This window comes from Pinus tabuliformis, chromosome J (assembly GCF_031772625.1).
Source record: "Pinus tabuliformis cultivar Carrire ecotype Pingquan chromosome J, CPIR1, whole genome shotgun sequence".
In the NCBI taxonomy this organism is placed as follows: domain Eukaryota; kingdom Viridiplantae; phylum Streptophyta; class Pinopsida; order Pinales; family Pinaceae; genus Pinus; species Pinus tabuliformis.
Genome location: NC_142295.1, coordinates 389,817,798 through 389,889,886, shown reverse-complemented (window position 1 = coordinate 389,889,886; position 72,089 = coordinate 389,817,798). Strand labels below are relative to the sequence as shown.

At 38.0% G+C, this 72,089-nt stretch overlaps 1 protein-coding gene across 2 annotated transcripts; it reads right to left on the bottom strand.

Moving 5' to 3' along the window:
- Positions 1 to 12,046: 12,046 nt before the first annotated feature.
- Positions 12,047 to 23,261, bottom strand: LOC149227415 (uncharacterized). Of its 2 annotated transcripts, XM_089377780.1 has the most exons (4): positions 22,159 to 23,261; positions 21,452 to 21,768; positions 17,585 to 20,617; positions 12,047 to 13,639 (listed from the first exon to the last, which is right to left on the bottom strand). In XM_089377780.1, the coding sequence occupies exons 3-4, from the start codon at positions 17,814 to 17,816 to the stop codon at positions 12,402 to 12,404; spliced, it is 1,470 nt and encodes a 489-aa protein (XP_089233906.1). In that variant the 5' UTR covers positions 17,817 to 20,617; positions 21,452 to 21,768; positions 22,159 to 23,261; the 3' UTR covers positions 12,047 to 12,401. The 2 variants fall into 2 exon arrangements, 1 of the variants encoding a protein (XP_089233906.1); XR_016247797.1 differs by lacking the exons at positions 12,047 to 13,639; positions 21,452 to 21,768; positions 22,159 to 23,261 and adding an exon at positions 21,312 to 21,445 and having other exon boundaries at positions 20,483 to 20,617.
- Between the last annotated feature and the right edge of the window lie 48,828 nt (positions 23,262 to 72,089).

Here is a 72,089-nt window from a genome sequence, read left to right as displayed (position 1 = left end):
TATTGCAAATGAGTCCATTTGAAGTATTGTACGGGCGGAAGTGTCGAACGCCCTCAAGCTATGGTGGACCAGAAGACAAATTGATGTTAGGTCCCACAATGCTTAAGGAAATGGAAGAAATGGTTAAAAAATTATGGTCCAATTTAAAGGCAGCTCAGGATAGGCAAAAGAACTTTGCTGACCGGAAAAGGAAGTTTAAGGAGTATCAAGTCGGTGATCATGTGTATGTGAGAATTCGAGCAAAAAAAAGCACATTACAATGGAGCGGGTGCGCTAAGTTGGCACCCCGATTTTGTGGACCCTTTCAGGTCTTAGCAAGAATTGGACTGGTAGCATACCAGCTCGCTCTGCCGAGTCATATATGGGTCCACAATGTCTTCCATGTTTCCGTGTTAAAAAATATGTTTATGATCCTAAGAATGTAATCGGATGGCAGGACATACAGGTAAGAATTCTAAATGTTATTTTTTTTTAATTGATTTAGGATGTTGCATGTTTCAGGTTGAACCGGAAGGAGAAATCTTGGTCGAGCCATTAAACATCCTCGATCGAAGAGAAGTAATGTTGCGGAAACGAGCTATTACCCAAGTTAAAGTGCAGTGGCAGCACTTTGGGCCTAATGAGGCCACCAGGGAAGATGAAGAGCTCATGAAAACGCTTACCCAGGGCTGTTCATGGCTGAAAGACATCGGGACTATGTCCAATTTCAAGAGGGGGAGATGTAATATCCCCAGAATGTTGTAAATATTTTATTTACCATAGTGAAAACAAACTGAAGGATGATGGTTATTATCTATTTGAATTAATTAATATTTTTATTTTATTGAATGAAAATGAGAAATGATTTCCTAGTGAAGAGGAAATCATGTAACTTCTGAGGAGGAAAGTTAAAAGAAACAGTGGCTGGAACCCTAACTACATCCCCTAATCGTGGAGGGCTTCCAGGAAAAGGAAGTGAGGGGATGAAAAAAACTGCGCTGTAGAGACAGGCAGTGGAAAAGGGGGAAAAGTTTGCTATGTCTGGTGATGATCAGATAGCAAGGGTGTAGAGCGCGAACAACCTGCAAAGGACTGTACGTCTTTGAGCAAGCTAAGGGGGGGATTTGGTCTCAAAGGACAATCTCATGGTCAAGTGGTTTGACTAGCTACAGAATCAGAGGTGACCTCTTCCTCTGGAGTTACTTGGAAGCAAATCAGGTATGAGGTACCACTCGAAGACTGTGCTAATATTTGAACTGAATTAGAAGTGTTATTCTTCTGCAAGCAACAGGTTCCTAGAGTTTATAACCAAAATAAATATAGCAAGTTTAAGATACTTTCTTTATATACAGAGTTTACTATTTCCGAAAGATACTTGTAGCAAGTGTAATTGTCGAGGTGGGTCATTCTCATTTAAGAAATTAGTTTATATTCTCTATTTAAAATAAAAACTCTGTTCAGAGTGGAAATTTGATTTCTATTTTATTGAAAAAATCCGTTCCGATAGTCTAAAGATTGCTGGTAGAATGATTATGTTGCAAAGAAAAAATTATAATTCTCTTACAGTTCCATTCAATGTGGAAATGAAAGATAAGACCATAGTGAGGAAAAATGAATTAGGTCACCTGGGCTAATGTATTTTCAAATATCAGAATTGTATGATAATCTAAGAACCCTAGGACTATGTACAGTTCCTAAATAAAACAACGAAAGCGGAAAAAGCTTTCTCATATGCATGACTAAATAAAGAATTGATAATAGATGTCTCGTTTGTAAGTAACCTTAAGGCAAATGTAGAAGCAGATTAACCATGTTTTGGAGCAGATAAAAAGTTTGGGGTATGCGAAAGAAGGGTCGCTCTGCCCCGTAGTCAGGGTTATGAACCGCAGATGAGTCCAAGAATCCCTGAGTTTGGAGCATAACAGTGGAACCATGTCGGGTCATAATTGAACCTTTCGAGGGATGAAACCCTCATGATTATAAACCCATAGAATTTGCAAAACACAAGGCAATCTTATAAAAGAAATTGTTGCTAAGGGAAAACATTAACACATTGACCCTGTATGAACAAGCTCTAATATTTACAAACCAGAATCGCGCACAGTAAGAATAAAGGCAAAACCCCAAATGCGGTTATCAAAAGATTCTATATCTGACATTCAATTTTATAGGTAAAGAAAAAAACTCTATGCTGGCCGTGGCCACATTTCAACTTAAAATAAATAGTTTCAACGCAATACTTCCTTGAAATTTGAACAGTCCCAACAAATATTTGCGCAAGCATAAAATAATGACCAAACAAAGGTATTACATTTACGCAACAGAGAAAAGGCTCCGATGCACGTGGGCATAGTCCTAGCTATGCACCAGGTCATCCACATTATAACTAAGAAAATTCTATACAGTTCTTCAACTTAGAAATTCTAGTATAATTACAAAAAGAATAAACTAGCGAGAGTCTAGATATTTCTGTGTAGCAGAAAGCACCGAGTTCGTAAGGGAACAACACCCTTTATTAACAAATCTTACACAGAAGAAAACCCCAGAAAGGAAGATCCTTCGACAAACTTGGGGAAAACTTCTTGAAACCCTAACCATTTGATTCTGTATGCTGTCATTAAGACCGAAAATCCATATAATATGCAGAGTACCGAGACCCAGACATCACCCTAAACCTTAATCCTTCAGCTCGAGGGTACCAAGCCGAGATGAGCTCTTACCTGGAAACCCTTAAATCCCAACGCTGCAGGAGCGCCTTTCCACCAGGTGTAGCCGAGAGATTCGAGGCGGTCAACAGGCATCGTGCATGGTATCATAGCCATAAAGTATTCGATTAATGCCACTGACAAAATAAATACACAATAGCTGAGACAACCAGGGAAAAAAGACAATGTGAGGAAGCTTCCAACCCAAACATGTCTTACCCGGGAGATGTCAAAACTGCCACTGAAGGAGCATCTCTTCTTCTGAAATAGTTAAGAGCCATAGTTGTACCAGGAACATCCTACGAGCAGCATGAACCCACATAAAAAGAAAACATGATTAGAGCAACTGGTGAACATGTAGCGCTTCCAACAATGAATGTTTAAGAAGGTAAGCATGTAATAGCTCTACGGAAACACAATTTACCTGAAAGGTCTTGTCTGCTGCCAAACCTTGAGTCTGAACAATACCGGTAACTTGTACGTAATTCTGTGCGTCGAGGTGCTAATGGAAGGGCCAAACCAGAGTAGGCTCCATAGGAGAGTTGCCAAGCAAATGAGGTCAATCTCATTGCATTCCAAAGAAGAGGTAAGTCGTGAGAAGGTCGCCACCATCAGATCGTTGGAGATATTATGCACTGTCGGTGAGGGCGGGGTTTCCAAGTGGGCTGATGAAAGCGGGTAGAGTTAATAACATTTGCAGCAGGTATGGCAAACCATGTGATGGTAGAAGCATAAAACGTAGATTGGAGTCTATTTGCAAGCAGTGTGGACCACCAAGCATAAAACCAAACCCTCGAAATTAAAGCACTTATTAATGACGCTAGTACAATAGTGATTACAACAAAATCTAAAGCTGCGTGTATACCAAGAATTAAATATTGTGGAGAAACTTTATAGTTACAGTAATTTTTTTTTATGAGGTATGTAATTTCTGTAATTTAATAAGGTGGAGTCATTACACAGAACCATCCAGAGACATCAAATGCAGAGAGATTGGACATTTGCAAATCCCTCAACTGCCAGAAGCTATCACAGGAGACTTGCTTTCATGCAGTCCAGAACGACTTCATGCCATTGTGAATGATAGTGCAGGCCATGTACATACATCAACTGTAGACAAACCGTACACCCACTTCTCAGATCACCAGGTTGCCGCCAAGAAGCAGTAGCGCTAGGGCTCTCACACTAGAAAAAAACGTCAGCAACAACAAGAAACCATCTGCGCATGATATGCCACACCCATTAAACAAAAGTGAAAGCAGAAAGCATGAGGGCCGAGATTCTTCTCTGGGCTTTCTACTGAAACAGAATTCAGTCATTGGCCAAGCATGTTGAAAATTTAATTTCAACGCAGCCGTACTGCGCTCCCCAAAACCGCCAGCATGAAACCACAAACCAGATTGAGGGATATCGCACCGCCATCCAGCGAAAAGCAGTTTCCGTATTTTTGGCTCCGATACGATATGGTGAAGACACGTGGCTCTCACCATACGTCAGCAAGGTTCACTTTTCGGAAGCTATCGTTGGGTCATGTAAAGCCTCCCGATATCTCCGTCCACCATTCGATTAGCTCCATCCTTCTCCACCGTCCATCATCGAAACCTGCATACCTGCATACGACCAACATTAAATCAAGGATGGCGTGGAGTAAAATTAAGTTCGTTGACCATACCTCTCATTAATGAATTGTCATATGCGTAGGTAGATTTTTATGTTTTTTTTCTACGGCACGTAAAACTTAATATCTCTGTTTTGGGATTCGTTGTTTTATCACACATGTTTTTTGTTTTGGGTTTACATAACTCATAACCGTGAAACAAAAGTTAGTTTTTTGCTGCAGCGAAAAGAAGGTTGACTTCCATGAAAAATATGGTGATGCACAACAGTGCATAATGCAAAAATGAAAACGTGGGAGCGCATAAGGAATTTGTATGTTTTTTTTTACTAATGGTGGAGCGGATTTTTTTTTGTTGAATTTTGTTTTCTTTGTAAGATGAAAATGCACAGCAGTGTGGGGATTATGTAATTTGTTTTGTTTTACAGCAGCGTGTAAAAATAGTTTTTTACCTGTAAATGTAAATGGAGGTTTTACAGCAGTAAAAGAAATGGGAATTTTTCCAGCAGTGTAAATTCTCATATGGAGACAGAGTAAATGTTTTTTGTTGTTAAATGTATTTTGGTGAATCCCTCTCAGAAAAGAGGATGAATATGTATGAGGCAAAATATTTTTGAATATAAATTTTATGGTGGTGAAATACTCTGTTTCTCAGTGAAATTTTTTTAACCTCCCTGTGCACAAAAAGGATCCTGGAACAAAGGAAACAGAGCATTGCCTCTGTGTTTAGTTTGAATCTTGGTTTTTGGTATTTTCCCCATCAAAAATACCCAACAGTAGTATCAGAGCAGGTTTAGGCTCTTTGAAGGTGACAAAGAAGCTGAAGGGAGGAGCTTGTTGCAGCAGTAAAACTTCTCAAGCAGAGTGAAGGCTCAGTCAGGAAAATACTCAGGTATTTCACAAAGTTTTTTTTGTTGCTGAAGAAACAGTTAGTTGTTTTAAACACACAGTCAAGGATTTAGAGGCATAGATCAGAATGCAAGGAATGGCCAGCACAAGCACTGGTATGGGTATGTTTAACACCCAACTCCCACAGTTTAATGGGAAAAACTATGACTATTGGGCAATAACCATGACAGCCCTGTTTGCCTCTCAAGATTTATGGGAAATAGTTGAATCTGGGTTTGAAGAACGAGCAGATGAAACTGAGTTCAATGCATTAACTCAGGGAGAGAAGGATCTGCTGAAGAGCAATAGGAAGAAGGATTCAAAAGCCCATGTGTTGTTGTATCTAGCAGTAGACCAGAGTATATTTCCAAGGTTAGCAGCAGTTAAGACAGCAAATGAAGCATGGCAAACCCTCAAGACAGCCTATCAAGGCATGGAGAGAGTGAAGACAGCAAAACTACAATTGCTGAGAAAGGATTTTGAGAACTTGAACATGAAGGAGTCAGATAACATTGACTCATTTTTCACTCATGTGATTGGTGTAATCACACAAATGAGAACTAATGGAGAAACCATTGAAGATAGAAGGATTGTGGAGAAAATATTGAGGGTCTTACCCTCAAGGTTTGATGCCATAGTCACCATCATTGAAGAGACAAAGGATCTCTCAAACTATTCAGTTGATGAGCTACATGCATCACTGATAACATATGAGCAGAGGTTGAGTAGGAATGAAAACTCATCTCTTGAGCAAGCCTTCAAGACCCAGATGTCCTTTGGAAGAGGAAGAGGTCAAGGAAGAGGAAACAGAAGAGGAAGAGGCAGAAGCCAAAACAGAGGTGGAAGGAACAGCCCAACAAATGCACAAGGAAGAGGCAGCAATCCAAATCAGAACCAAGGCCAATGCAGCAGCCAACAAGGAGGACAACATCATGCTCAAGGACAAAGGTATGAAAAATCCAATGTCCAATGCTATTATTGTAAAAAATATGGGCATTATGCCAGTGAATGTAGGAAGAAGCAGCATGATATGAGTAATAGACAAAATGCAAATGTTACTAGAGAAAACAGCAGTCAAAATAATGTGTTGTTAGCTTGTAACATGGCTGAAACAAACAGTGAAGACATATGGTTTTTAGATTCAGGTTGCAGCAACCATATGACAGGAAACATAGCCTTCTTTTCTGCCCTAGATAAAAATGTGAAATCAAAAGTCACATTAGGAACTGATAGCAAAGTCTCTGTTATGGGAAAAGGGGAGGTAAAAATATTTACAAAGCAAGGAGAAAGGAAAACCATAGCAGATGTCTACTATGTCCCCGGAATGAGATGTAACCTCTTGAGTATTGGACAGCTTGTCCATAAGGGGTACAATGTTTTCTTTAAAAATGATGTATGCACCATCATGGATATCGCACCCAGCAAACGATGCATTGCTGAAGTGAAGATGACAAGGAACAGGATGTTCCCTCTCAGGATAAGGGCAGATTTGAAAAACAAAGGAGAAATTGCAGCAGTCACCTAAGAGGCTTTCCAAAGCGTGCCAAAGGATGAAAATTGGTTGTGGCACTTGAGATTTGGGCATCTCAATTTTGGAGGTCTAAATTTGTTAAGCAGAAAAGGAATGGTAAGAGGACTACCATTGATAGAGAAACCGGACAGCCTATGTGAAGGTTGCATTTTGGGAAAACAACATAGAGAAAGTTTTCCATCAGGGAAGAGCATAAGGGCAAAGGCACCCTTAGAGATCATCCACTCAGATTTATGTGGACCAATGCAAGATCCATCATTAAGAGGCAGCCAATATTTCCTAACATTCATTGATGACTTTACAAGAAAGACTTGGATATATTTCCTTAAAAACAAAAGTGAAGTGTTTGAGAAATTCCAAAACTTCAAGGCATTTGTGGAAAACCAAAGCGGGCTGCATATAAAAGTTTTGAGAACTGATAGAGGAGGTGAGTATATCTCCAAGGAATTCCTAAGATTTTGCAGAGAAAATGGAATTCACAAACAATTTACAGCTAGGTACACTCCGCATCAAAATGGAGCTGCTGAAAGGAAGAACAGGACCATCATGGATATGGCGAGGAGCATGCTGAAGGCAAAGCATTTGCCAAATGACTATTGGGCTGAAGCTGTAAATTGTGCAGTGTATATTTTGAACAGGTGTCCTACAAAAGCAGTGATGAACAAGGTGCCGGAAGAGGCATGGAGTGGGAGAAAGCAAGGAGTCACCCACATGAGAGTTTTTGGATGTGTGGCTTATGCACACATACCAGATCAGCTAAGGAGGAAGTTGGACAACAAAGGGGAGAAATGTCTTTTCATTGGATACAGTGAGGAATCCAAAGCCTACAGGTTGTATATCCCATCTACCAAGAAGTTTTTCGTCAGCAGAGATGTTCAATTCATTGAAGAGGAAGCTTGGGATGGAAGCATAGAGAAAACAGTGAATGTCAAGAACTGTTTGTCTCATGATGAAGATGAAGAGGAGGTGGCTGAAATGCATCCCCAAACAGCAGCGCCAACACAAGGACAACAAGGGACACCATTGAGAATCAATGAGAGTGCTTCTCCAAGCACACCACAAGGAGGAAATTCAAGTGCATCTTCAAGCACTTGCACACCAAATGAAAGAGGTAAGAAGTTTAGAAATCTAAGTGATATTTATGATGAAGGAATGAATTCCTTATTTGCCTTGTATTGTCATGTTGATGATCCTATTCATTTCGAAGAAGCAATTAAAGATAAGAAATGGATAGAAGCTATGGATGAGGAAATGAATGCCATAGAGAGAAACAAAACATGGGATTTGGTTGAGCTACCAAAAGGCAAAGAAGTCATTGGAGTGAAATGGGTCTATAAGACCAAGAGCAATCCTAAAGGTAAGATAGAAAGGCACAAGGCAAGGCTGGTTGTCAAAGGGTACAAGCAGCAGTATGGGAGAGATTATGAGGAGACTTTCGCACCGGTTGCAAGAATGGAAACCGTGAGAGCAGTGCTGTCCATAGCAGCACAAAACAAATGGAAAGTCTACCAAATGGATGTGAAGTCAGCATTCCTAAATGGAGTGTTAAAGGAAGAGGTTTATGTTGAACAGCCTCTAGGCTATGAGAAGAAAGGTGAAGAGCACAAAGTGTGCAGATTGAAGAAGGCTCTTTATGGGCTGAAGCAAGCGCCAAGAGCATGGTACAGCAGAATAGATTCTTATCTATTGGATAATGAATTCGACAAGTGTGAAGGAGAACCCACCGTCTACATCAAAGAAAAAGATGGTAAAATTTTGATTGTTGTCTTATATGTTGATGATGTTATTTTCACAGGTAATGATAATCAGCTCATTGAGAATTTTAAATCAGTCATGAAAGAGGAATTTGAAATGACTGACATGGGTTTCTTGAGATACTTCTTAGGCATAGAAGTAGATCAAAATGAAAAAGGAATTTTTATCTCACAAGCTAGATATGTAAATCAAGTATTGAGCAGATTTAACATGCAAGAATGCAAGGCAACGATCACTCCCACAGTAATGGGATTAAAGCTCAGCAGAGAGGACAGTAGCAAGGATTTTGATCCTAGTTTGTACAAGAGTATTGTAGGCAGCCTTATGTATTTAACAGCTACTAGGCCTGACATTATGTATGCTGTTAGTTTAATTTCCAGATTCATGGAGAGGCCAAAGGAGGCACATTGGCAGGCAGCAAAAAGAATTTTGAGGTATGTGAAAGGTACCAAAATGTTTGGAATTTTATATAATGTCTCAGAACATTCAGATTTGGTTGGATACACTGATAGTGATTGGGCTGGAAGTGTAGATGATTGGAAAAGCACTTCCGGTTATGTTTTTCATATGGGTTCAGGAGCCATTTCATGGGCTTCTAAGAAGCAATCCATTGTAGCATTGTCTACAGCAGAGGCTGAATATGTGGCAGCTACAACAGCAGCATGTCAAGCAGTGTAGATGAGAAGAATGTTGAGAAGCTTAGGCCAAGAGCAGGCAAAAGCGACAGTGATTTTTTGTGACAATAGCTCAGCTATTGCATTGTCAAAGAATTCAGTGTTTCATAAGAGAACGAAGCACATTGATACAAGGTTTCACTACATCAGAGAATTGGTGAACAATGGAGAAATCTTCTTAGAACATTGCAGGACTCAAGAACAGGTTGCAGACATCTTGACAAAGCCACTGGATCAGAAGAGCTTTGAATTTTTGAGGAAGTGTCTCGGTATGACCGAATGTCCAGCAGTTGAAATTAAAGGGGAGTGTTGAAAATGTAATTTCAACGCAGCCGTACTGCGCTCCCCAAAACCGCCAGCATGAAACCACAAACCAGCTTGAGGGATATCGCACCGCCATCCAGCGAAAAGCAGTTTCCGTATTTTTGGCTCTGATACGATATGGTGAAGACGCGTGGCTCTCACCATACGTCAGCAAGGTTCACTTTTCGGAAGCTATCGTTGGGTCATGTAAAGCCTCCCGATATCTCCGTCCACCGTTCGATTAGCTCCATCCTTCTCCACCGTCCATCAGCGAAACCTGCATACCTGCATACTACCAGCATTAAATCAAGGATAGCATGGAGTAAAATTAAGTTCGTTGACCATACCTCTCATTAATGAATTGTCATATGCGTAGGTAGATTTTTATGTTTTTTTTCTACGGCACGTAAAACTTAATATCTCTATTTTGGGATTCGTTGTTTTATCACATATGTTTTTTTGTTTTGGGTTTACATAACTCATAACCGTGAAACAAAAGTTAGTTTTTTGCTGCAGCGAAAAGAAGGTTGACTTCCATGAAAAATATGGTGATGCACAGCAGTGCATAATGCAAAAATGAAAACGTGGGAGCGCATAAGGAATTTGTATGTTTTTTTTTACTAATGGTGGAGCGGATTTTTTTTTGTTGACTTTTGTTTTCTTTGTAAGATGAAAATGCACAGCAGTGCGGGGATTATGTAATTTGTTTTGTTTTACAACAGCGTGTAAAAATAGTTTTTTACCTGTAAATGTAAATGGAGGTTTTACAGCAGTAAAAGTAAATGTAAATTCTCATATGGAGACAGAGTAAATGTTTTTTGTTGTTAAATGTATTTTGGTGAATCCCTCTCAGAAAAGAGGATGAATATGTATGAGGCAAAATATTTTTGAATAGAAATTTTATGGTGGTGAAATACTCTGTTTCTCAGTGAAATTTTTTTAACCTCTCTGTGCACAAAAAGGATCCTGGAACAAAGGAAACAGAGCATTGCCTCTGTGTTTAGTTTGAATCTTGGTTTTTGGTATTTTCCCCATCAAAAATACCCAACAAAGCATCCAATTTGAAGTCTGACATGGATGAAACAAATTCTAGACTTGGAAACCTTGAAGAAGTAGACTTGGAAACCTTGAAGAAGAGATGGCATGCATGAGGAAAAAAATCAGTGGTAGCATCAGAGAAAAAGAAAATAATAGTGACAGTGTGACTGCATAAGATGAGCTCTCTGATAAATTAAGGGAGCACTCAGATTTTAAGAGATTGCATTCGGTTACCAAAGGCTGTGGAGGTGGTGGCATCGCTTAGAGGCTCATCAAATCACTACAAAAACTAAGCCTCGGCTGTTCCAGAAGATCTTCTAACCTCAAACCCACTGAGAATCAAAACGCTTCAGGAAAATCAAAATGGGCTTCAGATTGGCAAATAAGGGATGATGATCAAAGTTCTGCATTGGAGTTAGATTCAACCTCCCTAGATCAACAAATCAGACGCAGTAGACAGAGTCATTCAATACCACCTGTTTCTGTTAGCTCAAGCCATAGTGAGATCAATGTTGCTAGAGATAAATCCATGACTGGGAGAAGAAGCCATGAAAGAAGCCGCAGTATTTCCTAGAATTGCATTGTTTCTTTTTGAAGTTTACTGTCACAGGGCAATCTTATTTTGAAATAATAAACAGTTTCATATGAAAAATTGTTCTACATAATTCACATCAAAAATTGTTATCCATATACAATGAAGTACTATATTAACCAGATCTAGATTTAAAAATGGTTGTCCAGATACAATGAAGTACTTTATTAATCAGAATTAAATTTAAATGGGTACACTTACATTCTATAATGGATTTTCTCAAATTTATTTAAGTTTTATCGGGACAAATATTATTGCCAAAACTTTGAGTTATCAAAATCTGCAACCCAAAAACAGCCAACAAGGTTATCAAAATCTGCAACCCAAAAACAATCAACAAAGTTATCAAAATCTGCAACCCAAAAACAACCGACAATAGATTATTAATTTTATAACCAACAATAGATTATTAATTTTTTTTTTTTATTAGAGACCAAATATTTATGTTTGTATTACCACATCTCTTCCCTACTGAATTAGACATCCATACTGAATTGGTCAATTACTCTAAACGCAACCCGATAAAAATATTGTTAAAATTGTGATGCAAAAGTAAATCATTCTATCTGTGTTTTTCTGTTACTTCAAATTTCAGAAGCAAGTAATCATAACATTTTCTTTGCCTGTGGATGAAAGCAAAACTTGTCAGATAAATTTGGTATTTTAACACTACAAAGTTCCAAACGAGCACCATATATCACAACTCCAAAACAGGCATTTATGAAGACTGTGGTTAGTTCTTAGTGTTCCCCTGGCTGAGCATGAAAAGCCATAAAGTTTCTGAATTTTGACTTTTACGGCTCACGTTTGGTTCCGGAATTTTGACTATGTCAGCGTGATCTAGAATCAACAAATTTATGATTGCAAAATTGATAAAAAGAGCCAGAATTTCAAAATTGATTTTGAATGTTTACAACAGCTGTGTAATATTTTCTGGCAGACGAAGTTGATGACAAAAACCAGATAAGCCAATAAAAAGCTCATCCTGCAAGGCTCATAAATAACTTCAGAATGTGCAGAGAATAGAAGTAACAAATAACATCTTCATATAAATGACTGAATGTGGCAAAAAAAAACCAACTTGAATATATTATCAAGCTAGAGACAGATCAGCACTGCCTAACTGTCAAAACTCAAGTCGCCTTTTACATTGATGGAGCTACATCCAGCTCGCATTGGTTAGGCTAGAAACCCAATTGGACATTTCATAATCAAAGTTCCAGCTTGCATTGGTTAACTTAGAAACCCAATTTGGACATTTCATCATCAAAATTCCAGCTTGGACATTTCATCATCAAAATTCCAGCTTGCATTGGTTAACTTAGAAACCCAATTTTGACATTTCATCATCAAAATTCCATTCTTTTGGGAAAGAAATATTGATTCCAGTTGATTCTGGAAATTGAAGCGATGCAAGGAAAGAATCCATGCCTGGTTCCTCAATTGAATTGGATTTTAAGGTTGCCTGGCTTGTTTGGGGCTGCAAAACATTCTTCCCAATCAATGAGCTAGCATTCTGAAGAATGCCTTCTGGAATATCCATTGTTGCTTGCCCTCCCACATTTCCCACCATAGTAGTGTTGTTACCCTCAGAAATACCAATTATATTAGCCCATTTGGCCAAATCAGTAGTGCTGAGTGCAGATGATGTATTAACATCATCAACCCCTTGAGGTGAACACCAGTCATCAAAATAACTGCGATTATAATCTGAATTCAAATTCCGAAATTCAATATGATTTTCAACAGACTGAACGTTAGACACAAATTCTGATATGTTCTCAGAATTGATGCCCGATTCAAATTCTGACATGAAGTTCTCAGAATTGATGCCTTGCACTCGATCATGAAATGGTACAAGTGGTGTTTCAACTGAGCTGATATGCATATCCCCTGGTATAGGTGAGACACCAGATCTACTTGGTAAGGGTGGTGTCATGAAGTTCTCAGAATGGATGCCTTGCACCTGATCATGAAATTGTACAAGTGGTGTTTCAACTGGGCTGATATGCATATCCCCTGGTATTGGTGACTCGCCAGATCTACTTTGTAAGGGTGGTGTCATGAAGTTCTCAGAATTGATGCCTTGCACCTGATCATGAAATGGTACAAGTGGTGTTTCAACTGAGCTGATATGCATATCCCCTGGTATTGGTGACTCACCAGATCTACTTTGTAAGGGTGAATCAGATTGAAAGATCTGACGGACCCCATTCAAAAATCTTGCACTAACTTCCACATTGGAATTTCTGCCCTGAGCATCACCTGAGCTTGCTGAACGTCTTGGCAAGTGCCTACTCTTTTTGGGAGGTGCCTCATCAGGAAAATTAAGCCTGGCTTTCTTCCCTCTGCGCCTCTTGGCTTCTGCATCATATGCTAAAGCAGCTTCTAACTGTGTATCATAGGTACCAATCCAAACGTTCACGCCTTCGATGGGATCCCTGACTTCTACACACCATTTTCCCCTGCGTCGTTTTATACCTTTGTATAGGGTCTTTCGCTGCTTCTTGCTATCTGTCTTGTCTGCTCCTTTGATTTGGGAATTTGCAGCAAGACCTCCTTCAAAGAACATTAAATTTAAAAGCACATTATAAACCATATGAATCTAAAACTTAATATGAATATGTCAAAATTGTGAGATCATTCAACTCACTTTCATGGACGGTAAAAGTATGAACACACAATAATACCTAAAATAACTAAGAGGGTGAGTATCAAACACCTACTTAGATGCTAGATATGAAAAACAAGCTTCACATTTGGCAGCCGTTGGAATGCATCTAATTTTAAGACATTAAAAAGGACAATTGTTTTCCTAGACTATAATATCTATATACATGTTACAAAATTTGGCGTGCATACATGCACAGTGCAATGCAAATGGATTTGCACAGTGCACTACATGCATAGTGCAATGCAAATGGATTTGCACAGTGCACTACAGGTTCAGATCAAATGCAGAGATTGTGGATGCTGACTTGTGCGCCTTGTTTTACATGCATAATACACTACAGGCTTTGTTTTACATGCATAACACACTACAGGCTTAGATTTAATGCAGGGATTGTGGGACTTGGACGCCTTGTTTTATTTGGACTTTTTATATATATATATATATATATATTTTTGGTTGGTTTGGGATTGGCTTTGTTAGCCATGTATATTTTTCTTATTCTAATTTTGGTTATATGAAATTTATTATAAAATCTACTCGAGAATAATGCAAATCAATTCTAAACACAAAATTTACTGGATATATTTTTAATATAAACCAAAATTGGACTTGTTAGATAATAAACTACTTAGACGGAAATAAATTACATCCTCAATAATCACCTTTATGTTATTCTCAATACGCAGAAATGGATTTAAACCACGAAAAAACCGAAAATTTTGATGAAAGGAAAATATAGATTACGCACGAGCAATTAAATATGCATCACAATGTGAAATTCTGTACAGAATATTTGGTTCACGATAAATGCAGAAATAACGGAGCAGATTTCTAATCAAAATTATAAATTTTTGGTGATCCATCACTCTCGCGAAACCCTGCCGAATTCATACGATGGTGTACGATTACCGTTAATAGTAATGATAATGTCGATTGACTTTTTAGCAGGTTGTTAATGAAATCTGTAAAATTCAATGGCTTGTTATACCAAAGCGATAGAATAGGGCAGAGAGAGTGTGGCTTGGTTAGTAGATTAGGAATATATTTGTTTTGTAAGTAAATTTGACTGTGTAAAAGATTTAAGGTTATTAGATTGACGATGGTGGTTTGGAATATTTACGTATTGATGAGTTATAGTATTGAACTCATGGTATTATATATATTGACCAATGATATTGAGACCATGGTATTACATGTGACCAAATTAGACTTGGTTATATGAAAATACAAAAAAATATTACATAGATACTTTATAAAGATTTTATTAGTTTTCTTATATAAAATATCTATGTAATGTTTTTTTTATATGAACTATGGAAAGGATATTTTTTTTTGCAAATTTACATTGTTCCGTATTAAGAAACATTATATTATTATGTAAAATTTGGTGTTTAGTAAAATTAAGTAATGTGCAAAATCATATCATGGGGTTCTCTATTTAGGTAATTAGATAAATCGTGTAATATTATTTTTTTGGATGAAAACTTTGTAAATATTGGTTGGACATGTTGGAAATCGGGTAGCTAGGAAGGTATTTTCTAGTGGTGAAAAACCACCAAAAGTTAGTTGGTGGGGAAAAGTATCCAAATAGTTGGGGTTTAAACCCAAAGTTGTGGGTGGACCCAAGTCAATTATTTTGTATTCTAATTTATGTTTATTCTAATTTACGGTTAAAGGGTTGAGTGGACAAAATCACAACTATAGGCTAGCTTTGAAAGGACACAAGATTAGTAGTAGAACTTTCTGGGACTGAAAGAAAGGTGATCCAATGGAGGTTGTGTAGGCTCCAAAGGAGTCTAGCTTCAAAGGGAGACTACAAAGGAAAGTCAACCACCTAGTGGAAGTCTGAATCTTCAAGTTCAAAATAGAGTGGAGTTTTTAGCCCATGTAATGAGAGTCACTAACCATGTGAGAACACTCATGGTAGTGCAAGGGAAAGTCATGATGCAGGGGAGGATAGTCATGCACCATGCAAGATAAATCTTGGACAAGTACAAAAGAAGAAGTAGTACATGCAGTAGTCATGCACCATGCAAGATAAATCTTGGACAAGTACAAAAGAAGTAGTACATGCAGTAGTCATGCACCATGCAAGATAAATCTTGGACAAGTACAAAAGAAGAAGTAGTACATGCATGGACAGTCATAGCCATGCAAGAGAAATTCACTACCCACACAAATCTCCTGAACATTATCTGAACATTCATGCAGATAAAAAATAATAAGGTCTTTGTGAAGTGTGTGGTTCAAAGTTCAAATCCCCCTTAAAAGTCTTATGGGCCTTGCCTCACAATGCACATGATTTCACTTTAAGATAAGTTTAGTGGTATTCATGAGAATTTACCATGTGGTGAGAGAGAACAAGTTTACTTCCCAATTTCACTAAACACAAACACACTCACCCGATGCAATGAGTGCTAAGTGAACTATTCAAAAATCATGAGAAATTAGTCACTTTACGACTACCTCTCATGGAAATGGTCATACTTTGAATGACTTACTTAACGCAGTTGAATCCCAAAAATGATATCTAACACTCTATCATATATAATTTTTATTAATTAAAACTACCAACACATTCTCCTAAATATTATCTGAACATTATCTCAACCCTAATAGGGTTTTTCTAACAACATTATCTCTACCCTAATACCGTTTTTCTTAGAACATTATCTCAACCTTAATATCTTTTTTCTGAGAACATTATCTCAACCCAACTTAGTAATCAAAACCACCTCTACAAACACTCTATATTATATATAATTTTTATTAATTAAAACTACCCACACATTCTCCTAAACATTATCCATTATTTGAACATTATTTCAACCCTAATATCATTTTTCGGAAAAAATTATCTCAACCCTAATATCATTTTTATCTCACCCTAATATTGTTTACATTATCTCGATCCTTTTTTCTGAGAATATTATATAAACTCTAAACCGCTTTTCTAAAAACATTATCTACTCATTATTTCAACCCAAATTAGTAATCTGAGCCACCTCTCCACTAAACACATTCCAAATTTGTAATCAGAGCCACCACTCTGAGTAAAACACATTGTCTTCTCTCCGCATTTTTATTTTTGGGCATGGATCAATATGCAATTAGACCAGATGATGAAATAGCAGAGAAAAAGTTTTGAGATGGCAATGACCTATCCATGGGCTGACAACGAAAACCATTTTGTGTGGCTGCTCATTTAATGTTCCAGATTTCAAATTTAATATTTAGTGTTTTCAACCCAAATTAGTAATCTGAGCCACCTCTCCACTAAACACATTCCAAATTTGTAATCAGAGCCACCACTCTGAGTAAAACACATTGTCTTCTCTCCGCATTTTTATTTTTGGGCATGGATCAATATGCAATTAGACCAGATGATGAAATAGCAGAGAAAAAGTTTTGAGATGGCAATGACCTATCCATGGGCTGACAACGAAAACCATTTTGTGTGGCTGCTCATTTAATGTTCCAGATTTCAAATTTAATATTTAGTGTTTAGTGAATGCAGTGACTATGGTTTCAGACTCAAAAACCTAATTTAGATAGAAGAGACTCTCCATATTCAGGAATCTAACAAAACTAACACGTAAAAACTAAGTATGGGCTTCTACTTCTAAATTTAAAGACACGTTGTCTGCAAATTTACACATAATTTGTATCCAAAAATAATATTATAGTACGTAGAATTTATGTACAACTATGTAAACTTTAAAATTTAACAAAAACTTTGGAAAATGCAGAGAACTCCAGCAGATTATTGACAGATTCATAATGGAATACAAACGAAAGCATGCACCTAAAAATAAAAACTCACAGCTTACCTTCCATTGAAGGGCATTCCTGACTGGCCTGCGATAAATCTTCGTCAATGGTTTCTGCAAGAAGTTTAAGAACCTCATCAAAGCCATCGTCGAGTTTCAGGGAATCATGGAAGTTATGGTCCTCGACCTGCACCACCCCGCCAACTTCCTGCAGACTAACGGAATTCGCCATAGTCATGAGCTCATTCTCACTAATGGCGACACTGCCAGAAGCTACTGTGTCTCCAGACATGGTGTCTCAAACCCAATGGAAACTTGCGAATTAAACCTCAAACCCAACTGAAACTTTCGTATCAAGCCTCCACTTGCAGAGTCTCTCCCACAGTACCCAAGCTTTGCAGGTGCAACAACGACTGCTTAGAAATTTTATAGACGTAGAGATCTACTCAATTCCCCGGATAATCCGGAATTTTTGCGTAAGGAATCTAGCCATTTATTGCAGAATGTTGGCCAGCCATGCAAACTGGTTAAGTTAGTTAACATTTGGCCCATTTACGGATCACTCTAATGAGTTATTCATCTGGGATAAAAGAAATATTTGTTTGAATGAATCCAAGACCAGTTCATTAGGGCTAAAAGCCATTTATTGCAGAATGTTGGCCCCCATGCAAACTGGTTAAGTTAGTTAACATTTGGCCCATTTACGGATCACTCTAATGAGTTACAAATTCATTTGGGATAAAAAAAATATTTGTTTGAATGAATCCATGACCAGTTCATTAGGGCTAAAGAGAATATTTGTTTGAATCTATACGGTAAAAAATATTTGTTCTAGCTTTTGAATTTCAAAGATGATACCAATAAATTATAAATTCATTATGGTTAAAAAATAACATTTATCCGCGTTTTTGGAAATCTCTCTGCATTACTGTTCATTTGTAGTTAGAGGTGCTTGTTTGGTAGGACTTGTAAAGGACGTTGGTGTGTATCGGATATGCAATATTCCTGTAATTGCAAATTTGGAGGGATTGTCAAATTTGATGGTTTTTGAAATTTTAATGTTTATTTTTGTTATTTTAATATTAAAATAAAAAATATTGATAGATTAGAAATTTTATAGATAAGTAAATTACATTATTATAATCATTGTTTATTAAATTTATTTATCAAATTCCATTCTTGATTTTATTTTTGCTTTATACCTAATTGCAAATTTACTCAAATTTGACAGTTTTTGAAATTTTAATATTCACTTTGATTATTTTAATAAAGAATATTAGTAGAGATGAAATTTCTTGAATAGATAAATTACACCATAAGAGATAATTTTTTCATTAAATTTACTCATCAAATTCCATCTTTGATTTCGATTAGTCTTAATCCCAAAATTATCGTTACCTAAAATAAAATAGTTAAGAAATAAAATATTATTAATTTTAATGTGACAAAACTCATTAAATAAAATGTTGAGTGGTGAAATATAATTAATTTTGACCATGTCCCAAAAGTTAGTCACCTCAACAATATCACAGTGTTCACAACGATCATGAAATAAAATATAATTAATTTTAGTTGGACAAAACTCATTTTAGTTGGAAACAGAATTAATTTTGACCATCTAAATTCATTAAATAACAAGTGTAGCTGCGACGCAGCGAGTCCCTGCTTGAAGTAAAACAATGAACTGAGTTTTTAAGAAGCGAAATGCAGCTTCTGTATACAGCGTTTATTGCCAGCAGCTTCTGTATACAGCGTTTATTGCCAATGGCTTTAGCCAATAGTTTTAAACTAGCCAATCTGCTGTGCTGTGACAGAGTGAGGCCAAATCCAGCACACCCACGATACACTGGTCAGGGTTGTACAAACTAATGCAATAGCTAGAGGTCAAATAGATGGATATTTTAAAGTGTATATATAAAGCCTAAATCCATTTATACTCTTTCTAAATTGAAAAACATAACAACAAAGCCTAAATCCATTTATACTCTTTCTAAATTGAAAAACATAACAACATAATAGAGATGGAATAATGTAACATAACTTCGAATCTGGCATCTAATAAACCGACATCCGAACAAAAATAAAAATAAGCAGAAGAGCAGAAGAGATTTTTTTTGTTACCAGCTCAATGAAGATAGCTCCCCTGATAAAATCAAGCAATTTTCCGAACCTAGAGTTCGACTCCACTTGCATCAAATTCTTATTTTACAGCCTTTGTTTTTACAGAATGAGCAATCAGCGGGTCCAGAAATGGCAATGGTCAAATAGAATTGGAATTATAGCTCAATCCCAGGCCAATAAAGACAATACATTACTCCTTATTCTGAAAGCTCTTTCCTTTATAACTTCCATGTCCTATGTATGTGATTAAAATTTAAGTTTGCGACTTTCGAAGAACTGGTTTACGAATGTGTAGTAAACCAGTCTCTAATTGTTTAATTTATTTTTAATGGTGCTAAAAGATGATAGGCGTAGATCAGAATTGTTTATCGCGTGAAGTTAAGCCTGTCGTGAAGTTAAAAGTTTTATACTGTGCATCCGAAAGTGAAACTTTTAGAGTATTGGAAGGAACTGAAGTTTTTAGGAAGCAAGTTAAGCAAGAAGCAAGTTGAGCCTGTCTATTACGTACTACAAAGTAGAGGAAAACACATATCAAAGCAAAATGCAGCTTCTGTATACAACATCGTTGAAATCAGAGATAGCAAATTGACATTGATTTTTGCTGAACTGAGTTTTTAAGAAGCAAGTTGAGCAAGAAGCAAGTTGAGCCTGTCTATTACGTACTACAAAGTAGAGGAAAACACATATCAAAGCAAAATGCAGCTTCTGTATACAACATCGTTGAAATCAGAGATAGCAAACTGACATTGATTTTTGCTGCATCGAGTTGCTTTCCTAAGAGCAAAAGGTAGGCAAAAGCCTTAATGACAAAACTATTACACACTGCAGTCGAACTGATTCAAGTTCTTATCTAACTTATGAAGTTATTAGGACACGGACATTCACTGTAGGCCGAGAGATACATGCTGTCTGCAGTCGAGCAGAGACGGTGATGGCGGACCCAAATGCATATTTGAAGCATCCGTTGTACACCTGTAACAGAGAAAGAAGCGGGGAAATAAGACAATGCGTAAGATAATCCAAAAGAGATGTTAATTTTTTTTTGGTTTCTTTTTCCTTTGTCTTTCGACTTTTACGATGTCAATGATCAGAAGAGTCATGAGAATAAGTGCTAAGAGAAACAATGCTGTGAGTTCAGTAAGTTGGCTTATGCTAATGGATTCCATGTTATGTGAAGCGGGGAGGTGTATGTGAATATCCAGGTGCAGAGGAGGCCAATTTATACAAAAGTTCAACGTGTTTGTAAGGTGGTTTTAAGTGTGAATGGTGCTAACATACTTGAGGTGCAATTAAGTGGTCGATAAGACATGGGGAGCGAATGGGATATGGAATGATGTATTTGGCGGTAGAAGTGATGTATCTGACATCGGGCAATCTTGGTGGTAGATTGGGTGCGAGAGGAGATCTATGTCAATATCTAGGTGCAGAAATAATCTTGAAGATCAGATTGGATCAGGGCAGTATTTAATGATGGGCATATCGATCTGACATGGGGTTGAAATGGCATATGGAATGATGGATGTGGCGGCAGTAGTAAATGCGAAATTAGGTGCCCCTTTGAGTCTGTGGCAGTAGATTAAATGTAATTGCTTTTAAGTAAACGGTTACTTAAAATGTATAGACGATTTAAATGTTAAAAAGAATAAATGGTTGAATTCGTATATACCGTGGCTTTGTCTTTTTGAGCTGGGCCGTCCTTGATAGTTAGGACATATTGACCAGGTATTGAACAAGTATACACGGACTACTTAAAATGTATAGACGATTTAAATGTTAAAAAGAATAAATGGTTGAATTCGTATATACCGTGGCTTTGTCTTTTTGAGCTGGGCCGTCCTTGATAGTTAGGACATATTGACCAGGTATTGAACAAGTATACACGGACAGTCTCCATGGTCGTAGACTGTCTTAGCAGAGACATTGAAATCTGTAGCACAGATTCCTTGGCCAACTAGAAGCTTCGCTTCAGTAGCAGCAATGAGGCTGTGTGGCACATTTAGCGTAATTGTCGGTTCGAAGCTTTCGAAGCTTTTGATGCTGAGACCACGAGATAAATGCCACACTATGTTGCAACCACAATATTGAGACTCCAGGATGAGGTTCCAAGACAAGTACAAAATGCTCTTATACAAAGAAAAACAGGAATAAGGGCAGAGCAAAATTGCAAATGAAAATTTAGGCCACTTCACACTAGCGGGTAAATGAACTCAATTTGATAGAAGCAATTTTTTGTTGAATGACTGGATATCTATTAAATCCCATTAGTATTACATATATCTATTAAATCCTACTAACGTTTACTAGAAAACTTTGAATCTTGTCCAATTTTGTGGTAGCTGTGGATTTATCTAAAGAAATTTCTTTAATCTAAATCCCCGTGATGATAGAAATTGTTTATTATATGCTGTAATTTATCTAAAAGTTATTTTTGAGAAGGGAAATAAATTTGATACAAGTCAGGTGAACATGCTTATCTAAATATCTTTACCAGCTGATGAGAAGGCTGCACTTACAAATTTATAGATATGTATCTAGCTAGATCCTTTGAAATCGCATAAATTTGTCCATATAACAAGCCGAGAGAGAATATAATGTTTGTTGTGTGATTCTTCATTTGGGTTAATGTAGCCTTTGGAGAAAGAAGTAAAGTTAGGATTTGCTATGATTAGCATGTGTTGCTCTTGTTAGTGTTTGCTATGCTCGTGAAAAGCTTTGCTTGAGAGAATTTGGAAGGTTTTTGCACTTCAAGCTTCATAAAAGCAAAACTGTTGTGATGTAAAGCTTTTCTTGGGATGTGCTAAAAAGGTTTTGCATTTCCAGCCTGGGATAAGCTGCATTGTTGTAATACAATCATCTTTCAAGTGAAATAGAAAAACAAAAGTTTGCCGTCCCAAATTGTGTAACAGAACTACTTTTTGGATGACTTTGTTGATGATTCATTAGGTTGGTTTAAAGAACATCCGAGCTAACAGTAAACTGATTTAGTAAGCTTAATTTGCATTTTTGGGTTGAATTTGTTGTTGGTTAGTTTTTGCTTTGCTAAAATAATTTTCAGATCTGATTTAAAGGTTAGATCAAGCGCTGAAATTATTTAAAATTATGTATTTATAGTGTCTACACTCCGTATGTTGCCTTAATGATTTGTTGTTGCAGATTTGGAAGTTCAAATAGGGTTTATGGAGAATTAAGATTAAGATTGCCACTGACACAATTTTGGATGTTGATTCATGGCATTTCTTGAGGTGAAATTGTGCATCGAAACATACTGCCTAGACGATTTAAATGTTAAAAAGAATAAATGGTTGAATTCGTATATACCGTGGCTTTGTCTTTTTGAGCTGGGCCGTCCTTGATAGTTAGGACATATTGACCAGGTATTGAACAAGTATACACGGACTACTTAAAATGTATAGACGATTTAAATGTTAAAAAGAATAAATGGTTGAATTCGTATATACCGTGGCTTTGTCTTTTTGAGCTGGGCCGTCCTTGATAGTTAGGACATATTGACCAGGTATTGAACAAGTATACACGGACAGTCTCCATGGTCGTAGACTGTCTTAGCAGAGACATTGAAATCTGTAACACAGATTCCTTGGCCAACTAGAAGCTTCGCTTCAGTAGCAGCAATGAGGCTGTGTGGCACATTTAGCGTAATTGTCGGTTCGAAGCTTTTGATGCTGAAACCACGAGATAAATGCCACACTATGTTGCAACCACAATATTGAGACTCCAGGATGAGGTTCCAAGACAAGTACAAAATGCTCTTATACAAAGAAAAACAGGAATAAGGGCAGAGCAAAATTGCAAATATACTGAAAATTTAGGCCACTTCACACTAGCGGGTAAATGAACTCAATTTGATAGAAGCAATTTTTTGTTGAATGACTGGATATCTATTAAATCCCATTAGTATTACATATATCTATTAAATCCTACTAACGTTTACTAGAAAACTTTGAATCTTGTCCAATTTTGTGGTAGCTGTGGATTTATCTAAAGAAATTTCTTTAATCTAAATCCCCGTGATGATAGAAATTGTTTATTATATGCTGTAATTTATCTAAAAGTTATTTTTGAGAAGGGAAATAAATTTGATACAAGTCAGGTGAACATGCTTATCTAAATATCTTTACCAGCTGATGAGAAGGCTGCACTTACAAATTTATAGATATGTATCTAGCTAGATCCTTTGAAATCGCATAAATTTGTCCAGTGGCATGTCTAAAGTATTTGTTTCCCTGTTCTCCAAACTTCCAGTGTTCCGGCTCATGATATTTGACATCTCTGTAACCATCAGCATGTTTTTCAGTTAGTCTTGATCAACCAAAATAACACATTGGAAAGAAGAATTATTTGTACAAAAAATGGAAGATATCTAATCTATTGGTTAGTATAACTTGCCTTTCTGCAAGGACAGGTCCAGACTTCATACAACCTATATACACTCTTGGTTTCACCCGATGTCGTGCAAGAGTGGTAGCCAATGCTCCTGAAAACAGTTTCCAAAATTAACAGTTATCAGACTGATAAAACACATTATAAATATTTGTAGAACTCAATGCTTGTTCAGATTTAATTATTACTGGTCAGGGAGAGTCCAAAGAAATGGCCCTATCAAATGCCAAATTTGGTGCTTCAAGGCTAGGGGTAACAAGTTAGCGACAATCACTCTTCATTTAAGTATCCTTTAAAATGTTTGCCGTATGCGGACAATAATTCATTGCAAATAACTTGCTGTGGGAGAGAAGCCCTTGCCATTGAAGGTTGTGTATACTTGCAAAATATGAATCTACATTATGTGACATTACTGTCCAAGTCATTCCCAACAAATAATTTTGCCAGTAAGACACTGCGAAAGAAATTATTACCTAGATTCACATGCACATCATCATCAACCTTGACATAAAAGTCAGCATCCCATTTGGCCACTGCGGTGGCAAAATAAATTTTTGTCTTTGCAGATAGTTCATGATAGCCTTCAACGTGATCCTGAACAAGACAGGTAAAGTAAGTACGAATGATGCCCTGTACAATGATTACCCTAGGGATTTAGGAACTTACAATTAACAATCTTGAACTAAACCATTTGAAATTGACAGATATTGATAAGAAATCCATACAATCGTCAAGAAATCTGTGCTGAGCACCCTCTGCTTCAATGGCGCGATCCAAGATTCCACCAGGTGTAGCACTACATTACACGCAAAAGTCAGCTCATTCTACATAAAATTCTCAAAATTGCAGCTATTAGCATGCATTCTTTATAATTGTATTATTGATAATTCAAGTATTTGCATCTTTCTTGCAAAGAGGGTAAAAATTTGAAGTAAAGCTTATTGTCCAATTGTAGAGCAGAGCAGCCATTGTCTATTTACCTGCGCCCAATGACAAATCTAATTACAATTCCCTTTTCCTGCTCAAGCTGACTGAGTTTCGTCCCTGAAAAATCCATTTTTCCAACTTGTCAAAAATGGAAGGCAATAAAATATCCACAAACCCTATATCTGAAGTTCAAAAGGTGCAAACATTGTTTCATTGCATTTTTAAAATCCAACTCTTGTACTTATAGCAAAATTATAATATATCACAACCTCGTGGCATCCAGGTTTCTCGTACAGAGTCCCGTCGCTTTCTGCTACTGAAAGCTGTGTTGATTCCAATCACGACAAAAACCTTTGGTTTCTCACTGGAAGCGTCTAACAGGCATGTCACTAACAAAGTCTTCCTTGAATGAGGGAAGTACACATTGAAGATATTAAAAGGATTCGAGAGTACATAAGGGAGTAGAGGTCCAAGGTTATGTTCCTTCAAAATCACAAGTGGTCAACATCGTGATGAAGCCTCTAGTAGAAAGGATGTTCAAGTCCAAGATGAAGAGGGAGTAGCTTGGCTTGGTGAAGAACCTCATTCCTAGCAAAAAAATTGAGTTGTTGACTGTTTGGCCATTGATGGAGAAAAAATGTATCAATCAGAGAGAGTCTCATGAGGATGTTTTGCCTCATAGCCCACTTTTCATCAATTTTGTCATTTGGGCTGGCAGGTCATATTTGTTGCGTTACAATATGTAGTGTTGCATAAAAATGTGGGGAGTAGGTGAATTGGCACTCGTGGATGCATAAAAAATATGTGGAATAGGTGAGTTGGCACTTTTGGGTATGTGTCTACCTACTTGGCACATGTAGAGTGCTCCACTTGTAGAACCATTTTGTATTTGTGGACCTAGTCTAGAGTTAGGGTTTTACCTTACTTGTAACTCACTCTCTCTTACTATATAAAAGAAGGTCAAGCACATACTTCAGTATTAATAACAAGCCGAGAGAGAATATAATGTTTGTTGTGTGATTCTTCATTTGGGTTAATGTAGCCTTTGGAGAAAGAAGTAAAGTTAGGATTTGCTATGATTAGCATGTGTTGCTCTTGTTAGTGTTTGCTATGCTCGTGAAAAGCTTTGCTTGAGAGAATTTGGAAGGTTTTTGCACTTCAAGCTTCATAAAAGCAAAACTGTTGTGATGTAAAGCTTTTCTTGGGATGTGCTAAAAAGGTTTTGCATTTCCAGCCTGGGATAAGCTGCATTGTTGTAATACAATCATCTTTCAAGTGAAATAGAAAAACAAAAGTTTGCCGTCCCAAATTGTGTAACAGAACTACTTTTTGGATGACTTTGTTGATGATTCATTAGGTTGGTTTAAAGAACATCCGAGCTAACAGTAAACTGATTTAGTAAGCTTAATTTGCATTTTTGGGTTGAATTTGTTGTTGGTTAGTTTTTGCTTTGCTAAAATAATTTTCAGATCTGATTTAAAGGTTAGATCAAGCGCTGAAATTATTTAAAATTATGTATTTATAGTGTCTACACTCCGTATGTTGCCTTAATGATTTGTTGTTGCAGATTTGGAAGTTCAAATAGGGTTTATGGAGAATTAAGATTAAGATTGCCACTGACACAATTTTGGATGTTGATTCATGGCATTTCTTGAGGTGAAATTGTGCATCGAAACATACTGCCTAGAGAGGTCACGGGGTCCATTCCAATTTCCTACTGAGTCCTACAGGGTTACCAACCACTATTGCTATTAGATAAACACTAAAAAATTAGATCTTCACATATTTCAGCCTAAATTCCTTTCAGAAACTCAGAAATGCAGAGTTCTGAGACGCTTGGATCTGTGAAATGTATTAATAGTAGAGAGGATCTATTTAATTGATAAAAGGCAATGTTTTTGAGCCCTACGTAGACTCTGGATAAGATAGAAAAACTAATGAAGCACACACCTTGTGATACGAAATAAGTATGTAACAGTTAGAGAACCAAACAAACAAACAATCAATTCGAAAAACTATACTTGTATGGGGAAAAAGTACAAGAAATCCCTATACTGCAAAGAGTCAAGTTGGAACAGCAATGGATCCAAACAGTACAAAATTAGAATAGTACAGGGTCCATAATACAAGAAATCCCTATACTGTAAAGGAGTCAACTTGGATACAACGAGTACACAATTAGAATAGTACAGGGTCCATAATAGTTTTCCCAAAGCGAAGCAACGCCCAACTGATAAGGGTATGACAAACTAACAGGTTATAACTTAAGAATATTTAGTTAATATCAATCGCATACCCTAATAATGTTTTGTACCATAATTCAGGCCCAGGAACAGAAACACCTATACGTGATAGTGTAAGTGCAACAAAGATAAACCTACAAATATGGCACTGAACAACAAATTGAAAGATCTTTAAAGATAAGATACAATATATCTTTAATAGTAAACAACATATACTAAAATAAACAACATATACTAAAATTCATCATGTCCGTCAATTCAAGACAGAGGCCTAGATAACATGTTAAAGACGCATACTGCTGAAATTGAAGGTGAATCTGCATGCCCTGGAGAACCATGTGAAACATCCATCCCAATAATAATTATTGATTTCGTTGAAATCTTAGGTATCCTATGCACAAATTCCATAGATAAAACAGAGTTGAGGCCACTGGCAGCTGGCTTATTCAATTGCAATTCTCAGAGCTAGGGATAAAACTCGTACACTTCATTGAGCTACATTTTACAGTTCTTCTGAATGTTTTGTTGGACACAGCTTTTGCATCTAAGAAATTAGAGGAAACTAAATTGAATATTATGCATTCGTGTTTTATTAAATTTATCGACCTTCCAAGAACTTCTTACATGTGCAAAAATTCACAAACAACGTGGCAGAATAGAGAAGCTCTTAAATGTTGTCCTCAAAATACGGTGCAAATAAAATTTTGCATAGGAGGCATAGTTTTGTTTCAAATGAAAAGCAAGAAGGCCATGTTTTTCACATTCAATGAAAACTGGAAATCGTTGAGTATGTCAGTTTGGCTCATACTATTTTGGTCCAAAAAGGAAAATGTGGCCCTGTTTTGTCATAAAAAAGGTGCATATTGGGAAGCCCTTTCCATCAAAATGATTAGTACTGTGACAAAGGAGACTCGGTTCACTGGTAAGATCGACAGAGGATTTCGCTGGACTGGTTGTGGTCTACTCCACCCAAATGGTACATCTCAAAGGAAGACGAGGCTAGGAAAACATCCTGGGGATGTTCAAGGAATAATTACCCCTTGGACCTGGCACCTAAGGCTAAATGACTGGTGCTGTGCCAAGGAGCCTGGGTTCACTGGTGAGGTGGACAGAGGATTTCACATTGACAGGTTACAGCGCAGTAAATAACAATGTAGGTTTAACACAAAACAGCAGAGGAAGTCTCCTGCAAGATGTGAATGGAAAACCGCAGAAAACACTGAAACAATAGTAATATTCACACGGTGAAACCCATAAGCCCATCAACAGAGATCGGATCTCCATAAGGGTATTTTCCTACACTCTGCTGAACTATATTTCAGCAGTGCCACCGAAATTTAGTCCTCCGCAATTGATTGCACCCAAACACATGAATATCATCCATAAACGGTTTTGGGCGTTCATAAGTTTTTTCTATTGAGATAACCAACTTGTGGGAATGCAGCTTAGCATAAGATGAGTTAAAGTGAGAATGAGCTTACCCGACTCAAATGGTGTATAGAACGTTCCACTATGAGTGAAACAACCACAAACACTGTCAAAACAGTGGCCACTGACCATGTTGGTGTCAAGGCCAGTGACCTCGGCTCCTCTGGCCTGTCTACTGCCATTGCTTTCTCTGCCAACAAAAGATTTTCCGGTAAACTCCAGCCTCAGCCATTCTTGTAACTACATAGCTACTAACAAAGACCAAAAGCAAAATGCCTGGAAATAAGACACTACACGAGATTTGCAATCAATAGAACTCTCCTACAAAGAAGAAGGCTATTGGACAGAGGGGCAGGTGCATGCATGTTCATATAGAAAGATATAACTACTTCAGTTTTGCTACAGAAAAACTAGAGTTCCACAGCAATGGCATATGCATTTTCTTTATAATTTGTCTAGCACATGAAGTTAAAAAGTCGAAATAACATAGAATTTGAAAAACAATAATGGGAATATTCTAAATGAAACTCCCTGACTCTCTATATGAGAAACAGAGCCAAATTCATCATTGTACAGAATAAAAAAAGGAAGTTAAACAACAAGCATCATACTCAGGAAACGAGAGAGATGCTAGAGCTTGATGACCAGAAGAACTATATTAAACAAATTATTGAACTAATAATCCGATAGCATAAATCCGGAATAGCCACCTACACGGTTTTTATAGGCATTCCTAATAACCAAAATGAAAATATATAACTTAAATACAACCACAACAACGAATTTCAAGGGCATAGCCGCTTTCGTCCAGACAAAAATATAAATACATATACATCCTGTGTATCAAATGAATATCACAGCTGAAATAAAAAACCTTCCAAGGGATTCACCTAACAACAAGACTGTCTGTCTCTCTACCCAGTCATCAGAAGACCACGACCAAAATTTAAACATACCCATAAATTCATTGAAGACTTGAGCATGTAGGTGTCAGAAAATGATGGAAACTACCTCGGAGATTCCTTGGAACGCCGCGACCTCACTAGGAGAACCTGCAAATCAATTATAGATAAAAAAACAAGTCACGAGATATCTTTAAAATGCAACCATGGAAACTCAAGGGAAGTGCAAGATCATTTATGAGATTACCTGATAAGGGCAACGTATGGGTGGTGGAACCACCTGCTCAGAAACCTTCACGGTTGCCAGACCATACTCATCACTGCACAAATCACCCGGGAATAAAACCCTGGTGTCATAACCCAAGAGCTAGAGAGCCGAGAACTAAGAAACGACAATGCAACATCAAATTTCAAATTTAAATAAAAATAAGAAAATCAACCGATGTCAATAAAAATAAAAATGAAAGTCGAAACTTTTATCCACCTTGTGGGCCCTACATGACGGCCATGTGCCTAACACCTATCTCCCTACCATAACACATGCAACCTATACAGCAGGCCACCAAAGGTCGCATCAGGTTAACACGTTCATCCTTCATTTCGTTTTGTCTTACCAGAGTCACAGAGTTCCATCAGATTTGAATGGAAAGAACAGTCCCCTCCTCCTTGCAAGCGAGACACCTGGCTATATTAGAGACTTGAAGGTTCCCATTTTCCTTTTAAGGGGTCGTTGGCAATCTTCATTAATCAGGCATAATCAGGCAGCAGTCAGTGATGTTTGCGGAAACCGGACTTTGTATAGATGATGATGCCGCCCGCTGGTGTAATATTTTGTGACCTCTCCACCAAAAGGCCACATGCTTACGGTCTGCTCGGAACAGCTTCTTTAGGGCCGGCCGTGCAGATTGACCAGATTGCTAAGGAGGATTTATCAAGAGCGGTTACGCAATGTTGGAAGAAATTGGTAGCCAACAATCGCAATCCAGCTCAACCAGTATATTCTTTGCCCAGTTCCAGAAACCCTTCTTTGCCACCGACGCGGAGGGTCGAACGAAGAAAACGGCAGCAGGAGGATGTCATGATCACGAGGCCGGCGAGGAATGTATTGGGAATGCTCGTCTACACAATCTGGTGGAGTGACAGAGGCGGATTAACATGAAAGCTGTTTCCTTACTCTGTTATCGCTTTTAATATGGTAAGGTGAGGCTTTCTATATCTCAGGCATTTCAATTCGAATGTGAAGAAGACCATAGAGAAGGAGCCCTTCATTTATCGCATCAGAACTCTAGTTTATTGTAATAATGGCTTGTATCCCTTTAGCACAGAGGCAGTTACGAAGCATGGAGTACCATAGTTCCTCTATGGCAGAATTGGGGCCATTTCAGAGGCAGACCACGAACCTCGCACTCTTACTTTGAATCAGTAAGTTGCATCGGGTGTGGTTGATGTGGATATGAGCCACTGGTTTTGAAATCTGCACTGTGCTGGAGAACTGTCTCAGAAAGGCTAGGAACAACCAGCTGTTTATTCAAATCCACTGCCAAACATTTAAGTTCACCAAAAATACAAGAATGGCAAAGCCCATTTTAGGGCAAAACGTTACCTATTCGAGCATAAGTGCCTTCGGGTATGGCAATGGACAAATCTGTGGGCACCAGGGCCTTCCCTCGGGCGGGCACCACACAAGAAGTCGCACTGCAAGAACAAGACAGAAGTGACCAGCAAGTTTAGAGGGTAAAAATAAACAAACGCAAGAGACAATGTGAAGATAAGATGGCACTGAAAACGCACCTAGAGAGATCATATCCGGCTGCCAAAGCCGAACCTCTAGAAGGCAAGATAGCATTAGAGGAAAGCTTCTTTACCCCAGTGCAAGAAAATGCAGGAAGAACTGTCGAACTTTAAGACTGCTGGTAGCCCGTTCTCTGAAGATTTCTTTAACCATTTCGATTCTGTTTACAGAAGGCACACACATGCTAGAGAAGCTTCAGCTGCAGAGGAAAAAGCTCGACAAGAAACTGAGGAACGTTAGGTTCTTGTAGCTGCCATAGCTGCCGCGGTTCCAGCTGTTAATACCCTGCAACAACACGACAACACCTGTTAATACGCATATACTTTATGAAATAACCAAACCTGTTTACCAACAACATTTAATGTTTCAAAACTAATGTTAACATTAAAACAAGCCCTTTTACGGTTAGCCAAAATGCAGCAGCCGCTTAAACCAATATAACCCATGGTCAACCAATATAACCCATGGTCAGGCCTCTTCCGCCTCGGGAAGAGGCCAAATAAGATGAGAAAGTTTAACCCGGAATGCGACTTTGGTTATGTGCACATAAAACCTCACACGACTTTAGGATAACCACCGTATAACAGATGGAGAAAGCATTGAACTAATGCTAAGTCGCCATTGAACGATTACAATAGTCCCTGCCGGATGCCAGATGGCAGGGACTAATAAGTTAGTGTTTACCCATCCGTCGGACACCTCAACATATCACACAATGTTTGAGTCGTTTACATAAAACCTCTATGCTAAAATATTTTTTAGTTATATAAAAAATCCGGTTAAATTTGGCTTATAAGTTAATTTTCTCACTATTTTCATTATTTAAAAAATGACTCATCAAAATTAAAATAGATTTAGTGGTTATCAAAAATATTGGTTATATGTACAATTTTAAGGTTAAATTTAGTTTATGAATCGATTTTTTTTTTTTTTTTAATTAAAAAATAATTTACCAAAATTATGGTGGATTTAATATGTACAATTGCTTTAAAATGCTATTAAAAATATTAAATTTATATAATTTTGATTAAATTTACTTTATAAGTTAATTTTAAGAATTTTTAAGATAATTACTATTTTTTAATTATTTAAAAAATGATTTACTAAAATTAAAAAATGATTTACTAAAATTATGGTTGATTTAGTTATTAAAATTGTTTAAACATGTTATTAAAAATAATAAGTTATAAAAAGTAAGAAAACTTTCGATAAAAATCACATTATGAGAATTTTATGGACGTGTTTCAAACCATCCAATGTGGTTTCTGACGATAACCATGAGTGTGTGGGGTTTCTGATGATAAACCAAAATAATTCGAAAAATCTCTAATAATGTGATTTTTACCGAAATTTTTTGTACTTTCATATCAATCACAAAAACCTAAATTCAAACATTTCAATTTACTTAAACATCTGCCAAATATTAAATTATATAAATAATTATATTATTAAATTAAATTTAAGATTAAATTCTTAATTTATTTTAATAAAAACTAATTTGCCAATAATTTTTATTTTTATTTTTTTCTCTTTCTCTTAAAAAATCTTTACTATAACAAGTCTAGGTATTTAATATTATTACAAGTGTGATCAATGAATTAAAAACATCAACAACATTGGTTTACATTATACTCTTAAGTTTTATAAATGTTAAAAAAAAAAATTGGTTTTAAAAATACTTAAGATTATTATTATTTTAACTTAATTAGATTTTAAAATTTGATATTCAAAATCTAATATTTAACAGTTTTCAATATGTCATGTTGAGATTAGAACAAAATTAATAAGTATTCAATATTACTTTACAACATGTCTATCTTACTTGGTTGGAGAGCTTCTCCTAACCCAATGATAAAAATATTCACTTCCTCATTAATATATATATATATATATATATATACTTTTCATATTAATTTATCAAGATTAATTATATTTTTATTTAATTTAAATTATAATATTAATTAATGTACATAAATATAATTGATAAAAAAATTACATTACTTTTTTTTTATATAAAATAAATTAAAAGAAAAAAATTGAGTATGTTATTGGTAATCTTTGTTTAAGAAAGATATTGAAAAAATTCAACATTTATGGTAGACATTTCACCCATTAACAAATCAACGCACCATGTTATTGATGATTGGAAACATACTAGAAACCGTGAATACTCCACCCATCATTACATCAATACACTTAAAATAAAAAAATTATAAAAAAAATAATATAAATAATTATATAATATAACATGTTTGACACTCCACCCATCATCACATTAACACACTTAAAATAATATAATAGTATATAATAAAAAACATGTAATACGATATAACTCAATAATAAAAATTTATTTAGTCTATTTAGTTTGAGTATGTAAATATAGCTTTGTTTTGGAAACAAATGTATACTCAACCCATCCTCACATCAATATATTTAAGCTTTTTGTAAAAGTAATGAATATCTATTTTATATTTAAAAGAATTTTATATAATATGTATTTATACATTTAAGCTTTGAGGGTTAGCTCAATTGGTTGAGTCTCATTGTTAAAGGACTTTTGTTAATGAGAGATCACCAATTCAATTCACCATTAGGCAAACAATTCGTTCTGACACCATTAAAGCCAAGCTCCATGGTTGACATAGCAATCACCAATCTCCAGCGTGCTTGAACCGAGGCAAGCTCCATCCATTCTCGAGTGTCCCTGAACCAAGGCAAGCTCATCACCAATCTCTGGTGTCCCTGAAGCAAGGCAAGCTCCATCCAATCTCTAGTGTCCCTGAAAAATTAATTTATAATTTAGAAAACTATTATTTAAAAATATTTAAATCTTTCTAAACAAATAGTATCCACAGGGACCTTCAATTTTCTTAAATTTTTTTCAATGTTTTTACATGGTTAGTTTAAAAACTTATTGCTTTATACACTTAAATCTTCAAAATCAGTTATATCAATTTTTTTATTATTTTTATTAAAATTAAATCAAATAAAAAAACAATATCAATCTATCTGTAATATCTTGAATTTGTCAAAAATATATATTTAAATTATGAAATTTCCTATATTTACATAAATATTAAATTTATTTATATATTTAAAATAAATTTATAATATTAAAAAATTAAAATAAAATTATCTCACCAAATTTCAAACAGGGAAATCCAAACCTTTAACCATAAAGACTCTGTCAGTTAAAAACATCCATAAGTCTCTGACAGTTTCCTTCAAAAATAAATGCACAGAGTAGGGCTAGTAACAAGCCAACTAGATTTATTTATTGGATTGCCAATTTCGATTGATTCTATACCATCTATCCACTGGCACTGTGTGACACTCCTAAATTTACATATGTACACAGTAATTTTTTTTTTTTTTACCAAGAGTACTAGCACCTATCTATTTATTACTTGGATTGAACCTTGAGCCTTTCCCGGTTCAAATACATAGTTTCATTTGTGTTTTAAAATGTGTGACAACACCTTGCTTACGTGCTAACCCCTGACCTTGGCTACGGTTCGGTTTTCCAATCTATTAGTAAGGTTGGAACTTCCATGGTTACGAACCCCTTATGTCTTTTGTGTTTAATACTCTGAGATTCCATTAGTGACTCAGACCCTAGTTACAATTTCAAGGGTTTGTTACTGTGGAACCCGAGTCGAAGACTTTATGGTTTACATTGAATAGTCCATAACAGAAGTGGCATGCTTACATGGTCCCATAAATAAAGATTTACTCTATACATGTGTTTCAGTTTCCTCTGTGAATAACTTAACAAAATATTCCCAAAATCTTTTTTTTTTTTTCTTGGTAAAGACTAAATCTATTAAGTAAAATATGGTACAGACAGGACAAGCAAAAATCGCAGACCGGTAATGATGAATACATCAACCTCGGTCCCGGAGGAAAGATACAAACACAGAGCTTATAGGAGCAGCAAAAGACCGACAGACCGGAAATGATGGACAGATCAACCTCGGTCTCGGAGGAAAGATACAAACTCAGAGCTGCAACAGAAAATTCGAGAGCAGAGACTGACTATCAGGCTATTACCCCAACGGGTCAGTAACTACACCACAGTGTTTCTTCCCTTTCTTTTTGTTAACTTTTGTCCAGCCATCATGGGGAGAATGGGCTAGGACAACTTGAAGACTAGAGATCTCTATTTCCGGGAGCTCCTTCTCTGAATCAGAGGATGAAGTCTCATGGGGACGTTTCTGGGAGCTAGCTGTGACATGGATGGGCCCCATATTGTCCTGGGGCGGAACCATCGGCTGAGGCGGCTGATCTGGTTCTGTCGCGCTTTCCTCCTTTTCCTTACTAGGGATGTTGGAGCTGTCAGCTGGCGGCGGTTGACAAGGAGCCCAACGCTTGGGCTTGGAATGAGCGAAGAGGCCCTTTTTTTTTCTCGCAGACAGCGATGGACAGGAGTTATGCAGGTGCCCTGTTAGGTGACAATGGCGGCATCGGAAGGCAGTGTTTTCGTATTCTATATACTGGGTCCAGACAAGGTCCTTGATCTTGAGATTGATGTATTCTGGCAATCCCTTGCTTAGATCAAGCTCCACACAAACTCTGGCATATGTATAAAGCCCTTGCCGTTGTCTCTCGTAGTCTCCCGTTAGAAAGGAACCCAAGGCGTTGCCTATTTGCCTATATACCTCAGTGTGCCACAGGTGAACTGGGAGATTTGGGAGTCTGATCCATACAGGGGCTTTAGTGATGACTGCTGAAGCTGGGTCAAAGTCTGGAAACCATGGAGTTAGGAAGAGTCCAGCTGAACCCATGAACCAAGGGCCTTCGTCGAGGGCAAAGTAGCAGTGCTCGAGGTCATCGAACAGCACTATGAAATAACCCTTTGCACAGAAATAAACCTTGCATCGATCAGTCCAGTTTTCCTTAATCCAGTCGTAAAGATCCTGTGAGCGCGGCCATAGCCCATTAAACCTGCAGATGATGGCCCTTTCAGCAAATTTTTGGTTGTCATCTTCAAGATCAGGGTAGGAAATCTCAACTGAGGGGATCTCCTCCATTTTGTCAACCAAAAAAGGCTTGGGCGAAGTCTGCATTGGTGGATCTGCCTTTTCAGTCTTCTTGGCATGAACTGCATCTTTATACGAAAACGCCTTAGCTGAGGATGGCTCTCCCACAGCTCCTCCTCTCAAACGAAGGGTTAAGATAATAGATGCGTCTTTCTCAATGCCATAAAAAGAAATAGGAAGGAGATCCTCAAGATGTTTACCTTTGTAGAGAAGCCGTTGAGCTGCAGAGGGGATCCCCAGTTTGGTTTGCAGTGCATGCTTTAGATTTTGTACTAGATCCGCCTGACGAACCCATTGTAGCATGGTTTTGCCGTTGAGGAGCCGGATTTGAATCTGGAATGATGAGGCTGTTTCTGCATGCCTTTTTCCCCATCCGATCTGTGGAGAGGGTGGGCAGATGTCCTGATAGAAATTCGAATCCTGTTTTTGTCTCAGGAGCAGGGGCGGCGCGCTTCTGTTTGGTGTAGTCCCTTTCTTTCTGGAGGCCATGTTCGGAGGAAAAGCTAAGGGATCAACCAGATCTTTCATATCCGTTGCTCCATTAACCAGAAGGGGCCTGAAAATGCATGCCGTGGTTATAGAGGGACGGGTCCAGGCTTTTCTTGAGATCTCTGCAAAGAGGTTTGCAGGCCTTTTTGGATCTGCGTCCCCAGTGATCGTGGCGAGGGTATCATGTGTGCCTGCCTCTGCGTGGTAAACCCTAGATCTTTGCCCATATCTCTCCAAACCTTTCGCCGCCTGAGCAGTCCGTGACCCAACTGTTGCGTGGGGCCTGGAGATAGCAGAGCTGGGATTCGAGCCGGTGTACATGGCGAGATCATGATGCAGATCTGTTGCAAAGAGACAGCCCCTTGGTCTTTGCCCAGATCCTTCGAACCTCTTCACGCTCAGAGCGATCCAGGAGCCTACGGCGGCCGAGGGCAGAGAGACGGCGGAGCTAGGGTTCGCCATGATAATTGCAGCCAGGTATAAATATTCCCAAAATCTTACATTCGTTCTCCCTATATATATTGTACGGGCTGCCGCATTTAGTTTCAGGTTGATATGGTCTTACCCTCGCTGAAACAAGTCAGCTAGAGCTAAACCCTTGCATTCCAATATTTAAGGAATTGGCCAAACCGTATTAATCCTAACATATTAAAGTTTGTTTAAAGGCTGGTTATAACAGTCAACACGCATAGTAGGGGCCATCACTAAATTTGGTTCTTTTTCCCATACATTTGAATCATCCGAGTATCTACAGAAACATATTAAAGCTCCAAAATTTTGCTTAATATTTAAGTCTCGTTCCTCAGACTCTATTTGTAACTGTAATAAATCTAACGCTACAGTTCAACTATAGACAGAATTACAGTTCTGGTTTGTTTTGCTAGCCCCATAGGTACCTATTCATTTCATTTTTATTTTTGTTAATTTTTCTGCCACAGTTTCCAAATAAACAAACAAAAGAAACTACAACTCTTAACTGTTTACGAGCACATCAAATACTACTCTTTTTATTCAGCAACTACAATTTTCCAGGATAGACCACTTACCTGACTCCTGCTAGAAAAGTAGTGCACCTTTATGAAGGTTCTCTTTCATTATCATCTATATTCTGTCTGCCCAACCATGATATACATCCTTCTCGATTGTATCTCCCCCCAAGATTACTTGCAAGGTCACTAACCTCTGCAAGTTCGTTGCACACCAAGTGCATGTTATCTGGTCATCACCAGACTTAGCATATCCTTCCTACCGTCTGACCTTTCAGCATGATTTTTCCTCCCCTCACTCCTTTTTTTTGGAGTCTCACACATAAGGGAGGTAGCTAGGGTTGCATTTGCAACAACTGCCTTTTTCAACTTCCCTCCTTGAAAGTTGCTAGTTTTTTTTTATCATGCTTAAAACATTTTCCATTGCCAGTAATTGAACATATTATTTAATTCAAATAACCAACATCCTTCAGTTTGTTTCATCTTTATTTTTTACAATGGTAATAAAGTATTTACAATATTATGGGGTATCACATCTCCCCTTCCTGAAATTAGACATCGTCTCGATGTCTTTCAGTCATGAACAGTTCTGGGTAAGCCTTTTTCATAAGTTCAGCATCTTCCGAGGTGGCCTCCTCAGGCCCAAAGTGTTGTCACTGCATGTTAATTTGGGAAATAGCCTGCTTCCGCAACGTTACTTCTCTCCGGTCGAGGATGTTCAACGACTCGACCAAGATTTCTCCTTTTGGTTTGACCTGCAACATGCAACATCCTAAGTCAGTTTCTTTTAGAAGAAAACATTTGGACTGAACTACCGGAGATAATTCTTACCTGTATATCCTGCCATTGGATTACATGTTTAGGATCACAAACATATTTTTTTAACACTGAGACATGGAAGACATTGTGGACTCGTAGGTGACTTGGCAAAGTGAGCTGGTATGCCACCAGCCCAATTCTTGCTAACACCTAGAATGGTCCACAAAACCGAGGTGCCAACTTAGCACACCCACTCCATTGTAATGCACTTCTTATTGCACGAATTCTCACATACACATGATCACCGAATTGGTACTCTTTAAATCTCGTTTTCCAGTCAACGAAGTTCTTTTGCCTATCTTGATCCGCTTTTAAATTAGACTTTACCTTCTTAACCATTTCCTCCATTTCCTTGAGCATGTGAGGTCCCAACATTAATCTGTCTTCTGGTCCACTCCAGCTTGAGGGCGTGCGACACTTTCGCCCATACAAGACTTCAAATGGATTCATTTACAATGATGCAAGATAGCCATTATTATATGTGAACTCGACCAAGTGCAGATAATCTTCCTGCTTGGTTGGTTGCTGCATTACATATGCCCTTACCATGTCTTCCAACACCTGGTTCACCCGTTTGGTTTGTCCGTTAGTCTGAGGGTGATAAGCTGCACTGAAATTTAGCTGAGTTCCTAATTCTCCAAACAATGTTTTCCAAAAAACCGAGGTGAATTTTACATCACGGTCCAAGATTATTGTTTTAGGTAACCCATGCAGCTTAAAAATGTTCTGTATGAAAATGTGGGCAATCTGTACCACTTTAAAAGTAGATTGTACAAGTATAAAATGTGCCGATTTACTTAATTTGTCCACCACCACCATGATGGAATCATTATTTTTCTTTGTCTTGGGCAAACCTGTTATGAATTCCATGGAGACAGTTTCCCATTTCCATTCTGGGACAAGAAATGGTTGTAATAGTCCCGTAGGGTGTTGGTGCTCTGCCTTAATTTGTTGACACTCCAAACAATGTGCCAGGTATTCCACCACATCCTTCTTCATGCTTGGCCAATAATACTCTTTTTTGAGTGTTGTAATCATTTTCTGATATCATGGCTGTCCCGCATAGTGACTTTTATGAAATTCATCCAAAATCAAATTTTTAATGTTGTTTTGATTGGGCACATACAACCTCTTCTTGTAGTACAACATTCCAGCATCATCCACCCCATAACCTTGCTGATTTTCTTTGCTAGTAAACTGTTGTGCTTGCTATTTTATTTGCTGGTATACAGTATCTTGCTCTGCTTCTTTTTTAATTATCTCCTCGAAGGGGCTTTTCCATTCGCTACAGGAAATTTCATATAAACATTTTAATTTCCGACTTAAAGAGTCCACCACCTGGTTCTCTTTCCCCTTCAAATTTTTGATTTCAAAATCAAAACCACTTAGGAAATCCACCCACCGTGATTGCCTAGAATTTAAAGTGGGCTGGCTAAAATAATTGGTCAGACTATGGTGGTCTGTCAATAATAAAATTTTTCTTCCCATAAGATAATGTCGCCACATCTTCAAGGCGTGTATGATAGCTGCCAACTCTAAGTCATAAGCGAAATATTTTTTCTCATGTTCTTTTAGTTTCCTTGACTCGTAAGCAATTACCTTCCCTTCTTGCATCAACACGCCTCCTACACCTTCCTTGCTTGCGTCAGTGCACACCACATAGTCCTTATAAGGATCAACTATGCTCAGAATGGGTGCGGTGGTGAGCATATGCTTGAGCTACTCAAAACTGTTTTGGCATTCTGGGGTCCATCTGAAAGCTCTTCCTTTTTTCTGTAAGGAAGTGATAGGATACACTACTCTTGAGAATCCTTCTACAAATCATCTGTAATAACCGGCTAATCCCATAAAGGATCTGATGTGTGCTACATCCTTTGGTAAGGGCCATTCCATTATGGTATTTATCTTTTTGGGATCTACCGTGATCCCTTCCTTCATGATTATATGGCCCAAATACTGTATTTCTTCCTTGAAGAAGTCGCACTTGCTGAACTTGGCATATAACTGGTGTTCTCGGAGGGTTTGCAGTACCAACCTAAGGTGCTCCTTGTGTTCTTCCATAGTTGGGAAATATATCAGTATGTCATCAATAAAAATCAGCACAAACCTATCCAAATATTGATGAAATATATTGTTCATTGAACACATAAAAGTTGCGGGCACTTTGGTCAACCCGAAGGGTAGCACCACAAACTTGTAATGTCCATATCTTGTTCTAAAAGCTGTCTTAGCTATGTCCTCCTCCTTAATCCTGATTTGGTGGTACCCTGATCGCAAATCGATCTTGGAAAGTACTGTTGCACCTTTCACTTGGTTGAAAAGTTCATCAATCCAGGGTAGACGATACTTATTTTTTATTGTCAGTTTGTTCAACTGACGATAATCTATGCACATGCGAAGGGTCCCGTCCTTTTTCCTAACAAACAATACTGGAGCTCCCCTAGGAGACACACTGGGGTGAATATAGTTTTTGTCTAACAGTTCCTGTAACTGCATTTTTAACTCTGTCAACTCTGGTGTGCTCATTCTGTAAGGTGCTTGGGATACTGGGGCCGCCCCTGGAACCAATTCGATTATAAAGTCTATATCTCTTTTAGGTGGCAGCTCGGGGATCTCTTCTGGAAACACATCAGCAAATTCTTGTATCACTGGAATTTTTTCCAAGGTAGTTGTTTTGTCTTTTGAGTTAGCATAGCCCACTTGGATGACATAAATTTGACATCCCTTCCTAATGCATTTTGCTAAATGAGAAGCGGTTATTGGCCAAATTTGCACTGGCCGCTTAATCCCTTGCATCTCTTACCTTGCTCCAAGCTCATCTCTGAAATAAATAGTCTTTGTTTTACAGTTGACTATGGACCAGTGTTTTTCTAACCAGTCCATACCGATTAGAACATCATACGAACCAAGGGGAAGCACATTCAAATTTTCCACCACTAACTGTCTTGCTATCTTTAAAGGGCAGTTAATGACCTTAGCAAGCACTCGTCTCTTTTCCCCTGTGGCTAGCTGTACTAGCCAGGGGTTCTTAAATTTAACAAGTTGCAATTTACAATACTCTAAAACCTTGGGACTAATATAACTTAGGGTGGTTCCAGGATCAATTAAAACAGTTACAGTAAGTTCTGAAATTTTACCTTCGAATTCCACCATGGTCGGCTGGTACTCCACCTGGCAATCTTCCAGGGCGGCATTAATCCTAGGCATGCTACGTCCTACATCGCCAACTATCGATGCTTCGTGGTTCTGGGAAACCTATTCGGTTCCCTTCCATTGAGGGCAGTTTTTAACATAGTGAGTCCCATCGCAACCCCAACACTGCACTAGAGGCCTTGTTGTCCCTTCAATGTCTAGCTTTACAGGTTGTCCGTTGATTCTGGACTCACTGGTTGGCTTTGACCTGAGCGAATTTTTCTGTATATTTCTGCTGTTTTGTCTCTTGGAAAAACCCCCTGTTACCACTACCACGATTCCCTTTAGTATTCCCAGCTAGCTTGTTACTTCTCTTATCATTCCATCTTCTACCTGGATTTTCTCCCTTCTATTTTCCCTACTGGTAACAAATCTTGGCTTTACGCATTACTTCATCCATTGTCTTTGGATTGTCAAACTCAATCCTTTCCCGCATATTCAAGGGTAAACTACTAATGAACCTCTGTAATTTAACCTTCTCTTCTCTAATATAAGGCATGTAACGAAGTAATGAAGTAAAACGAGTGATAAATTCGTCCATGGTTTGTCGTCCCAGCCGCAAGTCATGGAATTCTCTCACCTTTTCATCATAAAAATGCTCGGTCTGGTATCTTTCTTTAAAGTATCTTTGAAATTTCTCCCACGTTATGTTCTACTCACTTACTCCTTTTACAATTTTCACTTCTTCCCATCACAAGGTGGCTTTTCCCTGCAATTGGAAAATGGCCAACCGTGCCTTGAGGTTGTGGTCGTACTCATATAGCTAGAAATATTTATTCATATTAATCAACCATGCCTCAGCTGCTTCCTCCAATTCCCCATCAAAGTGTGGCGGTTTGATTTTACGAAACTCCCCTTGTAGCTCTATCCGTTGCCTCTTTGAAGTGTGCTATTTGGAGGCATTATCAGATCGCTCTTCCGGTTCTTCCTCCCTTCCTTCCGACTCTTCATGTTATGTGTGGTGATTTCGCTCCTCTGACACCCTTTGCTGCTCAACGCTAGGATTCAGTGGTTGCTGATTTTGTTTGTCAGATAGGCTCTTTATAATCCTCTCCTGTTCCAAAGTTAACCTTGCGTTATCTTCCCGCAATTGGGCCATTTCATTTTTCAGCTCCTATACTGTCTCTAATATTGCAAGATTCGTATTGCGAGCCTCCTCTCCAAGCTGCACCCATAATTCTGGGTTGTTCTCAGGGCCTGTTACAGGTCCTTGACTCGCCACAAATCTACGTGAAACACTGTCTGCTCTCTTCATGCTAGCTATCTGTTGTTTCCCTGTTCTTAACATAAGGTAAGAATAACAGAAGGAGGGTTAACACTTAATTTTATTTATTTATTTTTAATTAAAAATAATAACAGGAACGAAAATAAAATGATTTCAATTTATCTCTTTTGTTTATCTTTTCTTCCAGAGGCCACAATGTTTGGAACCGGGCTCCGATACCACTTATGACACTCCTAAATTTACATATGTACACAGTAAATTAATTTTTTTTTACCAAGAGTACTAGCACCTATCTATTTATTACTCGGATTGAACCTTGAGCCTTACCCGGTTCAAATACACAATTTGATTTGTGTTTCAAAATGTGTGACAACACCTTGCTGATGTGCTAACCCCTGACCTTGGCTATGGTTCGGTTTTCCGATCTATCACTAAGGCTGGAACTTCCATGGTTACGAACCCCTTATGTCTTTTGTGTTTAATACTCTGAGATGCCATTAGTGACTCAGACCCTAGTTACAATTTCGAGTGTTTGTTACTACGGAACCCGAGTCGAAGACTTTATGGTTTACATTGAATAGTCCATAACAGAAGTGGCATGCTTACATGGTCCTATAAATAAAGATTTACTCTATACATGTGTTTCAGTTTCCTCTGTGAATAACTTAACAAAATATTCCCAAAATATTATAGCCATTCTCCCTATCTATATTGTACAGGCTGCCGCATTTGGTTTAAGGTCGATATGGTCTTACCCTCGTTGAAACTAGTCGGCTAGAGCTAAACCCTTGCATTCCGATATTTAAGGAATTGGCCAAACCGTATTAATCCTAACGTATTAAAGTTTGTTTGAAGGCTGGTTATAACAGTCAACACGCACAGTAGGGGCCATCACTAAATTTGTTTGTTTTTCCCATACATTTGAATCATCCGAGTATCTCCAGAAACAGATTAAAGTTCCAAAATTTCGCTTAATATTTAAGTTTCATTCCTCAGACTCTATTTGTAACCGTAATAAATCTAACGCTACAATTAAACTATAGATATAATTATAGTTCTGGTCTGTTTTGCTAGCCCCATAGGTACCTATTCATTTCATTTTTATTTTTGTTATTTTTTCTGCCACAGTTTCCAGATAAACAAACAAAAGAAACTACAACTCTTAACTATTTACGAGCACATCAAGTACTACTCTTTTTATTCAACAACTACAATTTTCTAGGATAGGCCACTTACCTGACTCCTGCTAGAAACGTAGTGCACCTTTATGAAGGTTCTCTTTCGTTATCATCTATCTTCTGTCCACCCAACCATGAGATACGTCCTTCTCTACTGTATCTCCCCCCCGAGCTTACTTGCAAGGTCACTAACCTCTGCAAGTTTGTTGCACACCAAGTGCATGCTATCTGGTAATCACCAGACTTAGCATATCCTTCCTACCTTCTGAACTTTTAGCACGGTTTTTCCTCCCCTCACTCATTTTTCTTGGAGTCTCACACTTAGGGGAGGTAGTTAGGGTTGCATTTCAAACAACTTCCTTTTTCAACTTCCCTCCTCGGAAGTTGCCAATTTTTTTTATCATGCTTAAAACATTTTCCATTGCCAATAATTGAAAATGTTATTTAATTCAAATAACCAACATCCTTCAGTTTGTTTCTTCTTTATTTTTTACTATGGTAAATAAAGTATTTACAATATTCTGGAAGTATCACACGCTGTCTCTGTCAACACCTGCTCTGATTGCAGGCCATGTTTTAGAAAATGATTCATTTGTTTTCTTCCAATGCATTACCACAAGCTACATAAAGGATTCCTTTCAAGAATGTGCATGACAGAATAACTCATATTAAATGAGCAAACAATTAGTGGAATATTGCATGTTATATATGGCAGACGTTACGTTTGCTGGGGTAGCTTCTGTTGTTGCCTCTGGGTTGGATTTAATTATCTTTATTCCTTTTTAACTTTTGGTGGGAAGCAGAGATGGAATTTCTCCCTAAATGGTTCATCGTAGGTGGTGATTTACCCATTAGTCAATTTTTTTAATATGTTAGTCAATTTTTTTTGTTAAAATGATCAAAATAAAATAATTAAAATGGTTATTGCTGGAACTGCAAAAACCAATGATCAAAACCAGCAAAATAGTAAAAATTTGATGGGTATTTTAAGTTTAAAACTTTGTTAAAATGATTAAAGTAAAATAATCAAAATAACACTAAATTACAAAACCAATGATCAAAATTCATGAAACTATTAAATTTAATGGGTGTTTCAGATTTAAAATTCTTACTCTTCCTTGAGTGAAAAAAATAGAATTTATTCTAAATTAATATTGTTTCAGATTTAAAATTCTTACTCTAATATAATGAGAAGGGATTAAATTTATTCTAAATTGATGAGAGTTTCAGATTTAAAATTCCTACCCTAATAAAAGGGGTGGAATTTATTCTAAATATTCTCCTCCTTAAGTATTGGAAAAGTTATAAAGTCTTACCTATCTGCTAGCCAATACACATATGTGCTCGCCAATACACTGCTCATAGATAGCCAATACACATATCTGCTCACCAATACACTGCTCATAGATAGCTAATACACAATGCTCATTGAAGTATTACCTATTTGCTACACAATGCACATATTTGTTGCTACACAGTATACATCTTTTTTGAATTTGTTTTTATTAGTGAGATTTTAAAATATTTCTAAAATCTATTATCTTTTGAATTATTTCTATTTCTTCAAAATAATGTTGATCAATTAATTTCTTACTATTCTTTATTTTCAAATTTAATCCATTCTGAATTATAAAAATTAAACTATTTTTTTTTGTTTTCAATCTCTATCTTTTCTGAATTATAAAGATTAAACTAATTTCTTGTTTCAAATGGCAGAATGTAATATCCCCAGAATGTTGTAAATATTTTATTTACCATAGTGAAAACAAACTGAAGGATGATGGTTATTATCTGTTTGAATTAATTAATATTTTTATTTTATTGAATGAAAATGAGAAATGATTTCCTAGTGAAGAGGAGATCATGTAACTTTTGAGGAGGGAAGTTAAAAGAAACAATTGTTGGAACCCTAACTACTTCCCCTAACAGTGGAGGCCTTCCAGGAAAAGGAAGTGAGGGGAGGAAAAAAACTGCGCTGTAGAGACAGGAAATGGAAAAGGGGAAAAAGCTTGCTATGTCTGGTGATGATCAGATAGCAAGGGCACAGAGCGTGAACAACCTGCAAAAGACTGTATGTCTTTGAGCAAGCTAGGGGGGAGATTTGGTCTCAAAAGACAATCTCATGGTTGGGTGGTTTGACTAGCTATAGAATTAGAGGTGACCTCTTCCTCTGGAGTTACTTACTTGGAAGCATGGAGTTACTTACTTGGAAGCAACTCAGGTATGAGGTATCAACCGAACACTGTGCTAATATTTGAACTGAATTAGAAGTGTTATTCTTCTGCAAGCAACAGGTTGCTAGAGTTGATAACCGAAATAAATATAGCAAGTTTCAGATACTTTCTTTATATACAGAGTTTACTATTTCCGAAAGATACTTGTAGCAAGTGAAACTATCTAGGTGGGTCATTCTCATTTAAGAAATTAGTTTATGTTCTCTGTTTAAAAAAAAAAACTCTGTTCAGAGTGGAAAGTTGATTTCTATTTTGTTGAAAAGCTCCGTTCCGACAGTCTAAAGATTGCTGGTAGAATAATTTTGTTACAAAGAAAAAACTATAATTCTTTTACAGTTCCATTCAATGCGGAAATGAAAGATAAGACCATAGTGAGGAAAAACGAACTAGGCCACCTGGGCTAATGTATTTTCAAATATCAGAACTATATGATAATATAAGAACCCTAGGACTATGTACAGTTCCTAAATAAAACAACGGAAGCGGAAAAAGCTTTCTCATACGCATGACTAAATAAAGAACTAATAATAGATGTCTCGTTTGTAAGTAACCTAAAGACAAATGTAGAAGCAGATTAACCATGTCCTGGAGTGGATAACAAGTCCAGAGTATGCGAAAGAAGGGTTGCTCTACCCCGTGGTCAGGGTTATGAACTGCGGATGAGTCCAAGAATCCATGAGTCCAAAGCATAATAGTGGAACCATGTTGGGTCATAACTGAACCTTTCGAGGGATGAAACCCTCATGATTATAAAGCCATAGGATTTTCAAAACACAAGGAAATCTTATAAAAGAAACTGGTGCCGAGGGAAAACATTAACACATTGATGTTGTATGAATAGGCTCTAATATTTACAAACCAGAATTGCGCACAGTAAGAATAAAGCAAAAACCCAAATGTAGTTATAAAAAGATTTTGTATCTGACATTCAATTTTATAGGTAAAGAACAAAACTCTATGCTAGCCGAGGCCACATTTCAACTTAAAATACATAGCTTCAGCGCAATACTTCCTTGAAATTTGAACAGTCCCAACAAATATTTGTGCAAGCATAAAAGAATGACCTAACAAAGGTATTACATTTACACAATAGAGAAAAGGGTCCGATGCAGGTGGGCATAGTCCCAACTATGCACCAGGTCATCCACATTATAACTAAGAAACTTCTATACAGTTCTTCAACTTGGAAATTCCAATATAATTACAAAAATAATAAACTAGCTAGAGTCTAGATATTCCTGTGCAATAGAAAGCATCAAGTTCATAAAGGGAACAACTCCCTTTATTAACAAATCTTACACAGAAGAAAACCCCAGAAGGGAAGATCCTTCAACAAACTTGGGGAAAGCCTCTTGAAACCCTAACGATTTGATTCTGTATGCTGTCATTAAGACCGAGAAGCCATATAATATGCAGAGTATCGAGACCCAGACATCACCCTAAACCTTAATCCTTTAGCTCGAGGGCACCAAACCAGGATGAAATCTTACCTGGAAACCCTTAAAGCCCAAAGCTACAGGAGCGCCTTTCCACCAGGTGTAGCCAAGAGATTTGAGGCGGTCAATAGGCATCCTGCATGGTATCATAGCCATAAGGTATTTGATTAATGCAACTGATAAAACAAATACACAATAGCTGAGACAGCCAAGAAAAAGGACAATGCTAGGAAGCTTCCAACCCAAACATGTCTTACCCGGGAGATGTCGAAACCGCCACTGAAGGAGCACCTCTTCCTCTGAAATAGTTAAGAGCCATAGCTGTACTCGGAAGATCCTACGAGAAGCATGAACCCACATAAAAAGAAAACATGATTAGAGAAACTGGTGAACATGTAGCGCTTCCAGCTATGAATGTTTAAGAAGGTAAGCATGTAATAGATCTGTGCAAACACAATTTACCTGAATGGTCTTGTCCGCTGCCAAACCCTGAGTCTGAACAATACCAACAACTTGAACATAATTCTGTGTGCCTAGTATATTGGAGCTGATAATGGAAGGGCCAAACCAGAGCAGGCTCCGCAGGAGAGCTACTAAGCAATTGAGTTCAATCTCATCGCATTCCAAAGAAGAGGTAAGTCCCAAGAAGGTTGCCACCATCAGATCACGGGAGATATTATGCACCGTCGATGAGGGCGGGGTTTCCAAGTGGGCTGATGAGACCGGACCGCCTACCCAGGCCACGTACAGGATGAAGCGGGCAGAGTCAATAACATTTGCAGCAGGCATGCCAAGCCACATGATGGCAGAAGCATAAAACGCAGATTGGAGTCTATTTGCAAGCCGCGTGGACCAACAAGCATGAAACCAAACCCTCAGAATTAAAGTGCTTATTAATGACGCTAGTATAATAGTGATTACAACAAAATCTAGAGCTGCGTGTATACCAAGAATTGAATATTGTGGAGAAACTTTATAGTTACAGTAAATATTTTTTATGAGGTACGTAATTTATGTAATTTAATAAGGTGGAGTCATTACAAGTGGTATCAGAGCCAAGTTTCAAAAACTGTGGCCTATGGGAAATAAACAGATAAAGTATATTCATTTTATTTCCATTTCTATTATGTATTTAAAAAAAAAAAAAAAAATTAATGCGTTAACCCTTCTTCTGTTACTTTTCTTATGTTAAGTACAGGAAAACAAAAGACCGTCAATATGAGAAGAGCAGACAGTGTTTCACATAGGTTTGTGGTGGGTCAGGGACCTACAAAAGTCCTTGAAAATAACCCAGAATTATGGGTACAGCTTGGAGAGGAGGCTCGCAATACGAATCTTGCAATATTAGGGACAGTACAGGAGTTGAAAAATGAAATGGCCCGATTATAGGAGGATAACGCGAGGTTAACCATGGAACAAGAAAGGATTATAAAGAGCCTATCTGACAAGCAGAATCAGCAACCACTGAATCCCAGCGATGAGCAACAAAGGGTGTCAGAGGAGCAGAATCACCACACAGAACCAGAAGAGTCAGAAGGAAGGGAGGAAGAATGAGAAGAACGATTTGATAATGCTTCCGAGCAACAGAAGTTAAAAAGGCAAATAATAGAGTTGCAAGGGGAATTTCGTAAGATCAAACCACCACACTTTTATGGAGAATTGGAGGAAGCAGCTGAGGCGTGGTTGATTAATATGAAAAAATACTTCTAGCAATATGAATACGATCACAACCTCAAGGCACAGTTGGCCATTTTCCAATTACAGGGAAAAGCCACCCTGTGGTTGGAAGAAGTTAAGATTGTAAGAGGAGTAAGCGAACAAAATATAACTTGGGAAAATTTTCAAAAATACTTTAAGGAAAGATACCTGACCGAACATTTTTATGACGAAAAAGTAAGAGAATTCCATGAGCTGGGACTGGGAAGACAAACTATGGATGAGCTTATCACTCGGTTTACTTCATTGCTCTGTTATGTGCCTTATATTCGAGAGGAAAAGGTAAAAGTACAAAGGTTCATCAGTAGTTTACCTTTGAACAAGAGGGAAAGAATTGAGTTTGACAATCCAAAGACGATGGATGAGGTAATAGGTAAAGCCAGAATTTGTTACCAACAAAGTAAACAGAAGGGAGAAATCTAGGGTAAAAGGTGGATTGATAAGAGAAGCAACAAGTTGGATGGAAATAATAAAGGAAATCGAGGTGGTGGTAACAAGGGATTTGCCAGAGGGAAAAAAAGCAGAAATATACAGAAGAATCCGCTCAGGTCAAAGCCAACCAATGAGTCCAGAATCAACGAACAACTTGGAAAAATAGACAATGAAGGGACAGCAAGGCCTCCAGTGCAATGTTGGGGCTGCGGTGGGCCTCATTACGTTAAAAACTATCCTCAACGAAAGGGAACCGAACAGGTTTCCCAGATCCATGAAGCATCTACAATTGGCGATGTATGACGTAGTTTACCAAGGATTAATGCTACCCTAGAAGATCGTCAGGCGGAGTACTAGCCGACAATGGTGGAATTTGAAGGTAAGATCTTAGACCTTGCTGTAACTATTTTAATTGATCCTGGAGCTACATTAAGTTATATTAGTCCTAAGGTTGTGGAGCATTGTAAATTGCAACATGTTAAATTTAAGGACCCTTGGCTAGTACAACTGGCAACAGGGGCAAAGAGATGAGTGCTTGCTAAGGTCAATAACTGCCCTTTAAAGATAGCAGGACAGCGAGTGATGGCAGATTTAAACGTGCTTCCCCTTGGTTCGTATGATGTACTGATTGGTATAAACTGGTTAGAAAAACACTGGTCCATAATTAACTGTAAAATAAAGACTATCTGCTACAAAGATGAGCTTGGAGCAAGGCAAGAGATGCAAGGAATTAAGCGGCCAGTGTAGATTCGGCCAATAACCGCCTCTCAGTTAGCAAAATGCATTAGGAAAGGATGTCAAATTTATGCTATCTAAGTGGGTTATGCCAACTCAAAAAATAAAACAGCCACATTGGAAAACATTCCTATGATACAAGAATTTGCTGATGTGTTTGCAGAAGAGATTCCCGAACTGCAACACAAGAGAGACATAGACTTTACTATCGAATTGGTGTAAGGGGCAGCCCCGGTATCCGGAGTGCCCTACAGAATGAGCAGACCAAAATTGACAGAGTTAAAAATGCAATTATAGGAGCTGTTAGACAAAAACTACATTCGCCCCAGTGTGTCCCCCTAGGGAGCCCCGGTATTGTTCATTAAGAAGAAAGACGGGACCCTTCGGATGTGTATGGATTATCGTCAATTGAATAAATTGACAATCAAAAATAAGTATCCTCTACCCTGTATTGATGAACTTTTTGATCAAATAAAAGGAGCAACGGTATTCTCCAAGATTGATTTGCGATCAGGGTATCACCAAATCAGGATTAAAGAAGAAGACATAGAAAAAACTGCTTTTAGAACACGATATGGTCATTATGAGTTTGTGGTGTTACCCTTTGGGTTAACCAACGCCCCCGCAACCTTTATGTGTTTAATGAACACCATATTTCATCAGTATTTCAATAAGTTTGTGCTGATTTTTATTGATGATATACTGATACATTCCCAAACTATGGAGAGCATAAAGAGCACCTCAGATTGGTACTGCAAACCCTCCGAGAACACCAGTTATATGCCAAGTTTAGCAAGTGTGATTTCTTTAAGGAACAAATACAATATTTGGGACATATAATCACTAAAGAAGGGATCGCAGTGGATCTTGAAAAGATAAAGACCATAATGGAATGGCCGGTACCAAAGGATGTGGCAGACATCAGATCCTTCATGGGATTAGAAGGTTATTATAGACGGTTTGTAGAAGGATTTCCGAGAATAACTTATCCTATCACTTCCTTAAGAAAATGGGAAGAACCTTTAGGTGGACCCTAGAATGCCAAAAGAGTTTTGAGCAACTTAAGCACCTGCTCACCACCACACCCATTCTAAGCATAGACGATCCTAGTAAAGATTATGTGGTCTACACAGACGCAAGTAAGGAAGGGGTAGGAGGCATGTTAATGCAAGAAGGGAAGGTAATTGCTTATGAGTCAAGAAAATTAAAAGAGCATGAGCAGAAATATTCCACTTATGATCTGGAGTTGGCAGCTGTCATTCACGCTTTAAAAATGTGGCGACATTATCTTATGGGAAGAAAAAATTTATTATTAACAGACCACCACAATCTGACCAATTATTTTAGCCAGCCCACCTTAAACGCTAGGCAAGTACGGTGGGTGGATTTCTTAAGTGGCTTTGATTTCGAGATCAAGCATTTGAAAGGGAAAGAGAACTGGGTGGTCGACGCTTTGAGTCGAAAATTACAATGTCTATATGAGATTTCTTGCATTAAAGGGAAAAGCACCTTCGAAGAAATGATTAAGAAGGCAATAGAACAAGATACCGCATATCAACAAATAAAACAGCAACCGCAGCACTCAACCAACAAGGAAAATCAGCAAGGTTGTGCTATGGATGTTGTTGGAATGCTGTATTATAAGAAAATGTTGTATGTGCCTAATCAAAACAGCATTAAAAACCTGATTTTGGATGAATTTAATAAAAGTGACTATGCTAGACACTCGGGGTATCAGAAAATGATCACTACGCTCTGAAAATAATATTATTGGCTGGGTATGAAGAAAGATGTGGCTGAATATTTGGCACGTTGTCTGGAGTGCCAACAAATTAAAGCAGGACAACGACACCCTGCTGGGTTATTACAACCATTACCCATTACAGAGTGGAAGTGGGAAACCATTTCTATGGACTTCATAACGGGTTTGCCCAAGTCAAAGAAAAATAACGACTCCATCATGGTGATGGTGGACAAGTTAAGTAAATAAACACATTTTATACCTGTGCAATCTACTTACAGAGTTGTGCAGATCGCCCATTTTTTTATGTAGAATATATTTAGGCTGCATGGGTTACCAAAAACAATAATTTCAGACTGTGATGTAAAATTTACATCTATCTTTTGGAAAACATTGTTTGAAGAATTGGGGACTCAGCTCAATTTCAGTACAGCTTATCACCCTCAGATTAATGGACAAACAAAACGGGTGAACGAGGTGGTGGAAGACATGTTAAGGGCATATGTAATGCAGCAACCAACCAAGTGGGAAGATTACCTGCACTTGGTCGAGTTCACGTACAATAATGGCTGTCATACATCATTGCAAATGAACCCATTTGAAGTATTGTACGGGCGGAAGTTTCGCATGCCCTCAAGCTGGGGTGGACCGGAAGATAGATTGATGTTAGGTACTGAAATGCTTAAGGAAATGGAGGAAATTGTTAAGAAGGTATAGTCCAATTTAAAGGTAACTCAGGATAGGAAAAATAACTTTGCTGACTGGAAAAGGAAGTTTAAGGAGTATCAAGTTGGTGATCATGTGTATGTGAGAATTCGAGCATAAAAGAGCACATTACAATGGAGCGAGTGCGCTAAGTTGGCACCCCGATTTTGTGGACCTTTTCTGGTCTTAGCAAGAATTGGGCCAGTAGCATACCAGCTCGCTCTGCCGAGTCATATACGGGTCCACAATGTCTTCCATGTTAAAAAAATATGTTTATGATCCTAAGCATGTAATCAAATGGCAGGATATACAGGTAAGAATTATCTCCAGTAAATCAATCTAAATGTTTTTTTTTTTTTAACTGATTTAGGATGTTGCATGTTTCAGGTTGAATCTAAAGGAGAAATCTTGGTCGAGCCGCTGAACATCCTCAACCGGAGAGAAGTAATGCTACGGAAACGAGCTATTACCCAAGTTAAAGTGCAGTGGTAGCACTTTGGGCCTGATGAGGCCACCTGGGAAAATTAAGAGCTCATGAAAAAGGCTTACCTAGGGTTGGTCATGGCCAAAAGACATCGGGACTATGTCCAATTTCAAGAAGGGGAGATGTAATATCCCCAGAATGTTGTAAATGTTTTATTTACCATAGTGAAAACAAACTGAAGGATGATGGTTATTATATGTTTGAATTAATTAATATTTTTATTTTATTGAATGAAAATGAGAAATGATTTCCTAGTGAAGAGGATATCATGTAACTTCTGAGGAGGGAAGTTAAAAGAAACAGTTGCTGGAACCCTAACCGTGGAGGGCTTCCAGGAAAAGGAAGTGGGGAGAAAAAAAACTATGCTGTAGAGATAGACAGTGGAAAAGGGGAAAAAGCTTGCTATGTCTGGTGATGATCAGATAGCAAGGGTGCAGAGCACGAGCAACCTGCAAAAGACTGTACGTCTTTGAGCAAGCTAGGGGGGAGATTTGGTCTCGAAAGAAAATCTCATGGTCGGGTGGTTTGACTAGCTACAGAATCAGAGGTGACCTCTTCCTTTGGAGTTACTTACTTGGAAGCAACTCAGGTATGAGGTACCACTCGAAGACTGTGCTAATATTTGAACTGAATTAGAAGTGTTATTCTTCTATAAGCAACAGGTTCCTAGAGTTTATAACTGAAATAAATATAGCATGTTTCAGATACTATCTTTATATATAGAGTTTACTATTTCCGAAAGATACTTGTAGCAAGTGCAACTATCTAGGTGGGTCATTCTCATTTAGGAAATTAGTTTATATTCTCTATTAAAAAAAAACTTTGTTCAGAGTGGAAAGTTGATTTCTATTTTGTTGAAAAAATCCGTTCTGACAGTCTAAAGATTGCTGGTAGAATAACTATGTTGCAAAGAAAAAATTATAATTCTTTTACAGTTCCATTCAATGCGGAAATGAGAGATAAGACCATAGTGAGGAAAAACTAATTAGACCACCCAGGCTAATGTATTTTCAAATATCAGAACTGTATGATAATATAAGAACCCTAGGACTTTGTACAGTTCCTAAATAAAACAACGGAAGTGGAAAAAGCTTTCTCATACTCATGACTAAATAAAGAACTGATAATAGATGTCTCGTTTGTAAGTAACCTAAAGACAAATGTAGAAGCAGATTAACCATGTTCTGGAGCGGATAACAAGTCTGGGGTATGTGAAAGAAGGGTCGCTTTGCCCTGTGGTCAGGGTTATGAACCGTGAATGAATCCAAGAATCCCTGAGTCTGGAGCATAACAGTGGAACCCTGTCGAGTCGTAACTGAACCTTTCGATAGATGAAACCCTCATGATTATAAAGCCATAGGATTTTCAAAACTTAAGGCAATCTTATAAAAGAAATTGGCGCCGAGGGAAAACATTAACACATTGACCCTGTATGAACAGATTCTGATATTTATAAACCAGAATCACGCACAGTAAGAATAAAGCCAAAAACCCGAGTGCGGTTATCAAAAGACTCTATATATGACATTCAATTTTATAGGTAAAGAAAAAAACTCTATGCTGGCTGAGGCCACATTTCAACTTAAGATACATAGTTTCAACGTAATACTTCCTTGAAATCTGAACAGTCCCAACAAATATTTGCGCAAGCATAAGAGAATGACCAAACAAAGGTATTAAATTCACACAATAGAGAAAAGGGTCTGATGTAGGTGGGCATAGTCCCAGCTATTCACTAGGTTATCCACATTATAACTGAGAAAATTCTATACACTTCTTCAACTTGGAAATTCTAGTATTATTACAAAAATAATAAACTAGCTAGAGTCTAGATATTCCTATGCAGCAGAAAGCACGAAGTTCATAAATGGAACAATGCCCTTTATTAACAAATCTTACAGAGAAAAAAACCCCAGAAGGGAATATCCTTTGACAAACATGGGGAAAACCTCTTGAAACCCTAACCATTTGATTCTATATGCTGTCAGTAAGACTGAGAAGCCAAATAATATGCAGAGTACTGAGACCCAGACATCACCCTAAACCTTAATCCTTCAGCTCGAGGGCACCAGGTTAGGATGAACTCTTACCTGGAAACCCTTAAATCCCAATGCTGCAGGAGCGCCTTTCCACCAGTTGTAGCCGAGAGATCGAGGCAACCAACAAGCATCCTACATGGTATCATAGCCATAAGGTATTCGATTAATGGAACTGATAAAACAAATACACAATATCTGAGACAACCAAGAAAAAAGGACAATGCCAGGAAGCTTCCAACCCAAACATGTCTTACCCGGGAGATGTCGAAACTGCCACTGAAGTAGCACCTCTTCTTCTGAAATAGTTAAGAGTCATAGCTGTACCTGGAACATCTTGCAAGCAGCATGAACCCACATAAAAAGAAAACATGATTAGAGAAACTCGTGAACATGTAGCGCTTCCAGCTATGAATGTTTAAGAAGGTAAGCATGTAATAGCTCTGTGCAAACACAATTTACCTGAAAGGTCTTGTCCGCTGCCAAACCCTGAGTCTGAACAATACCGGCAACTTGAATGTAATTTTGTGCGCCCAGTATACTAGAGCTGCTAATGGAAGGGCCAAACCAGAGCAGGCTCCGCAGGAGAGCTGCCAAGCAAATGAGGTCAATCTCATCGCATTCCAAAGAAGAGGTAAGTCCCGAGAAGGTCGCCACCATCAGATCGCGGGAGATATTATGCACCGTCGATGAGGGCGGGGTTTCCAAGTGGGCTGATGAGACTGGACGGCCTGCCTGGGCCACGTACAGGATGAAGTGGGTAGAGTTAATAACATTCGCAGTAGGCATGGCAAGCCACGTGATGGCAGAAGCATAAAATGTAGATTGGAGTCTTTTTGCAAGCCGCGTGGACCACCAAGCATGAAACCAAACCCTCAGAATTAAAGTTCTTATTAATGACCCTAGTACAATAGTGATTACAACAAAATCTAGAGCTGTGTGTATACCAAGAATTCAATATTGTGGAGAAACTTTATAGTTACAATAATTTTTTTTTTTTTTTAATGAGGTATGTAATTTCTTTAATTTAATAAGGTGGAGTCATTACAAGTGGTATCAGAGCTAAGTTTCAAAAACTATGGCCTCTAGGAAATAAATAAATAAAGAATATTCATTTTATTTCCATTTCTATTGTGTATTTAAAGAAAAAAGATAGTTAATGCGTTACCTTCTTCTGTTACTTTTCTTATGTTAAGTATAGGAAAATAGAAGACCACCAATATGAGAAGAGCAGACAGTGTTTTGCATAGGTTTGTGGTGGGTTAAGGACCTACAACAGGCCCTGAAAATAACCTAGAATTATGGGTACAACTTGGAGAGGAGGCTCGCAATACGAATCTTGCAATATTAGAGACAGTACAGGAGTTGAAAAATGAAATGAGCCGATTGCGGGAGGATAACGTGAGGTTAACCATGGAACATGAAAGGATTATAAAGAGCCTACCTAACAAGCAGAATCAGCAACTACTGAATCCCAACACTGAGCAGAAAAGGGTGTCAGAGGAGCAGAATCACCAGACAGAACAAGAAGAGTCAGAAGGAAGGGAGGAAGAACGATCTGATAATGCTTCCGAGCAACACACATTAAAAAGGCAACAAATAGAGTTGTAAGGGAAGTTTCATAGGATCAAATTGCCACACTTTGATGGAGAATTGGAGGAAGCAGCTAAGGCATGGTTGATTAATATGAACAAATACTTCCAGCTATATGAATACAATCACAACCTCAAGGCACGGTTGGCCATTTTCCAATTACAGGGAAAAGCCACCCTGTGGTGGGAAGAAGTTAAGATTGTAAGAGGAGTAAGTGAACAAAATATAACTCGGGAAAATTTTCAAAAATACTTTAAGGAAAGATACCTGACCGAACATTTTTACGACGAAAAAGCAAGAGAATTCCATGACCTGCGAATGAGACAGCAAACTATGGATGAGTTTGTCACTCATTTTACTTCATTGCTCTATTATGTCCCTTATATTCGAGAGGAAAAGGCTAAAGTACAGAGGTTCGTCAGTAGTTTACATTTGAACATGAAGGAAAGAATTGAGTTTGATAATCCAAAGACGATGGATGAGGTAATTTACGTAAAGCCAAAATTTGTTACCAGCAAAGTAAACAGAAGGGAGAAATCCCGGGTAAAAGGTGGATTGATAATAGAAGCAACAATTTGGCTGGAAATAATAAAGGAAATTGAGGTGGTGGTAACAAGGGATTTGCCAAAGGTCAAAACAATAGAAATATACAGAAGAATCCACTCAGGTCAAAGCCAACCAATGAGTCCAGAATCAGCGAACAACTTGCAAAAATAGACAATGAAGGGACAACAAGGCCTCTAGTGCAATGTTGGCGCTATGGTGGGCCTCGTTACATTAAAATTTGTCCTCAATGAAAGGGAACCGAACAGGTTTCCCAGATCCATGAAGCATCTACAGTCGGCGATGTAGAACGTAGTTTACCAAGGATTAATGCTGCCCTGGAAGATCGTCAAGCGGAGTACCAGTCGACCATGGTGGAATTTGAAGGTAAGATCTTAGACCTTATTGTAACTATTTTAATTGATCTTAGAGATACATTAAGTTATATTAGTCCTAAGGTTGTGGAGCATTGTAAATTGCAACATGTTAAATTTAAAGACCCTTGGCTTGTACAACTGGCAACAGGGGCAAAGAGACGAGTGCTTTCTAAGGTCAATAATTGCCCTTTAAATATAGCAAGACAGCCAGTGATAGTAGATTTAAACGTGCTTCCCCTTGGTTCTTACGATGTAATGATTGGTATGGAATGGTTAAAAAAACATTGGTCCATAATTAACTGTAAAACAAAGACTATATGTTACAAAGATGAGCTTGGAGCAAGGCAAGAGATGCAAGGAATTAAGTGGCCAGTGCAGATTCGGCCAATAACCGCATCACAAATAGAAAAATGCATTAGGAAAGGATGCCAGATTTATGCCATCCAAGTGGGTTATGCCAACTCGAAAAATAAAACATCTACATTGGAAAACATTCCTGTGATACAAGAATTTGCTGATGTGTTTCTGGAAGAGATTCCCGGACTACCACCCAGGAGAGACATAGACTTTACTATCGAATTGGTGCCAGGGGCAACCCCGGTATCCCGAGCACCCTATAGAATGAGCACACCAGAATTGACAGAGTTAAAAATGAAATTACAAGAGCTGTTAGACAAAAACTACATTCGCCCCAATGTGTCACCCTTGGGAGCCCCGTATTGTTCGTTAAGAAGAAAGACGGGACCCTTCACATGTGTATGGATTATCGTCAATTGAATAAACTGACAATAAAAAATAAGTATCTTCTACCCCGTATTTATGAACTTTTTGATCTAGTAAAAGGAGCAACGATATTCTCCAAGATTGATTTGTGATCAGGGTATCACCAAATCAGGATTAAAGAAGAAGCCATAGCAAAAACTGCTTTTAGAACATGATATGGTCATTATGAGTTTGTAGTGTTACCCTTTGGGTTAACCAATGCCCCCACAACCTTTATGTGTTTAATGAAAATCATATTTCATCAGTGTTTGGATAAGTTTGTGCTGATTTTTATTGATGATATACTGATATATTCCCGAACTATGGAGGAGTATAAGGAGCACCTCAGATTGGTACTGCAAACCCTCTGAGAACACCAGTTATATGCCAAGTTCAGCAAGTGTGATTTTTTTAAGGAACAAATATAATATTTGGGACATATAATCACTAAAGAAGGGATCACGGTGGATCCCGAAAAGATAAGGACCATAATGGAATGGCCGGTACCAAAGGATGTGGCAAACATCAGATCCTTCATGGGATTAACGGGTTATTATAGACGGTTTGTAGAAGGATTTTCAAGAATAGCTTATCCTATCACTTCCTTACAGAAAAAGGGAAGAACCTTTAGGTGGACCCTAGAATGCCAAAAGAGTTTTGAGTAACTTAAGCATCTGTTCACCATCGCACCCATTCTAAGCATAATCGATCCTAGTAAAGATTATGTGGTGTGCACGGATGCAGGTAAGGAATGGGTAGGAGGCGTGTTAATGCAAGAAGGGAAGGTAATTTCTTACGAGTCAAGAAAATCAAAAGAGCATGAGCAGAAATATTCCACTTATGATTTGGAGTTGGCAGCCATTATTCACACTTTAAAAATGCAGCAACATAATATTATGGATTTTTTTTTTTTTATTATTGACAGACCATCACAGTCTGAACAATTATTTTAGCCAGCTCAACTTAAACACTAGGCAAGTACGGTGGGTGGATTTCTTAAGTGGCTTTGATTTCGAAATAAAACATTTGAAAGGGAAAGAGAACTGGGTGACGGATGCTTTGAGACGAAAATTACAATGTCTATATGAGATTTCTTGTAGTAAAGTGAAAAGCACCTTCGAAGAAATGATTAAGAAGGCAACAGAACAAGATACCATATATCAGAAAATAAAACAACAAGCGCAGCACTCAACCAGCAAGGAAAATCAACAAGGTTATGCTATGGATGTTATTGGAATGCTGTATTATAAGAAAATGTTGTATGTGCCTAATCAAAACAGCATAAAAAACCTGATTTTGGATGAAATTCATAAAAGTCACTATGTTGGACACTCGGGGTATCAGAAAATGATCACTGTGCTCCAAAAAGAATATTATTTGCTGGGTATGAAGAAAGATGTCGTTGAATACTTGGCACGTTGTCTGGAGTGCCAACAAATTAAAGCAGAACACCAACACCCTGCGAGGTTATTACAACCATTACCCATTCTGGAATGGAAGTGGGAAACCATTTCTATAGACTTCATAATGGGTTTGCCCAAGTCAAAGAAAAATAACGACTCCATCATGGTGGTGGTGGATAACTTAAGTAAATCAGCACATTTTATACCTATGGAATCTCCTTATAGAGCTGTGTAAATCGCCCACGTTTTTATGTAGAATATATTTAGGCTGCATGGGTTACCAAAACAATAATTTTAGACCGTGATGTAAAATTTATATTGGTCTTTTAGAAAACATTGTTTGAAGAATTAGGGACTCAGCTAAATTTCATTACAGCTTATAACCTCAGACTGACAGACAAACAGAACGGGTGAACCAGGTGGTGGAAGACATGTTAAGGGCATATGTAATGCAGCAACCAACCAAGTGGGAAGATTATCTGCATTTGGTCTAGTTTGCGTACAATAATCGCTATTATATATTATTGCAAATGAGTCCATTTGAAGTATTGTACGGGCGGAAGTGTCGCACGCCCTCAAGCTACGGTGGACCAGAAGACAAATTGATGTTAGGTCCCACAATGCTTAAGGAAATGGAAGAAATGGTTAAAAAATTATGGTCCAATTTAAAGGCAGCTCAGGATAGGCAAAAGAACTTTGCTGACCGGAAAAGGAAGTTTAAGGAGTATCAAGTCGGTGATCATGTGTATGTGAGAATTCGAGCAAAAAAAAGCACATTACAATGGAGCGGGTGCGCTAAGTTGGCACCCCGATTTTGTGGACCCTTTCAGGTCTTAGCAAGAATTGGACTGGTAGCATACTAGCTCGCTCTACCGAGTCATATACGGGTCCACAATGTCTTCCATGTTTCCGTGTTAAAAAATATGTTTATGATCCTAAGAATGTAATCGGATGGCAGGACATACAGGTAAGAATTCTAAATGTTTTTTTTTTTTTAATTGATTTAGGATGTTGCATGTTTCAGGTTGAACCGGAAGGAGAAATCTTGGTCGAGCCATTAAACATCCTCGATCGAAGAGAAGTAATGCTGCGGAAACGAGCTATAAACCAAGTTAAAGTGCAGTGGCAGCACTTTGGGCCTAATGAGGCCACCAGGGAAGATGAAGAGCTCATGAAAACGCTTACCCAGGGCTGTTCATGGCTGAAAGACATCGGGACTATGTCCAATTTCAAGAGGGGGAGATGTAATATCCCCAGAATGTTGTAAATATTTTATTTACCATAGTGAAAACAAACTGAAGGATGATGGTTATTATCTATTTGAATTAATTAATATTTTTATTTTATTGAATGAAAATGAGAAATGATTTCCTAGTGAAGAGGAAATCATGTAACTTCTGAGGAGGAAAGTTAAAAGAAACAGTGGCTGGAACCCTAACTACATCCCCTAATCGTGGAGGGCTTCCAAGAAAAGGAAGTGAGGGGATGAAAAAAACTGTGCTGTAGAGACAGGCAGTGGAAAAGGGGGAAAAGTTTGCTATGTCTGGTGATGATCAGATAGCAAGGGTGTAGAGCGCGAACAACCTGCAAAGGACTGTACGTCTTTGAGCAAGCTAAGGGGGGGATTTGGTCTCGAAAGACAATCTCATGGTCAAGTGGTTTGACTAGCTACACAATCAGAGGTGACCTCTTCCTCTGGAGTTACTTACTTGGAAGCAAATCAGGTATGAGGTACCACTCGAAGACTGTGCTAATATTTGAACTAAATTAGAAGTGTTATTCTTCTGTAAGCAACAGGTTCCTAGAGTTTATAACCAAAATAAATATAGCAAGTTTAAGATACTTTCTTTATATACAGAGTTTACTATTTCCGAAAGATAGTTGTAGCAAGTGTAATTGTCGAGGTGGGTCATTCTCATTTAAGAAATTAGTTTATATTCTCTATTTAAAATAAAAACTCTGTTTAGAGTGGAAATTTGATTTCTATTTTATTGAAAAAATCCGTTCCGATAGTCTAAAGATTGCTGGTAGAATAATTATGTTGCAAAGAAAAAATTGTAATTCTTTTACAGTTCCATTCAATGTGGAAATGAAAGATAAGACCATAGTGAGGAAAAATGAATTAGGCCACCTGGGATGATGTATTTTCAAATATCAGAATTGTATGATAATCTAAGAACCCTAGGACTATGTACAGTTCCTAAATAAAACAACGAAAGTGGAAAAAGCTTTCTCATATGCATGACTAAATAAAGAATTGATAATAGATGTCTCGTTTGTAAGTAACCTTAAGACAAATGTAGAAGCAGATTAACCATGTTTTGGAGCAGATAAAAAGTTTGGGGTATGCGAAAGAAGGGTCGCTCTGCCCCGTAGTCAGGGTTATGAACCGCGGATGAGTCCAAGAATCCCTGAGTTTGGAGCATAACAGTGGAACCATGTCGGGTCATAATTGAACCTTTCGAGGGATGAAACCCTCATGATTATAAACCCATAGGATTTGCAAAACACAAGGCAATCTTATAAAATAAATTGTTGCTAAGGGAAAACATTAACACATTGACCCTGTATGAACAAGCTCTAATATTTACAAACCAGAATCGCGCACAGTAAGAATAAAGCCAAAACCCCAAATGCGGTTATCAAAAGATTCTATATCTGACATTCAATTTTATAGGTAAAGAACAAAACTCTATGCTGGTCGTGGCCACATTTCAACTTAAAATAAATAGTTTCAACGCAATACTTCCTTGAAATTTGAACAGTCCCAACAAATATTTGCACAAGCATAAAATAATGACCAAACAAAGGTATTACGTTTACGCAACAGAGAAAAGGCTCCGATGCACGTGGGCATAGTCCCAGCTATGCACCAGGTCATCCACATTATAACTAAGAAAATTCTATACAGTTCTTCAACTTAGAAATTCTAGTATAATTACAAAAAGAATAAACTAGCGAGAGTCTAGATATTTCTGTGTAGCAGAAAGCACCGAGTTCGTAAGGGAACAACACCCTTTATTAACAAATCTTACACAGAAGAAAACCCCAGAAAGTAATATCCTTCGACAAACTTGGGGAAAACTTCTTGAAACCCTAACCATTTGATTCTGTATGCTGTCATTAAGACCGAAAAGCCATATAATATGCAGAGTACCGAGACCCAGACATCACCCTAAACCTTAATCCTTCAGCTCGAGGGCACCAAGCCGAGATGAGCTCTTACCTGGAAACCCTTAAATCCCAACGCTGCAGGAGCGCCTTTCCACCAGGTGTAGCCGAGAGATTCGAGGCGGTCAACAGGCATCATGCATGGTATCATAGCCATAAAGTATTCGATTAATGCCACTGACAAAATAAATACACAATAGCTGAGACAACCAGGGAAAAAAGACAATGTGAGGAAGCTTCCAACCCAAACATGTCTTACCCGGGAGATGTCAAAACCGCCACTGAAGGAGCATCTCTTCTTCTGAAATAGTTAAGAGCCATAGTTGTACCAGGAACATCCTACGAGCAGCATGAACCCACATAAAAAGAAAACATGATTAGAGCAACTGGTGAACATGTAGCGCTTCCAACAATGAATGTTTAAGAAGGTAAGCATGTAATAGCTCTACGGAAACACAATTTACCTGAAAGGTCTTGTCTACTGCCAAACCTTGAGTCTGAACAATACCGGTAACTTGTACGTAATTCTGTGCGTCGAGGTGCTAATGGAAGGGCCAAACCAGAGTAGGCTCCATAGGAGAGTTGCCAAGCAAATGAGGTCAATCTCATTGCATTCCAAAGAAGAGGTAAGTCGTGAGAAGGTCGCCACCATCAGATCGTTGGAAATATTATGCACTGTCGGTGAGGGCGGGGTTTCCAAGTGGGCTGATGAAAGCGGGTAGAGTTAATAACATTTGCAGTAGGTATGGCAAACCATGTGATGGTAGAAGCATAAAACGTAGATTGGAGTCTATTTGCAAGCAGTGTGGACCACCAAGCATAAAACCAAACCCTCGGAATTAAAGCACTTATTAATGACGCTAGTACAATAGTGATTACAACAAAATCTAAAGCTGCGTGTATACCAAGAATTAAATATTGTGGAGAAACTTTATAGTTACAGTAATTTTTTTTTTATGAGGTATGTAATTTCTGTAATTTAATAAGGTGGAGTCATTACACAGAACCATCCAGAGACATCAAATGCAGAGAGATTGGACATTTGCAAATCCCTCAACTGCTAGAAGCTATCACAGGAGACTTGCTTTCATGCAGTCCAGAACGACTTCATGCCATTGTGAATGATAGTGCAGGCCATGTACATACATCAACTGCAGGCAAACCGTACACCCACTTCTCAGATCACCAGGCTGCCGCCAATAAGCAGTAGCGCTAGGGCTCTCACACTAGAAAAAAACGTCAGCAACAACAAGAAACCATCTGCGCATGATATGCCACACCCATTAAACAAAAGTGAAAGCAGAAAGCATGAGGGCCGAGATTCTTCTCTGGGCTTTCTACTGAAACAGAATTCAGTCATTGGCCAAGCATGTTGAAAATTTAATTTCAACGCAGCCGTACTGCGCTCCCCAAAACCGCCAGCATGAAACCACAAACCAGATTGAGGGATATCGCACCGACATCCAGCGAAAAACAGTTTCCGTATTTTTGGCTCCGATACGATATGGTGAAGACGCGTGGCTCTCACCATACGTCAGCAAGGTTCACTTTTCGGAAGCTATCGTTGGGTCATGTAAAGCCTCCCGATATCTCCGTCCACCGTTCGATTAGCTCCATCCTTCTCCTCCGTCCATCAGCGAAACCTGCATACCTGCATACGACCATCATTAAATCAAGGATGGTGTGAAGTAAAATTAAGTTCGTTGACCATACCTCTCATTAATGAATTGTCATATGCGTAGGTAGATTTTTATGTTTTTTTTCTACGGCACGTAAAACTTAATATCTCTGTTTTGGGATTCGTTGTTTTATCACACATGTTTTTTTGTTTTGGGTTTACATAACTCATAACTGTGAAAGAAAAGTTAGTTTTTTGCTGCAGCGAAAAGAAGGTTGACTTCCATGAAAAATATGGTGATGCACAACAGTGCATAATGCAAAAATGAAAACGTGGGAGCGCATAAGGAATTTGTATGTTTTTTTTTACTAATGGTGGAGCGGATTTTTTTTGTTGACTTTTGTTTTTTTGTAAGATGAAAATGGACAGCAGTGCGGGGATTATGTAATTTGTTTTGTTTTACAGCAGCGTGTAAAAATAGTTTTTTACCTGTAAATGTAAATGGAGGTTTTACAACAGTAAAAGTAAATGGGAATTTTTCCAGCAGTGTAAATTCTCATATGGAGACAGAGTAAATGTTTTTTGTTGTTAAATGTATTTTGGTGAATCCCTCTCAGAAAAGAGGATGAATATGTATGAGGCAAAATATTTTTGAATAGAAATTTTATGGTGGTGAAATACTCTGTTTCTCAGTGAAATTTTTTTAACATCCCTGTGCACAAAAAGGATCCTGGAACAAAGGAAACAGAGCATTGCCTCTGTGTTTAGTTTGAATCTTGGTTTTTGGTATTTTCCCCATCAAAAATACCCAACAGTGGTATCAGAGCAGGCTTAGGCTCTTTGAAGGTGACAAAGAAGCTGAAGGGAGGAGCTTGTTGCAGCAGTAAAACTTCTCAAGCAGAGTGAAGGCTCAGTCAGGAAAATACTCAGGTATTTCACAAAGTTTTTTGTGTTGCTGAAGAAACAGTCAGTTGTTTTAAACACACAATCAAGGATTTAGAGGCATAGATCAGAATGCAAGGAATGGCCAGCACAAGCACTGGTATGGGTATGTTTAACACCCAGCTCCCACAGTTTAATGGGAAAAACTATGACTATTGGGCAATAACCATGACAGCCCTGTTTGCCTCTCAAGATTTATGGGAAATAGTTGAATCTGGGTTTGAAGAACGAGCAGATGAAACTGAGTTCAATGCATTAACTCAGGGAGAGAAGGATCTGCTGAAGAGCAATAGGAAGAAGGATTCAAAAGCCCGTGTGTTGTTGTATCTAGCAGTAGACCAGAGTATATTTCCAAGGTTAGCAGCAGTTAAGACAACAAATGAAGCATGGCAAACCCTCAAGACAGCCTATCAAGGCATGGAGAGAGTGAAGACAACAAAACTACAATTGCTGAGAAAGGATTTTGAGAACTTGAACATGAAGGAGTCAGATAACATTGACTCATTCTTCACTCATGTGATTGGTGTAATCACACAAATGAGAACTCATGGAGAAACCATTGAAGATAGAAGGATTGTGGAGAAAATATTGAGGGTCTTACCCTCAAGGTTTGATGCCATAGTCACCACCATTGAAGAGACAAAGGATCTCTCAAACTATTCAGTTGATGAGCTACATGCATCACTGGTAACACATGAGCAGAGGTTGAGTAGGAATGAAAACTCATCTCTTGAGCAAGCCTTCAAGACCCAGATGTCCTTTGGAAGAGAAAGAGGTCAAGGAAGAGGAAACAGAAGAGGAAGAGGCAGAAGCCAAAACAGAGGTGGAAGGAACAACCCAGCAAATGCACAAGGAAGAGGCAGCAATCCAAATCAGAACCAAGGCCAAGGCAACAGCCAACAAGGAGGACAACATCATGCTCAAGGACAAAGGTATGAAAAATCCAATGTCCAATGCTATTATTGTAAAAAATATGGGCATTATGCCAGTGAATGTAGGAAGAAGCAGCATGATATGAGTAATAGACAAAATGCAAATGTTACTAGAGAAAACAGTAGTCAAAATAATGTGTTGTTAGCTTGTAACATGGTTGAAACAAACAGTGAAGACATATGGTTTTTAGACTCAGGTTGCAGCAACCATATGACAGGAAAAATAGCCTTCTTTTCTGCCCTAGATAAAAATGTGAAATCAAAAGTCACATTAGGAACTGATAACAAAGTCTCTGTTATGGGAAAAGGGGAGGTAAAAATATTTACAAAGCAAGGAGAAAGGAAAACCATAGCAGATGTCTACTATGTCCCCGGAATGAGATGTAACCTCTTGAGTATTGGACAGCTTGTCCATAAGGGGTACAATGTTTTCTTTAAAAATGATGTATGCACCATCATGGATATAGCACCCAGCAAACGATGCATTGCTGAAGTGAAGATGACAAGGAACAGGATGTTCCCTCTCAGGATAAGGGCAGATTTGAAAAACAAAGGAGAAATTGCAGCAGTCACCCAAGAGGCTTTCCAAAGCGTGCCAAATGATGAAAATTGGTTGAGGCACTTGAGATTTGGGCATCTCAATTTTGGAGGTCTAAATTTGTTAAGCAGAAAAGGAATGGTAAGAGGACTACCATTGATAAAGAAACCGGACAACCTATGTGAAGGTTGCATTTTGGGAAAACAACATAGAGAAAGTTTTCCATCACGGAAGAGCATAAGGGCAAAGGCACCCTTAGAGATCATCCACTCAGATTTATGTGGACCAATGCAAGCTCCATCATTAGCAGGCAGCCAATATTTCCTAACATTCATTGATGACTTTACAAGAAAGACTTGGATATATTTCCTTAAAAACAAAAGTGAAGTGTTTGAGAAATTCCAAAACTTCAAGGCATTTGTGGAAAACCAAAGCGGGCTGCATACAAAAGTTTTGAGAACTGATAGAGGAGGTGAGTATATCTCCAAGGAATTCCTAAGATTTTGCAGAGAAAATGGAATTCACAAACAATTTACAGCTAGGTACACTCCGCAGCAAAATGGAGTTGCTGAAAGGAAGAACAGGACCATCATGGATATGGCGAGGAGCATGCTGAAGGCAAAGCATTTGCCAAATGACTATTGGGCTGAAGCTGTAAATTGTGCAGTGTATATTTTGAACATGTGTCCTACAAAAGCAGTGATGAACAAGGTGCCGGAAGAGGCATGGAGTGGGAGAAAGCAAGGAGTCACCCACATGAGAGTTTTTGGACGTGTGGCTTATGCACACATACCAGATCAGCTAAGGAGGAAGTTGGACAGCAAAGGGGAGAAATGTCTTTTCATTGGATACAGTGAGGAATCCAAAGCCTACAGGTTGTATATCCCATCTACCAAGAAGTTTTTCGTCAGCAGAGATGTTCAATTCATTGAAGAGGAAGCTTGGGATGGAAGCATAGAGAAAACAGTGAATGTCAAGAACTGTTTGTCTCATGATGAAGATGAAGAGGAGGTGGCTGAAATGCATCTCCAAACAGCAGCGCCAACACAAGGACAGCAAGGGACACCATTGAGAATCAATGAGAGTGCTTCTCCAAGCACACCACAAGGAGGAAATTCAAGTGCATCTTCAAGCACTTGCACACCAAATGAAAGAGGTAAGAAGTTTAGAAATCTAAGTGATATTTATGATGAAGGAATGAATTCCTTATTTGCCTTGTATTGTCATGTTGATGATCCTATTCATTTCGAAGAAGCAATTAAAGATAAGAAATGGATAGAAGCTATGGATGAGGAAATGAATGCCATAGAGAGAAACAAAACATGGGATTTGGTTGAGCTACCAAAAGGCAAAGAAGTCATTGGAGTGAAATGGGTCTATAAGACCAAGAGCAATCCTGAAGGTAAGATAGAAAGGCACAAGGCAAGGCTGGTTGTCAAAGGGTACAAGCAGCAGTATGGGAGAGATTATGAGGAGACTTTCGCACCGGTTGCAAGAATGGAAACCGTGAGAGCAGTGCTGTCCATAGCAGCACAAAACAAATGGAAAGTCTACCAAATGGACGTGAAGTCAGCATTCCTAAATGGAGTGTTAAAGGAAGAGGTTTATGTTGAACAGCCTCTAGGCTATGAGAAGAAAGGTGAAGAGCACAAAGTGTGTAGATTGAAGAAGGCTCTTTATGGGCTGAAGCAAGCGCCAAGAGCATGGTACAGCAGAATAGATTCTTATCTATTGGATAATGAATTCGACAAGTGTGAAGGAGAACCCACCATCTACATCAAAGAAAAAGATGGTAAAATTTTGATTGTTGTCTTATATGTTGATGATGTTATTTTCACAGGTAATGATAATCAGCTCATTGAGAATTTTAAATCAGTCATGAAAGAGGAATTTGAAATGACTGACATGGGTTTCTTGAGATACTTCTTAGGCATAGAAGTAGATCAAAATGAAAAATGAATTTTTATCTCACAAGCTAGATATGTAAATCAAGTATTGAGCAGATTTAACATGCAAGAATGCAAGGCAGCGATCACTCCCACAGTAATGGGATTAAAGCTCAGCAGAGAGGACAGCAGCAAGGATTTTGATCCTAGTTTGTACAAGAGTATTGTAGGCAGCCTTATGTATTTAACAGCTACTAGGCCTGACATTATGTATGCTGTTAGTTTAATTTCCAGATTCATGGAGAGGCCAAAGGAGGCACATTGGCAGGCAGCAAAAAGAATTTTGAGGTATGTGAAAGGTACCAAAATGTTTGGAATTTTATATAATGTCTCAGAACATTCAGATTTGGTTGGATACACTGATAGTGATTGGGCTGGAAGTGTAGATGATCGGAAAAGCACTTCCGGTTATGTTTTTCATATGGGTTCAGGAGCCATTTCATGGGCTTCTAAGAAGCAGTCCATTGTAGCATTGTCTACAGCAGAGGCTGAATATGTGGCAGCTACAACAGCAGCATGTCAAGCAGTGTGGATGAGAAGAATGTTGAGAAGCTTAGGCCAAGAGCAGGCAAAAACGACAGTGATTTTTTGTGACAATAGCTCAGCTATTGCATTGTCAAAGAATTTAGTGTTTCATAAGAGAACGAAGCACATTGATACAAGGTTTCACTACATCAGAGAATTGGTGAACAATGGAGAAATCGTCTTAGAACATTGCAGGACTCAAGAACAGGTTGCAGACATCTTGACAAAGCCACTGGATCAGAAGAGCTTTGAATTTTTGAGGAAGTGTCTCGGTATGACCGAATGTCCAGCAGTTGAAATTAAAGGGGAGTGTTGAAAATGTAATTTCAACGCAGCCGTACTGCGCTCCCCAAAACCGCCAGCATGAAACCACAAACCAGCTTGAGGGATATCGCACCGCCATCCAGCGAAAAGCAGTTTCCGTATTTTTGGCTCTGATACGATATGGTGAAGACGCGTGGCTCTCACCATACGTCAGCAAGGTTCACTTTTCGGAAGCTATCGTTGGGTCATGTAAAGCCTCCCGATATCTCCGTCCACCGTTCGATTAGCTCCATCCTTCTCCACCGTCCATCAGCGAAACCTGCATACCTGCATACGACCAGCATTAAATCAAGGATGGCGTGGAGTAAAATTAAGTTCGTTGACCATACCTCTCATTAATGAATTGTCATATGCGTAGGTAGATTTTTATGTTTTTTTTCTACGGCACGTAAAACTTAATATCTCTATTTTGGGATTCGTTGTTTTATCACACATGTTTTTTTGTTTTGGGTTTACATAACTCATAACCGTGAAACAAAAGTTAGTTTTTTGCTGCAGCGAAAAGAAGGTTGACTTCCATGAAAAATATGGTGATGCACAACAGTGCATAATGCAAAAATGAAAACGTGGGAGCGCATAAGGAATTTGTATGTTTTTTTTAACTAATGGTGGAGCGGATTTTTTTTTGTTGACTTTTGTTTTTTTGTAAGATGAAAATGCACAGCAGTGCGGGGATTATGTAATTTATTTTGTTTTACAGCAGCGTGTAAAAATAGTTTTTTACCTGTAAATGTAAATGGAGGTTTTAGAGCAGTAAAATTAAATGTAAATTCTCATATGGAGACAGAGTAAATGTTTTTTGTTGTTAAATGTATTTTGGTGAATCCCTCTCAGAAAAGAGGATGAATATGTATGAGGCAAAATATTTTTGAATATAAATTTTATGGTGGTGAAATACTCTGTTTCTCAGTGAAATTTTTTTAACCTCCCTGTGCACAAAAAGGATCCTGGAACAAAGGAAACAGAGCATTGCCTCTGTGTTTAGTTTGAATCTTGGTTTTTGGTATTTTCCCCATCAAAAATACCCAACAAAGCATCCAATTTGAAGTCTGACATGGATGAAACAAATTCTAGACTTGGAAACCTTGAAGAAGAGATGGCATGCATGAGGAAAAAAATCAGTGGTAGCATCAGAGAAAAAGAAAATAATAGTGACAGTGTGACTGCATCAGATGAGCTCTCTGATAAATTAAGGGAGCACTCAGATTTTAAGAGATTGCATTCGGTTACCAAAGGCTGTGGAGGTGGTGGCATCGCTCAGAGGCTCATCAAATCACTACAAAAACTAAGCCTCGGCGGTTCCAAAAGATCTTCTAACCTCAAACCCACTGAGAATCAAAACGCTTCAGGAAAATCAAAATGGGCTTCAGATTGGCAAATAAGGGATGATGATCAAAGTTCTGCATTGGAGTTAGATTCAACCTCCCTAGATCAACAAATCAGACGCAGTAGACAGAGTCATTCAATACCACCTGTTTCTGTTAGCTCAAGCCATAGTGAGATCAATGTTGCTAGAGATAAATCCATGACTGGAAAAAGAAGCCATGAAAGAAGCCGCAGTATTTCCTAGAATTGCATTGTTTCTTTTTGAAGTTTACTGTCACAGGGCAATCTTATTTTGAAATAATAAACA

Bases quoted from the DNA above. Each gene is read 5' to 3' on its own strand.
- LOC149227415 (XM_089377780.1), bottom strand. From the start codon at position 17,816: ATGTCTGGAGACACAGTAGCTTCTGGCAGTGTCGCCATTAGTGAGAAT. The intron at 13,640-17,584 runs GTAAGCTGTGAG...TGTTCTTTGAAG, and splicing joins GGAATGCCCTTCAATGGAAG to GAGGTCTTGCTGCAAATTCC.